Here is a 72,089-nt window from a genome sequence, read left to right as displayed (position 1 = left end):
AGAGGGAGTTCCCACCATTTACGTGAGATGAGAGTTTAGGAAGGAAGACTCGACAGACCTAAAGTCAACCCGTTGCATATTGAGTAATAGTGATCTGTGTGTTGAGTTCCTTGGTAGTTTCCTTCGGTCGACTTTTAATTAATGTTTCAACTATGAACATAGGAAATGTCTGACGATGAAAAGGAATTCGGTATGTGCGAATACTGCGAAGACAAGTGCGGCCTGTGCGACATGCCTCACCTAGTTGGTGGTAGGCGCTTCAGCATCGTGTTGAATGAGAACTTCTAAGTGGATATAGTAGGTCACAACGACAAGTCTTTTTTTCGTAATTAAGCATGACTTATGCTTCTTTTGCTTCAACTTATAATTTAATTTTTTACTATTCTACTAGCGTATCCCCTGCCATGCAAGAATATATGTCTTTGATAAGTTTGTTTCAGTACTATGGAAACTATGGAGGTAAAAAGAGTTAACTTGAGGACCGAGCATGGTTATAGTTTTCTCGCGAAATTATACAATTCAGACACCTACACCCATTTTGAATGCAAACAATGGAGAGCACTATGCAAGGCTTATGCATTTGAGCCTGATATGCTTATCACTTTTGATATTCGTCCGGAAGATGAAATTTAAGATAATATAGACATCTAGGTCGATGTGCAAACGCCTCCAGTTCTACCATTATGTAAGTTTCTCAACCATATTTATGTCTTTTATATTGTTTATTCAAAAATATTTGACAACTAATTTCTATTGACAGCTTATTTCCATTCAAGCAAACATGTCCAGCGCTTGGTAGACAGTACCTACTACTGTTCCGGGGCTGAACTAAACTGCGAGGCGACAAGTCATTATGTTTTATGGCTTGAGGATCTTTATACTGTCAAAAAAATATTTTCCTGGACTTAGAAATCTTAGTACTCAAAACGTGGGACCAACAGTGTTCGTACTGAACTAGGTCACATCTGTTTAGGAAAGATGATAAGATTTTTACTATTTGTCCTCAGTGCATCTTTTGCATACATTATTATTTAAGCTAAACTTCATTGCTAAGTACTCCCTCCGTCCCAAAATAAGTGTCTCAATTTTATACTAACTTTAGTACAAAGTTGTACTAACCTTGAGACACTTATTTTGGGATAGAGGGAGTATGTTACTACGACGTTCTTCAACAGGGACTCTTGATGATAGTTGTGCCTTAGTCGATCGAAGCTAAAGGTCGCATGTCCATGGTTAGCATACGACCAAGACTTCCTATATTGCACATGAGTGCATTCAGGATTTCTAGAAGCGACCAAGTTTTAATAATCAAAGACTGGAATAAAATTGTGAAGGGTCGCAGAGAAGTACTTGGGGTAGCAATCAGAAGCGCAACCCACAATTAGGAGATAAATTCATCTGCATGCTTTAATATGATGAATCAGGAGCGCTTCACATGTTCTATGCTATTTTACCTGAGAGAGAGAGCAGTAGGAGTGATTAGCTAGCTAGAATGAGTGTTGGTGGTGATGACAATGATGATTAATACTCCCTTCGTTCCAAAATAGATGACCTAACTTTATACTAACTTAGTATAAAGTTGGGTCATCTATTTTGGAATGGAGGGAGTATTAGCTAGTGTTGGTGGTGATTAGCTATGACTATGATGATTAAATAGTGTTTGTGGTAATAACTGTGATGATTATTAGCTAGTGTTGTTCGTGATGTTATGATGCAAGAGTTTTTATATTAATATGATGATGATGATGATGATGAGTACGTTATTATATCTTTGGGTGAAAGAACCGTGGATTAGTTTTAAGTGGATGGATTCTAAGTGATTAAATCATGGATTATTGTGATAATCCAAGACTTGGTCACTTAGGATCCATCAATTTGAAACTAATCAGCGGTTCTTTCACCTACTGATTTAATAACTCATTATAATGTAACAATAATCTCTAAATTTCTACTGTAAGAAAAATTGTATAAAGGTGTATGAATACGACCTAAAATTTAAAAGAAATAGAATACATAATAATAGTAGTAGCGCGGGCGGAGAGACGCGCTACTAGTAATTCCCAGTAGCGATTGTTTGAGAAAGCGCTACTACTAAGTAGATATATCAGTAGCGCGTGCCAGCACGCGCTGCTCCTAAGCTTTAGCTGTAGCGACGTATCAGTAGCGCGGTTGCCCACGCTACCGATAGGCCAAAAACCAGCGCTACTGCTAGGCTTTTCCCTAGTAGTGATGGTGCGAGGGCGTTAGGAGATCACGGTGGCCCTGGTGGCTTCATGTGGAGTATTTTGCCTCTACACCGCTACAAATGGAGATTAACATCCGCAAGGGTGTGAACTTTGGGATACAACGTCGTCTCCGCGTGCCTCGGTTATCTCTTATTCGAACCCTTTACTTACTGCACTTTACTTCGTGATAGTATGACATGATATATATCTTGCTATCACTTAGTTGTTTATCTTGCTTAGCATAAGTTGTTGGTGCACATAGGTAAGCCTAGTCGATTTAAGTTTTGTGCTTGACAAATTAAACACTAGTTTTATTCTGCATTTGTTCAAGCCTAAACCGTAATTATTTTAAAGCGCCTATTCAACCCCACCCCCTGTAGGCGACATCCATGATTATTTAGTTCTAACACGTGTTTTGACGATCACAACCTACTTGATCGGTCGCCGCTTGTTTAGTGTCGTCGCCATGACATGGTATTGTCGCGATCTTAACCTACTTGACAGATTGCCATTTGTTTGAGGCACGTACTACTTTTCTTTGAAATGCTTGTTTTTTTGCGGCAGCCATGACACATATTTTTGCCAATCACAACCTACTTGATCGGTCACGCTTGTTTTAGGCACAACATTTTTCTTTCCTCAAAATGGTCGTTTCTGTTATCGCCATGACACGTATTGTCGTGATCCCAACCTACTTGACCGGTTGCCATTTCCTGGAGACACGTAATTCTTCTTTAGAATAGTTGTTTTTGCCGCCGCCGTGACACGTAATTTTGCCGATCCGAAAACTGCTGGATGGACCGCCACTTGTTTGAGACACACTTTTTCCTTCAAAATGGCCGTTTCTGTCATCGTTGTGACATGTGTCTTTGCCGATCACAACCTACTTGATCGGTCGCCGCTTGTTTTAGGCACAACATTTTCCTTTCCTCAAAATGGTCGTTTCTGTCATCGCCATGACACATATTGTCATGATCCCAACCTACTTGACCGGTTGCCAGTTCCTGGAGATACATATTTTTTTCTTTAGAATGGTTTTTTTGCCGCCACCGTGACACGTAGTTTTGCCGATCCGAAACTACTAGGTCAACCGCCACTTGTTTGAGACACGTACTTTCATTCAAAATGGTTGGTTGCCATTTGTTTGTGACACATACGATTTTTCTTTAAAATTGGTCGTATCTGCCGCCACCATGACACGTATTTTTTCCGAACACAACCTACTTGATCGGTTGCCGCTTGTTTATGGCACATTTTTCGATAAAGGGCGACTTTATTATCTCAAAATGTAGCATCAAGCGGATACAAAACATTATGAGTAACACCCGGCCTCTGCATAACTAAGATGCACACAGCCAAATCCAGAAGTCTGACAAAATTCATGAAATAAAAATCAACACACCGGCAACAGTAGAGTCTTTTAGACCGACACTATGCCTATGTCGAAGAAGGTGGTGGCTCAATCCGTAGGTTATGCTGCCACCCATGTTGGGAAAAAACCTCCGTAGCCACCTGCTCCAATCGCGTACACACCGCCATGAACATCGGTTGGTACTCCGGCCGTTGTAGTATAGACCACGTACGTAGCGAGTGCGTACACCGGAAAATAACCTGTAGAGGAGAAGCATTTTTGTCATTAAAAACCAAATCATTTCTACATAGCCAAAGCGACCAAATTAAGGCATACGCTCCCACCCTTATTAGCGTTTTGAACCTATTTGTAATACCGTCCAACCAATGACCAAAAATATTGGCAACACTTGTGGGCGGATACAAATTTAACGCTATTTAGATGACTGACCACGTAGAATGTGCAAACTTGCATTGGAAAAAGAGGTGTTTGATTGTTTCGTCATGAGTACAAAAGGAACACTTCTTACTCCCTCGCCAGTTGCGCCGTGCGAGGTTGTCTTTGGTTAACACAACTCCCCTACGGAGATACCACATGAAGATTTTCACTTTTAGTGGAATTTTAGACTTCCAAATTTTCTTATTATTACTCGTTGGTACCTCAAAATGCGTGAGTGCATAGTACATAGAGTCCACTGTGAAAGACCCTGATGTAGTAAGGTTCCAGCGAAACACATCCCGACCTTGTGTCAGGTTAATCGAATCCAGCCGGGATAAAAGATTATGCCATGACACAAGCCGGGGGCCAATCAAATCCCGCCTGAACGAAATATTTGGCGGGGAAGAACCGACCACGTGCGCAATAGTATTATTCTTATCGCGACCGATGTTATATAAGGCTGGATATTGTTCTCTGAGACTGGCATTGCCTAGCCAGATGTCTTTCCAGAAACGAATCTCCGACCCGTCCTTTATCGTGAAAGACCCAAAGCAAAAGAGATGTTTCTTTGCCGCCATTAGGCCAGCCCAAAAGTGCGAGTCGCCAGGTTTCCAATATGCCTGGGATACCGCCTTTTGGCCTAGATACTTGTTGCGCAACATGGTTTGCCAAATACCATCCTCGGTAAGAAGTTTAAATAACCATTTACTGAGAAGGGCCTCATTCTTGACCTGCAGGTCATGAATTCCAAGGCCACCTTGGTCTTTAGGCCTACAAACCACGCTCCATTTGGCCAGCCTGTATTTTTTCTTTTCACCATCTCCTCGCCAAAAGAATCTGGATCTAAAGTAGTCCAGTCTTTGCAGGACCCCTTTTGGGAGTTGGAAGAAAGAAAGCATATAGAGAACCATATTTGTGAGGACGGAGTTGATCAAAACCAGCCGACCACCAACTGAGAGTAGTTTTCCTTTCCAATTGCTCAACCGTTTCTCTAGACGCTCCTCCACATGCTTCCACTCCGCAATGGTGAGACACCGATAATGTACCGGTATTCCCAAATATTTAATCGGTAATTGGCCAAGTGCGCAACCAAACAGGTCAGCATAATCGGCTGCCGCCTCAATGACTTCTCCAAAGCAGAACAATTCACTTTTATGAAAGTTAATTTTGAGGCCCGACATTTGCTCAAACACTGAAAGCAATAGCTTCAGATTTCGAGCTTTGTCTAGGTCATGTTCCATAAAAAGAATCGTGTCATCGGCATATTGCAAAATAGAGAGGCCACCATCCACAAGGTGTGGCACTACTCCCGCAATTTGTCCATCCTGCTTGGCGCGCTCAATCAGAATAGCCAACATGTCAGCAACAATGTTAAATAACATTGGGGACATGGGATCACCCTCTCGTAGTCCTTTTTTGTCTGAAAGTAATGATCTACATCATCATTGACTTTGATGGCCACACTACCTCCAGTTACAAAATTTTGGATCCACTTGCACCATTTATCGGAGAAATCTTTCATCCTTAGGGCCTGTTGGAGAAAAGACCACTTGACCTTGTCATAGGCTTTTTCAAAGTCAATTTTGAATACCACTCCACTCATGTTTTTTCGGTGCATCTCGTGGACGGTCTCATGAAGGATAAATACACCATCTAGTATATTCCTTCCTTGCATGAAGGCCGTTTGAGAAGGCCGTTTGAGATGGCCGTTTGTTTATGGCACATATTCTTTCTTTCCTCAAAATGGTCTTTTCTATTATTGCCATGACACGTAATGTTGTGATCCCAACCTACTTGATCGGTTACCATTTGTTTGAGACGTATTTTTTCTTTAAAATGGTTGTTTCTGTCGCGGCCGTGACACATATTTTTTCCGATCACAAACTACTTCATCGGCCTCCACTTGTTTGAAACACATATTTTCCTTCGAAATGGTCGTTTCTGTCGTCGTTGTGACATGTTTTGCCGACCACTACCTACTTGATCTGTCGCCACTTGTTTAGGCAAATATTTTTCCTTTCTACAAAATGGTTGTTTTTGTCATCGCCATGAAACGTATTGTCGTGATCGCAACCTACTTGATCAGTGGCCATTTGTTTGAGACACATATTTTTTTCTTTAAAATGGTTGTTTCCATCGCCTCCGTGACACGTATTTTACGATCCCAACCTATTTGACCGGTTGCCACTTTTTTGAGACACATATTTTTCCTTTATTTAGAATGGTCGTTTGTAACATCGTTGTGACGCGTATTTTTGTCAGTGCCCACCCATCTTTTCTTGAAAACGGTTGTTTCTGTCACTTGGATAGGGTAAACTGTCTCGAGCCGAAATTCAGGAATAATGTCATTTGGCATATAAGAGCCGATCTGAACCTATTTGATCGATTGTCGCTTACTTGAAACACACTTTTTTGTTTTATCTTCAAAACGATCGTTTCTTCTGCCGTCGTAATACTTAATTTTTCTCCGTATCCAGCACAAATATATGAAGAAAGTGACGGAGATAACCATTTGATCCATGTTGATTCTGGTTTCTCAAGAAACACGAAGGGCAGCCGATTCTAGTAGCATCGGTGGGTAGCATTCCGCGTGTCCACGCTGAGATCTGAGGCCAACTCCACCGTACGACCCTAAACTGACGTCCGGTTTGGCCGGATTTTGTTCTTTTGCGGTGCTGATGAGTTCGCTCGTGTCCGATCTTGTCCGTTGGGTCGTGTGTGCGCCTACCGCGCGGCCACATCTCAAATCACGTCTGCGTTGGACATGGTTTTAAAAAACAGAAAAATGTAAATAAAATGACTAAAAAAAACTAAATAAGCACAATTTAATAAACATAAAACTTAGTTAGGGGGTCACGGCCACAAAATGGCCCAGTTTAGCACTTCACTTAACGGCCCAGTGCCATAATTAACATAAAAAAAATTAAAAAACACCGCCACGCGCTCCAACCGCGCCAGTCGATGCCATGGCCCTCGCCGTCTTCACTGGCCGCCGGTGTCGTCGTCGTCGCTGACGAGGTCGACGTAGGACGGCGGAGTCTAGAGGTGGGGCGGCGGCGCGTGGTACACCAGTTCACGCCCCCACGGCGTCAGCCATCTCCGGCGCGGTGCACGACCAGCTCCATTGCTGGCCCACCAGGCCGGGGTGGAACGCGGCCACCGGCTCCTCCTCCATCGCCTCCTCCCTCCTCTCCTCCTCCTTGACGGCCACCATCTGCAGCTCGGGGAAGGCGACGTCGCCGGTGGCAGAGAGTGCCATGGCCTCCTCCAAGCCGTCCCATTGGCGCTCATCGTGCGTGTTCATGGAGTCCTCCATGACACGCTGCACGAGCCGGGCCTCCTCCTCCGCTGTCATGCGAGGAGGTGGAGGTGGTGACGAAGACGGGGAAGGCGACGACGTGGGCGTGAGGCCGCGCACCTCTCGGCGTGGCCACCGCGGCCCCGACACCGTGCCGGCAAAGTAGGACGCGCGGCGCGTGTCGTGCTCGTCCTGGAGCTATGCGTCCCAGAGCACGGAATCGGGGGCGTACCTATCGTCGTAGGACAGGTGATCAGGGAGGAGGCGGTGGCGGCGCTCGATCTCATCGCGTCGCGCAAGGCCGTCCATCGGCACCGGCGGTATCGGGACCCGGTCGGCGCTGAGGTGCCAGTTGTTGGGGAGGTGGACGTCGCTTCACGGGACCGGCGTCCTCGTCTCCCAGTAGCGCCGGCACACGTCCGCGCTGAGGTACTGCCGGCCGCACTCGCCGGCGGGCCTAGGGGCGATGGTGAAGGGGGCCGGCGCGGGGGCTCGACGGGAGGAGCACGACGGTGACGCGGGCTCCTCCTTCGTCACGGAGCCGCGGTGACGGCCTGAGGAGGAGCCGGCCTCGCGGTCGTGCTTCCCCTTGCGGCCGAAGTTCCAGAGCCCCATGGCTGCGGCCGGCCGGCGAGCTCGAGGACGGGGAGCGGCTAGGGTTTGAGCGTGTCGGCTTTCGAGGGGGCAGAGAGGGGCCGGAGTGGAAAGTGAGGACGACCGGTCCATGGGCCCCATTTAAGAAGGACGGCGACCGTTCGATGGCCGGATGACAGGTGGGCCACCCGTCCGTGCGCATTGATGTTGGCAGATGGGAGGTAGGTGGCCGCCTGCCACGCGGCCCTGACGCGGACGAGCGTGCATCCGTTTGCCGTCCGCCGCGACCCAAACCAGGCGCAAGTTTGCGCTCGAAATGGGTCGGCCCGGACACAAAACGGACAAGGTGGGTCCGGGCCGTCGCGCGCTGGGCCGCCTTGTTTGTCTCTTTTACCACAAACGAACGGGGCCAGATAAAATGGGCTCGCGCGGTGGAGTTCGCCTGAGGGGACTTGTTTCTGCTTGTCTCCAACTACTCGTACAACGTCGTTTTAAGATGGGGAAAAGGTGATGATGTTCGGTCAGGATGATTCTAGAATAATGACTTGTCATGTCCGAAAACAACAATCGCTGGCATCGCGTTGTGTGGGCAGGGCAATAAAATGTGGCCGGATGATGACGTTTTAGCCACGACGAAAAAAGCTCTGCTCGCTCAAAAGTGCTGTTTCCTTACTTTTTTTTACCAGTTTTGTACTATTAAAAAAAGGCACATATATATTGCTACATGGATACCAAAAATGTTGGCCTGCTAATGTAATGAAGTGCCGAAAAGCTAGTGGCAATTCTATTATTGTCTGAAATGCTTCGGGTTATTCATTACGCTTTCGAGTAGCTAAGGTGAATGCACGTTTTGGAGTTTGGAATATATTGAAGGTGTTTTGAGACGGTTTCGGTGGACTTGTGAAAACCAGCGAAAAGTAGGCTAAGCTGAATCACCGGGTTATCCGCAAAAAAATTGAATTGCCGTTTTCACTTAATGAATTGAAACATCCATTAATCGTTTTTTGGTGCCATGCAATTTCCCAGCTGCAGGAAAAGATGGTCAGAATCATTTGCAAATGAGTCATCTACTCATCTATATGTAAGTCGCCTGAAAATTAACCGAGCGCTCACTGCATGATTAATTACTTCATTCAGTTTTCCTTTCTTTCTTTTTCAGGAATTTGCCGAGGTTCAAGGGCCGACCCCAATCAACTTAGATGGTTGCCGCTTGTTGGAGACACGTGTTGTTTACTTTAAAAAAAAATTGCCGCCGCACTGACATGCATTTTTGCCGATAGTAAACTACTTGGTCGCCCGACACATATTTTCCCCCTTTAAAATGGTCGTTTCTGTCATCGTTGTGACACGTGTTTTTTGCCATTTTTGCCGGATCACAACTTACTTGATCGGTCGCCGCTTGCTCAAGGCACACATCTTCCCTTTCCTCAAAATGGTCGTTTCCGCGATCGCCATGACACGTATTGTCGCTCTGCGATCGCCATGGCGTGTATTGTCGCGATCCCAACCTACTTGATCAGCCACCGCTTGTTCAAGGCACACGTCTTCCCTTTCCTCAAAATGGTCGTTTCTGCGATCGCCATGACATGTATTTCGTGATCCCAACCTACTTGATCGGCCACCTCTTGTTCAAGGCACATATCTTCCCTTTCCTCAAAATGGTCGTTTCTGCGATTGCCATGACATGTATTGTCGTGATCCCAACCTACTTGATCGGCCACCGCTTGTTCAAGGCACACATCTTCCCTTTCCTCAAGATGGTCGTTTCTGCGATTGCCATGACATGTATTATCGCGATCCCAACCTACTTGATCGGCCACCGCTTGTTCAAGGCACAGATCTTCCCTTTCCTCAAGATGGTCAATTGTGCGATCACCATGACACGTATTGTCGCGATCTCAACCTACTTGATCGGCCACCCCTTGTTCACAGCACACATCTTCCCTTTCCTTAAAATGATCGTTTCTGCGACCGCCATGACACGTATTGTCACGATCCCAACCTACTTGATCGGCAACGCTTGTTCAAGGCACACATCTTTCCTTTCCTCAAAATGGACGTTTCTGCGATCGCCCATGACACGTATTGTCGCGATTCCAACCGACTTGATTGGCCGCGGCTTGTTCAAGCCACACATCTCTCCTTTCCTCAAAATGGTCGTTTATGTGATCACCATGACCGATATTGTCGAGATCCCAACCTACTTGATCGGTTGCCATTTTGTTTGAGACACATACTATTTTTCTATAAAATGGCCGTTTCTGACACCGCCATGACACGTATTTTTGCCGATCACAACCTACTTGATCGGTCACCGCTTGTCAAGGCACATACTTTTCCTTTCCTCAAAATGGCCGTTTTTGTCATCGCCATGACACATATTGTCGTGATCCCAACCTACCGGATCGGTTGCCATCTATTTGAGATATGTATTCTTTTCTTTAAAATGGTTGTCTATGCCACCGTCTTGACACGTAATTTTGCCGATCGCAAACTACTTGATCGGCCGCCAGAAATGTTTGCCCTTGATAGGTTTTCTATTTTACCGGTCTCATGGTGGTAGTTGGAAGACCAGGTTATAGGATCGATTTGTTGGAAACATTGCATGGAAAACAATTTTTTTTTCTACACACACACAAGATCTATCCATGGAGATGCATAGCAATGAGGGGGGAGAGTGTGTCTACGTACCCTCGTAGACCGTAAGTGAAAGCGTTTGACAACGCGGTTAATGTAGTCAAACTTTCTTTGTGATCCAACCGATCGAGTACCGAACATACGACACCTTCACGTTTAGCACACGTTCAACTCGGTGACATCCATGCCTTCTTGATCCAGCAAGACAACGAGGTAGTGGATGAGTTTCGGTAGCACGACGACGTGGTGACGGTGATGGTGAAGTTATCTCAGGGCTTCGCCTAAGCACTACAAAAATATGACCGGGGGTGTAAACGGTGGAGGGGGGCACCGCACACGGCTAAGACAATGTTGTGTTTTTGCTAGGCGCCCCCCCCCCCACATATATATAGGTGGGTGGGGGGGGGGGGAGAAAGCAGCCAAGAGGGCGCCCCAAGTAGGCCGAATCCTACTTGGGGTCTTCCCCAAGTGGCGCCCCTTTCCTTATTTGGAGCGCAGAAGGAAGGAAGGAGGAGGTGGCGCCCCCTTTTTTTCTTTCTCTCATGAGGAGGGAAAGGCAGGAGGGGCCACCCTCCCCTTTCCTTCCTCTAGGGCCGGTCAGCCAAGGGAAGGGGCGCACCAGCCCCCTTGTGGGCTGGTCTGTCCCCCCTTTGGCCCATAAGGCCCATACACTTGCCGGGGGTGCCCACAACCCCTTCCGGTGACCAGATGACACTGGTACAACGAGGTGCTATACAAACGGTTTTTAACCCCTTTCCACTACGACATTTGCAACCGTTGCCAAGTGAGTGACTGCGATAGGGGGGGTCCTTCCCACACGACCCAGAAACCGTCAGGGATATGGAGCCATGATCCAGAGGCCTTGCAAAATGTAATCATGTGCGATGCAACACACACTAAATTCTTACGCACGTGTGTGATCAGTGATTAAATGTTTCTAATGACGCAGTGAAACCAAATGGTGTGTCGTAATGAACCATTTGGGAAACAGTATGTAAGGCCCACATGCCAAGATATGAATTGTGTGCGATATGTGCCCCATCGCACACGAGTTTTCTGCGGAACCCGTCTGCCATGCAAGACTCCATCGCACACGTTTCTCAACAATTACCATGTGCGATAGTGTTCTATCACAAACGGTTCAGGAGCCCTTCACACACATACAAGTGTTGCAGACCGTTTGTGATTTGTTGTGTATCATCGACGGTTACAACAGGAGTGACGTGTGCTTTTCGTTTGGTATCCCACACGTTTCCTGAAAAATTTATGACTGGGATTATATTTTACATTGGGCACGGTTTACTCCGAGCTCTCGTGTGCGATAACGTGATATCACAAACAATTCTGGAGCACCTACGCACACGTAGTAGTGCTGCAAATCGTTTGCGATCTGCTGTGTATCACCGACGGTTCCACTACGATTGACTTATGCTTTTTGATGTGGATCGTACACACTCATTTAGTTGAACCGTGTGCGGAGTAATTGCCAGGTTAAAACAAAAATATCCCATTTTGACTCGGCATGCAAAAAGCAAATTCGCCACAATATCCAATTGAACAAATAGTGTCCACAGGAAGAACATTCATCAGATTTCGCAATAATTGCAATTGAACATATGGTAGCTAAATTCCAATGATTTGTCGACACATATATGCATTACATAATTAATCATAGTGTACCAAATACGAAGACCTCATCAGATGAAAAACAATGGATCCATGCGTATATGTTTAGTGGCTAACTCTTACTCAATGTTTCAGGAGAAGGTATGCTGAAATCTTCATTATCACAACTAGGATTGATGTAGTGATTCAAGAAGAAGTCGCTGATAAATCTCCGAACCATCAGCAATTCACCAGCGGGGAGCGGTTCAGGGGTCCTCGGTTCTAAGATGAGCTGCAGTATTTTTAAGATCAGAATGTGCCATATGAGTGGAGTAGAAGATATTAATTAAGATAGACTTAATGGTACTAATTCACGAGCATCTTCATAACTATCAGCAGATTTGCAGATGGAGATCATGTGTCTGCAAACAGAGTATCCACAAAGGTCAGTCCCTGCTTGTTGCTGAGGACACTGAAATTATTTGTACAAAATTAGTTATGTATTTCTCCTCTTAGGAACAACCTAACCGGTATTAGATGTATTTTTTTCTTTGGAGAAAAACAGAAATAGGTTTATTTAGAATCTTGAACATTTTACTAGCGTAAGAAAAAGGTATTTGCAGACTATTAGATAATATTTCCGAAAATAACGGATTTCGGTGTGTTACCGGAGAAACGAACTCGTGCTGGAGAGGTAGTTCGCTCTTGAACAGGTTCCCTAGTTTATTTTTCCACAATGCGAGCACACTGCAAATGAAGATGAATTTTGACAACATCAATTATTGGACCGGAATGAAAATTAATTTCAACATCATAGAATTCAATACCTATCCATGAATTGCTGAAGATGCGTCAGATCCTGAGCATTTGTTGACTCTCTGAGAGAATCCATGTAGTAAACTTTGGTCTTGTTTGGAACAATGAATACCAATATCCAGTGATTGCCACATACTCCCTCCATTCCTTTATGTAAGGTGTATTATTTTTGGCACGGTGACCAAGGCGCATAAATATAGAGGTGTTAGGACAAAATTACCCTTGCCAAATTTGTTGATTAGTGGAAAGTAAATCAATGAGTGCAGGAAAGTAAAAGATACATGCAATCGAGAGAGAGATTCTTTCCTTCTTTTTCTATAAGGAAAGATACATGCAATCAAGAGAGAGATATTTTCCTTTTTTGGAGGGCTAAAAAGGGAATTAGGAGGGTTTAGAAGAAATGCATCTTACATTGCGGAATTTTATCAAAAAACAAATACACCTTATATAAAGGAACAAAGGGAGTATTAAGAAAGCCATGCACTTACGAAATATGTTGAAATCTGAAAGACAATCAGTGAATGTGTGGTTGTTTACTTGACTTACCGCTCATGATATGGCCAGAGAAATGATTCTGCATGGGACGTGTCTTCGAAGATACAGACGACCGTGTTAATGGCCCAGTCTCGTGGGTCCTTACCATCTAATGTTGTGCCACTTGCTAATGCAGGATATATGAAACACACACTCTCCCTCTTTCTTCTCTGCGCGTTCAATCCCCCAAGAGGAATAAAATGCAGTTAACTGTTAATCATTTACAACCTTGTATGGAGAAGTTGATCAGAGTTTGTTAAGTACTTACAAAATCAGGTATCTAACAAGAGTGGTATCGAGCTCGTTGAGGTTGAAGAAGAGATGTAAGTCCTCGAAACCCACATTAATGGAACCAGCATCGTGTCGAAAAAGATCTCTGTTGTAGTGGACTAGCAGTACATGATGACCTGCTAACATTTGATCCACGCAATATTTATGTAACTTGTGGCAACTGGAGCTGCACTCATCAAAGTATTCGCCAACGAGAAATGGCTGGCCATTGACGTAATTGCGTGCTTCAAGTATGTCTGCTTTATTTTTAGCAAGCTGCAAAGCTATTTCTTCATCATCCATGCCGTTAGAAATAATATTACTCCCCGATTTGAACAACCTGGTGTCAATTGAGTTCTAGGCGATGAGTGCTTGAAGTAAGAGGCAATCGTTCTCTTTCCTCTTCACTCTCCCGGCGCGTGTCCTCGTGGGTTGATGTCTACTACACAACCTTCTTCTTGTAGACGTTGTTGATCCTCCAAGTGCAGAGGTTTGTAAGATAGTAGAAAATTTCCCTCAAGTGGATGACCTAAGATTTATCAATCCGTGGGAGGCATAGGATCAAGATGGTATCTCTCAAACAACCCTGCAACCAAATAACAAAGAGTCTCTTGTGTCCCCAACACACCCAGTACAATGGTAAATTGTATAGGTGCACTAGTTCGGCGAAGAGATGGTGATACAAGTGCAATATGGATGGAGATATAGGTTTTTATAATCTAAAAATATAAAAACAGCAAGTTCTCTCAACAATAATAACCTAATTAGATCAATAACAATCCCTCAACGTGCAACAAAGAGTCACTCCAAAGCCACTAATAGCGGAGAACAAACAAAAAGATTATTGTAGGGTACGAAACCACCTCAAAGTTATTCTTTCCGATCAATCCATTGGGCTATTCCTATAAGTGTCACAAACAGCCCTAGAGTTCGTAGTAAAATAACACCTTAAGACACACATCAACCAAAACCCTAATGTCACCTAGATACTCCAATGTCACCTCAAGTATCCGCGGGTATGATTATACGATATGCATCACACAATCTCAGACTCATCTATTCAACCAACACAAAGAACTTCAAAGAGTGCCCAAAGTGTCTACCGAAGACTCAAGACAAAAACGTGTGCCAACCCCTATGCATAGATTCCCTAGGTCACGGAACCCGCAAGGTGCTCACCAGAACATACATCAAGTGAACCAATAGAATACCCCATTGTCAACACGGATATCCCACGCAAGACATACATCAAGTGTTTCAAATCCTTAAAGACTCAATCCGATAAGATAACTTCAAAGGGAAAACTCTATCCATTACAAGAGAGTAGAGGGGGAGAAACATCATAAGATCCAACTATAATAGCAAAGCTCGCGAACATCAAGATCGTGCCATATCAAGAACACAAGAGAGAGAGAGAGAGAGAGAGAGAGATCAAACACATAGCTACTGGTACATACCCTCAGCCCCGAGGGTGAACTACTCCGTATTATAGTTTTTTTTATATTTTTGATGTGGAATGCTACCTAACATATTTATCAATGTAATCTTCTTTATTGTGGCAAGAATATTTAGATCCATAAGATTCAAAACAAAAGTTTAATATTGACATAAAAACAATAATACTTCAAGCATACTAGTAAAGCAATCATGTCTTCTCAAAATAACATGGCCAAAGAAAGCTATCCCTACAAAATCATATAGTCTGGCTATGCTCTATCTTCATCACACAAAATATTTAATCATGCACAACCCCAATGACAAGTCAAGCAATTGTTTCATACTTTTGATGTTCTCAAACTTTTTCAATCTTCACGCAATACATGAGCGTGAGCCATGGACATAGCACTATTGGTGGAATAGAATGGTGGTTGTGGAGAAGACAAAAAGGAGAACATAGTCTCACATCAACTAGGTGTATCAACGGGCTATGGAGATGCCCATCAATAGATATCAATGTGAGTGAGTAGGGATTGCCATGCAACGGATGCACTAGAGCTATAAGTGTATGAAAGCTCAAAAACAAAATAAGTGCGTGTGCATCCAACTTTCTTGCTCACGAAGACCTAGGGCACTTTGAGGAAGCCCGCCATTGGAATATACAAGCCAAGTTCTATAACGAAAATTCCCACTAGTATATGAAAGTGACAACATAGGAGACTCTTTATCATGAAGATCATGGTGCTACTTTGAAGCACAAGTGTCGTACAAGGATAGTAGCATTGCCCCTTCTCTCTTTTTTCTCTCATTTTCATTTTTTTGTTTTTTTGGGCCTTCTTTTTTTAATGGCCTTTTTTCATCCGGAGTCTCATTCCCACTTGTGGGGGAATCGTAGTCTCCATCATCCTTTCTTCACATGGGACAATGCTCTAATAATGAAGATCATCACACTTTTATTTACTTACAACTCAAGAATTACAACTCGATACTTAGAACAAATATGACTCTATATGAATGCCTCCGGCGGTGTACGGGGATGTGCAATGAATCAAGAGTGACATGTATGAAAGAATTATGAACGGTGGCTTTGCCACAAATACGATGTCAACTACATGATCATGCAAAGCAATATTACAATGATGAAGCGTGTCATAATAAACGGAACGGTGGAAAGTTGCATGGCAATATATCTCGGAATGGCTATGGAAATGCCATTATAGGTAGGTATGGTGGCTGTTTTGAGGAAGTTATATGGTGGGTATATGGTACCGACGAGAGTTGCGCAGCACTAGAGAGACTAGCAAAGGTGGAAGGGTGAGAGTGCGTATAATCCATGGACTCAACATTAGTCATAAACAACTCACATACTTATTGCAAAAATCAATTAGTTATTGAAACGAAGTACTACACGCATGCTCCTAGGGGGATAGATTGGTAGGAAAAGACCATCGCTCGTCCCCGACCGCCACTCATAAGGAAGACAATCAATAAATAAATCATGCTCCAACTTCATCACATAACGGTTCACCATACGTGCATACTACGGGAATCACAAACTTTAACACAAGGATCTCCCAAATTCACAACTACTCTACTAGCATGACTCTAATATCACCATCTTCATATCTCAAAACAATCATAAAGAATCAAACTTCCCATAGTATTCAATGCACTTTATATGTTTTTTTTTATTATATCCCTCTTGGATGCCTATCATATTAGGACAAAATTCATAATCAAAGCAAATTACCATGCTGTTCTAAAAGACTCTCCAAATAATATAAGTGAAGCATGAGAGTCCATCTATTTCTTCAAAATAAAATCACCGTCATGCTCTAAAAGATATAAGCGAAGCACTAGAGCAAACAACAAACTACTCCAAAAGATATAAGCAAAGATCAATGAGTAGTCGAATAATTATGTAACTATGTGAAGACTCTCTAACATTTAAAAATTTCAGATCTTATGATATTATTCAAACAGAAAGCAAAACAAAATAAAATGACATGACGCTCCAAGCAAAACACATATCATGTGGTGAATAAAAATATAGCTCCAAATAAAGTTACCGATGAACGAAGACGAAAGAGGGGATGCCATCCGGGGCATCCCCAAGATGAGGCTCTTGGTTGTCCTTAAATATTACGTTGGGTTGCCTTGGGCATCCCCAAGCTTGGGCTCTTGCCACTCCTTATTCCATAGTCCATCGAATCTTTACCCAAAACTTGAAAACTTCACAACACAAAACTCAACAGAAAACTCGTAAGCTCCATTAGTATGAGAAAACAAATCACCACTTTTGGTACTATTGCAAACTCATTCTAAATTCATATTGGTGTCATATATACTGTATTCCAACTTCTCTATTGTTCATACCCTCTGATACTACTCATAGATTCACCAAAATAAGCAAACAACACAAAGAAAACATAATCTGTCAAAAACAGAACAGTCTGTAATAATCTGTTACTCTCGAATACTTATCTAACTCAAAAAATTCTGAAATAAATTTGTGGACGTGAGGAATTTGTCTATTAATCTTCTGAAAAAAGAATAAACTTAAAATCACTCTTCTGTTAAAAATAACAATTATTATCGTGAGCGCAAAGTTTCTATTTTTTACAGCAAGGTCGCATTAACTTTCGCCCAAGTCTTCCCAAAGGTTCTACTTGGCAGTTTATTGAAGCAAAAGCTATAAAATATGATTACTACAGTAGCTTAATCATATGGACACACAAAAATAGTAGGGGTAAACATTGGGTTGTCTCCCAACAAGCGAGTTTTCTTTAATGCCTTTTTAGCTAGGCAAGATGATCTCAATGATGCTCACATAGAAGATAAGAATTGAAACATAATGGGAGCATCATGAAGAATATGACTAGCACATTTAAGTCTAGCCCACTTCCTATGCATAGGGATTTTGTGAACAAACAACTTATGGGAACAAGAATCAACTAGCATAGGAAAGCAAAACAAGCATAGCTTCAAGATTTTCAACACATAGAGAGGTAACTTGATATTATTGCAATTCCTACAAGCATATATTCCTCCCTCATAATAATTTTCAGTAGCATCATGAATAAATTCAACAATATAACTATCACATAAAGCCCTCTTTTCATGATGCATAAGCATAGAATTTTTATTACTCTCCACATAAGCAAATTTCTTCTCCTGAATAGTAGTGGGAGAAAACTCAACAAAATAACTATCATGTGAGGCATAATCCAATTGAAAATTAAAATCATGATGACAAGTTTTATGGTTATCATTATTCTTTATAGCATACATGTCATCACAATAATCATCATAGATAGCAACTTTGGTCTCATAATCAATTGGAACATCTTCCGAAATAGTGGATTCGTCACTAAATAAGTCATGAACTCTCCAAATCCACTTTCATAATTATCACAATAAGATTCAACACCCTCCAAAATAGTGGGATCATTACTTCCTAAAGTTTACACTCTTCCAAACCCACTTTCATCAATATAATCATCATAAATAGGAGGCATGCTATCATCAAAATAAATTTGCTCATCAAAACTTGGGGGACAAAAAATATCGTCTTCATCAAACATAGCATCCCCAAGCTTGTGGCTTTGCATATCATTAGCATCATGGATATTCAAGGAATTCATACTAACAACACTGCAATCATGCTCATCATTCAAAGATTTAGTGCCAAACAATTTATAGATTTCTTCTTCTAGCACTTGAGCACAATTTTTCTTTCCGTCATTTTCGCGAAAGACATAAAAAGATAAAGCATATGAGGCACCCTCGATTCCAGTTTTTTTTTGTCGTTTTCTTTTATAAACTAAACTAGTGATGAAACAAGAAACAAAAAGATTTAATTCCAAGATCTAAAGATGTACCTTCAAGCACTAACCTCCCCGGCAACGGCGCCAGAAAAGAGCTTGATGTCTACTACACAACCTTCTTCTTGTAGACGTTGTTGGGCCTCCAAGTGCAGAGGTTTGTAGGACAGTAGCAAATTTCCCTCAAATGGATGACCTAAGGTTTATCAATCCGTGGGAGGCGTAGGATGAAGATGGTCACTCTCAAAAAACCCTGCAACCAAATAACGAAGAGTCTCTTGTGTCCCCAACACACCCAACACAATGGTAAATTGTATAGGTGCACTAGTTCGGCGAAGAGATGGTGATACAAGTGCAATATGGATGGTAGATATAGGATTTTATAATCTGAAAATACAAAAACAGCAAGGTAGCAAGTAACAAAAGTGAGTGAAAACGGTATTGCAATGCTTCGAAACAAGGCCTAGGGTTCATACTTTCACTAGTGCAAGTTCTCTCAACAATCATAACATAATTGGATCATATAACAATCCATCAACATGCAACAAAGAGTCACTCCAAAGTCACTAATAGCGGAGAAAAACGAAGAGATTATTGCAGGGTACGAAACCACCTCAAAGTTATTCTTCGCGATCAATCCATTGGGCTATTCCTATAAGTGTCACAAACAGCCCTAGAGTTCATAGTAAAATAACAACTTAAGACACACATCAACCAAAACCCTAATGTCACCTAGATACTCCAATGTCACATCAAGTATCTGCGGGTATGATTATATGATATGCATCACACAATCTCAGACTCATCTATTCAACCAACACAAAGAACTTCAAAGAGTTCCCCAAAGTGTCTACCGGAGAGTCAAGACAAAAACGTGTGCTAACCCCTATGCATAGATTCTCAAGGTCACGGAACCCGCAAGTTGATCACCAAAACATACATCAAGTGAATCAATAGAATACCCCATTGTCACCACGAGTATCCCACGCAAGACATACATCAAGTGTTCTCAAATCCTTAAAGACTCAATCCGATAAGATAACTTCAAAGGGAAAACTCAATCCATTACAAGAGAGTAGAGGGGGAGAAACATCATAAGATCCAACTATAATAGCAAAGCTCGCGATCCATCAAGATTGTGCCATATCAAGAACACGAGAGAGAGAGAGAGAGAGAGAGAGAGAGATCAAACACATAGCTACTGGTACATACCCTCAGCCCCGAGGGTGAACTACTCCCTCCTCGTCATGAAGAGCGCCAGGATGATGAAGATGGCCACCGGTGATGGATCCCCCTCTGGCAGGGTGCTGGAACAGGGTCCCGATTGGTTTTTGGTGGCTACAAAGGCTTGCGGCGGCGAAGCACCCGATCTAGGTTATTTTCTGGAGCTTTGGGGATTTATAGGAGAGGTTGGCGTCGTGAACAAGTTAGGGGGCCCACGGAGAGTCCACGAGGCACAGCGGCGTGCCCCAAGGGGGTGGGGGCGCCCTCAACCCTCGTGGGCCCCACGGGACTCCCCTCCGATAACTCTTCATTCCAGTATTTTTTATATTTTCTAGAAAAAATCTCTGTTGATTTTCAGCGCATTTCGAGAACTTTTATTTCTGCACAAAAACACCACCGCGGTAGTTCTGCTGAAAACAGCGTCAGTCCGGGTTAGTTCTAATCAAATCATACCAAAATCATGTAGAAATATTATAAACATGGCATGAATACATCAAAAATTATAGATACGTTGGAGACGTATCACAGGTGTAGCCTTTTTGGCTGCTTCCTTCTTGGTACTTGAAGCATTTTAGGTAGAACGTCTGGTTGGCTGAAAGGTAGACTGCCGAGCAGACAGTGAAGCTTCGACGGACTGCTTAGCAGACGGTTTAGCTATGCCAGACTACTGAGCTGGCGGTGCTGCTGTAACAGACTGCTGGGCTATAGGAGCAGAGGCGTCGGACTGCTGACCATGCATTGAAGCTATGTCGGGTTTCTTTGCAGGTGGTGCCAACTTGTCGGTGTGCTGAGGAGGCCGTGCCAATGCGTTGGTTTGCTGAGAAGGAAGTGCTGACGCATTGGTATGCTAATCACGCGCCTGCGGACCGACAGACTGGTGAGCAGTCGGTTCTGGACCTACAGACTGCTTAGTAGGCGGTTCTGAAGCATCAAACTGCTTAGCAGTCTGTCCCACCAGGCTGGTCTGCTGAGCATGTGATGCAGCTGGGTCTCCCCCCGCTGCTTCAGCAGCCAGCATATGAACCAGTGGTGCCATTTCAGCAGTTGTACACCTTGCCAGTGGCTTCTCTAGGGTGGATGATGACATGGCATGTACGGCACAAAGTCGGTCCGGCTGATCACAGGTTGATACATCAGCCGTCGGATTACGAGTATTAAGTTCTTTGGGGGAAGCACACGAAAGTTGCTGTGGAGAGTGTCACCAGTTGAGAGGTGACATTGGTTGCTCTTGGCGGGGCTTCAGGGATCTCATCCATGAACTCGATTTCCTTTCGTGGCCACTTGATGTGATGTAACAGTGTTTCTCCCAAGGTCCTTTGCTCATCAAAGTCTCCTAGGACATTCTTCAGGGCAAATTCATTGAATCCAGGCTTTACTTCAGTCACGTAGCACTTCACACAGCCCAGCTTGGGTGGGCACACTACTGCAGGATGCTGCTAATGCGACACTACGATCAGAGACCCTTCGAGAAACTGTGTGCAATGCAATAATCGCAAACGGTGGTGTAAGAAAACCATCAAAAATGTGCAAAACGTTTGCGATGACAGATGCATCAAACACGGTTCAGATTTTAGTTGCGTGTGCAATGCGGGGCATATGGTTCGGTTCAATTAACTATTTGCGATGAGGAGGGACAAAAGAAACAGGCAGCCAGATGAAGGCATGTGTGATATGCAACATACGGTTCACTCGGATGAACTATTTGCGATTAGGAAACACAAAAGAAACGGCCAGCTAGATCAAGGTGTGTGCGATATACAGCATGCGGTTCACTCAGATGAACTATTTGTGTTGAGATAAGAGAACAAAAATGGTTCAATATAACAAGATGTGTGTGATACGTGGCAAACAGGTCTATAATCCGGAATGTGTGGGAAGACCGATAACAACACAGACGATTCCTATTAACACGCCGTGTGTGTTGTGAGCAAACGATTGTTGGTATACAATTGCCAGTGATTGATGAAATAATCACCGACGGGTTCCCTTGTTTAGTCCGTGTGCGATGTGATTTGGTCTGTCTACACAACATCAACATATATACTTAAAAAGACAGCATTGCATAACCAAATTAAGCATACAATTACACAAGTGACTACATAGATAACATTTTCTCACACCAAAGTAAGCAATTACATGCATACTAAACTAGGAGAAACGAGGATCTAATCATCTACTTTTGTGAGGACGGCCTTGTCGTCAGTGTGTGACCTCTCTGTGGCAACCGTTCAACTCCCCACTAGCCTCTTCGTGTACCATGGCAACCGTCGACCGCCTCTTCGCCTTTCCCTCTCGTTTTGGAACTGCTGTCGCACGCTCTTCCTCCCTCAATTTGCCTTCACCCTTCCTTCTGCCATTGTTCGATTGTCTTCTCCATGGAGGGAACAGGCCGGAAACGACCCCATTATTCTTGCCCCGATCTGAAAGATGACGTGGTGGAGGAACTCATTGGTCGGTGCGATGTCATCACCTTGGCTAGCATGGCAGGTTCGTTCAAGTCCATTCTCGACTCAACAAATAGGGTTCAAGAGCGGTTTGATCTCCCCTATCTTCTTCGCCATGACGCTGGTCGCCAGCATGGGGACGGCGGAAGCCTCGCTTTGTGCAAGTTGATGCCACTTGATAATGATACGTGTGATGTTAAGATGCCATCGCTTGAGGGTAAGGCTTGGGCAGACGCAAATGGAGATTGGGTTGTTTATATTGGGTATAACTGCGAGTGGGAACTTGTGAATGTCTACACTCGTCACCGGGTTCCGCTTTCAAAAATCACAGACTGCCCTGAAGTTGAGCACACAAATGATTATGTACGTTCAAATACGATCATGGTAACTCTCGTCTATGGAAGATAGCAATTTGTCGAGTTCCCAACCACTCTTGGGATTACAAGAACTATGAAGTTGTTACTATCTTTGACAAGCTTGTTGCCGTTCTTACTTCCACGCCTCGGTGGATATTGCTCAAAAATCAATTTCTGTATACGGATGAGTACTGTGATGCAATTCAATATGAGGGTCTTGTGTTTGCTGCCACCATTCATGGCACTATTTTTGCATGGAATCCTTATGATTTCGGTACGTTTGTCTTCCACTGTAATTATAATTGTTTCATCCACATGCATGCGGGTTAGCTAGTTTCCCTTTACTAATTAATCTTCTTGTGTTTCCAAGGTCATGTGAACATTCCACCACCTATACGTGAAAATTTTTATAACCAAGGGGGAGATGATGATGGTGATGATCACGAGCATGACCTATATACTCAGTGGCGCCTGGCAACTTATTCTAATGGATCACCTCTTCTTGTATGTATACAGGGCACTCCTGATGTTACTAACAAAGCAGGTGTTGTCTCCCATGGTCACACTCTCCGGACATATTCCAACATCCATTGGAGGGTATTCAGGATGGATACTTGTGTGCTAGCGCCAAAACCTTCTCCCTGGTTCAGTATTGATAGTCTTGGAGAAAACTCGCTCTTCCTTAGACACAACTATCCAATGATGGTGAAAGGCGCTCCAGCTGCTGTTGACACAATGTTACTACTATTTATGATAAGAAATTGTATCTATACCTCATACATTGCTATGGTTCCCTACCGTGGCTATCACAATATGCGTCCTGATATAATGCCGCTTCAGCCTGGATGATCAGTCCTGCGTTGGTCCCGAGATTGACAATAGCTAGCCCTTCCTAGAGAATCATTTATGGTTCAAAGCAAGCGTTTCCAACGCCGAGGATTGGTTGAGCTAAAGTTTATTTCATCGCTTTGTTATTGTTGTGTGAGAAAAACTTTAGTATTTACTAGAATGTTTTGTTGGAAATAATCTATAATCCAACATGTATCCTCGTTGTCACTAAGTGTTGATGACTTGTTGTATATAATCCAACGTATATTGTTTTTCTATTTGGATGATTAATGATGCTGCTTTATTGCTTAACCGGAGCATGACACGTATCCATTGTTGGTCTAACACTCACGGTTCGAATAAATAATCCGTTTGGGATATTGGTTCTCAATTATTAATAATGTCCCATTTGTAATTAGATAAAGACTAGCAAAAAGGCCTGCAGCGAATTTTCCCTTGGCTTACTGTGGAAGACCATAGCTCTCACATTGCATACAGATGTTCTATCTAAAACGTTTGTGATGAAGAGCTGCACAAATCCTGCTCGGCACATTTTCCCTTTGGCTTACTGGGAAAGCTGTCAGTGTACATACGGGTGTTCTATCTAAAACATTTGCGATGTTAGAGTGGCAGCTAGTTGTTTCAAAATGCCTTTGTTGACTGTTATTCGAGTGCACCTTCTCTCAAAATGGACACGAAAATTACCACAACATGTCAGGTGCCATTCCATGATAGCATGCCAAGTTTCATGAATTTCAGACGACTTTTGGATTTACTAGAATTTAAAAACAAAGTATCTCAACGTTTTGTCGGCAGTCAATAGTGCCCTGGTGTTTGAAATTCATTCTCATTTCTTGCATGGGACCTAAGCATGCACCCAACGACACATATTTTATTTTTCAACCAATTTATATGCACTGGAGCATGTGTATGTGCCTAGAAAACCCAATTAATACATAAAAATGTCCAAACAAACACTGAAAAATTTCAAAATTTAACACAACACTCCTGTTTTTCTATGTTGACACTAGAATTTTTTTGAAAGCAATAACAGGCAACAGGTATCGTTTCGTCCCCAAAGGTGGCACGCTACCTACCGAAATCATCCAGGTTGTTGTGAGAAGCTTATACCCAAACCTGCCCCAAATGGGACAAAAAATTTACCACGGCATGTCTGGTGCCATTCCATGATAGCATGCCAGGTTTCATGAATTTCAGACGAGTTTTGGATTTACTAGAATTTAAAAATCAGGTATCTCAATGTTTGCGGCCGAGTGACGAGGGCAGGATGTTTGACATTCATTCCCATTTCTTGCATGGGACCTAAGCATGCAACCAAGGACACAGATTTAAATTTTCAACCAATTTATATGCATTAGAGTATGTGCATGTAGTTCATATTTGAACTATGCACATAAATGCATTGAAAACTCAATTAATGCATACGAAATGTGCTAACGAACCCCGAAAAATTCCAAAATTTAACACAACACTAATGTTGTTCTATGTTGACACTAGAAAAAAATTGAAATTAAGAAGAGGCAACGGCTATCGTTTCGTCTAGAAAGGTGAAACGTTCCCTACCGAAACCATCAGGCTTGTTGTGAGAAGGTCTGGTTTGTGAGAAGCTTATACCCAAACCTGCCCCAAATGGGACAAAAAATTACCACGGCATGTCGGGTGCCATTCCATGATAGCATGCCAGGTTTCATGAATTTCATACGAGTTTTGAATTTACTAGAATTTAAAAACTAGGTATCTCAATGTTTGCGGCCGATTGACGATGGCAGGGTGTTTGACATTCATTCCTAGTTATTGCATGGGACGTAAGCATGCAACCAAGGACACATATTTGAATTTTCAACCAATTTAGATGCTTTAGACCATGTGCATGTAGTTCAAATTTGAATTATGCACATAAATGCATTGAAAGGTCAATTAATGCATAAAATGTCCAAACGAACCCCGATAAATTCCAAAATTTAACACAACACTCATGTTGTTCTATATTGCCACTAGAAAAAGAATTGAAATCAAGAAGAGGCAACAGATATCGTTTCGTCCAGAAAGGTGAAACGTTCCCTACCGTAACCATGATGCTTGTTGTGAGAAGCTCTGGTTTGTGAGAAGTTTATATACCCAACCTGCCCCAAATGGACAATATTTTTACCACTACATGTTGATGCCGTTCCATGCTAGCGTGTTAAGGTTCATAAATTTCAGACGTGTTTTTGATTTACTAGAATTTAAAGACGAAGTATCTCAATGTTAGCGGCCGAGCGACGGTGGCAGGGTGTTTGAAATTCATTCTTATTTCTTGCATGGGACTTAATCATGTAACCAAGGACACACATTCCAATTCTGAACCACTTTATATGCACCGGAGCATGTGCATGTAGTTCAAATTTGAATTATGCACATGTATGCATAGGAAACTCAGTTAATGTATAAAAGTGTCCAATCGAACCCCGGAAACTCCCAAAAAATGACACAACACTTGTGTTGTTCTATGTTGACACGAGAAAAAAATAGAAAGTAAGAAGAGGCAACATATATTGTTTGTCCCCCAAAGTGGCACGTTCCCTATCGAAACCATCTGGCTTGTTATGAGAGAAGATCCGGTTTGCGAGAAGCTTCTACCCAAACCTGCCCCAAATTGGAAAATATTTTTACCAAGGCAGGTTGATGCCGTTCCATGATATCATGTCAAGTTTCATGAATTTCAGCTGAGTTTTCTATTTATTAGAATTTCAATACCATGTATCTCAATGTTAGCGGCTGAGCGATAATGTCAAGGTGTTTGACATTCATTCTCATTTCTTGCATGTGACCTAAGCTTGCAACCAAGGACAACCATTTGATTTGGAAACCCATTTTAGGGACTGGAGCATGTGCTTTGATTTTGAAATGTGCACCTGAAATTGCTAGAAAACCAATTTAGTGTATAAAATTTCCAAACCAACCCTGAATAATTCCATTTGTTTCTGACACATGTATAGTTGCATGTTCACTGCAGATAAAAGGTCTAGCAATTCAAACACCGTCCATTGCTGCTGTGACCCCATTATGTAATTCAAATCAAAATGAAAAATCAAGTAGATCCCACACAGTTTATTATCACCAACCGTGTGAGATAGGGGGGGGGAGCAGCCCCAGTGCATGTAGCTCCCGCTTGCGCAGGGTCTGGGGAAGGGTCCGACCACTTTGGGTCTATTGTACGTAGCCTTTCCCTATATTTCTGTAAGAGGTTGTTTCCAGGACTTGAACCCGTGACCTCATGGTCACAAGGCAGCAGCTTTACCACTGCGCCAAGGCTCCCCTTCACCAACCGTGTGAGATGCAGTACAAAATATCCTGGAGCACCATCGGTGTATAGTACGCCTAAGACTTACGCGAGAAGGTGCGTCGACTACAGTCCATAGCCAGCGTGTCAAGCACACTAGCTCGCTCCCCAAATACTCCCGCCTCTGCATCCCTCGCAATCTCAAAAATATCTGCTCGTCCTTGATCCAAATTTTCAGTAACCCCGCCTTGTTACTCCTGCCTACTAAAATTTTCAGTTGTGACGGTATTTCCTCAAACATCTCCTTAACCCCCACCCCCCCCCCTCCACACACACCACACACTCCACACACTCCACAAAACCCGCACTCACCAACACACACCACCCCCGTAACCATTGGTAGGTCGCCATCATCGCCACTGCCTCCATCCTCAACCTCTGCATGTGTGCAGGGGAGCTCGAGGAGCCAATGGCCCAAGAGAGGTTTATCGCGGCCTCTTCGCTCGACGACGGCGAGGTGGCCGTCGAGGTGTCCCCGTCGTCCTCCGTGGGCTCTTTATCGATACGTCGTGGCCGGTCCCCCGATCCGCCAGCCGCTGTGCCCCTACGCCGGTTCGAGGACTTCCCCGTCCTCCCTCGGACCCGGCAGCCAACGAGGTCCTACCTCGGGGTCCGGCAACGATGGTGGGGGACGTGGGTTGCCGAGATTACATATCGAGAGACCCACACCCGCCGGTGGCTCGGTAGCTTCCACACGGCCGAGATCGCAGCCATGGAGTGCGACCGCTGGCAGGTCCTCTACCACGCCGCGACGCCTAGGCTCAATTTCCCCTTCGGCACACGTCCGATCCATCTCGTTCCGTTGAAGCCAGGGTGGTGAGCTCGGCTATGGCGCGGGAGGACCGCGAAGCTGGGAGCGCCTCGAGGCCGAGGCCGCCGACGAGGCCTACATGCAAGAGCTCCGCCGGCAGCACCCGTAGCTCGTGGAGACGGGGCGGGCGATCTTTGCCGGCACGGAGGGTGGCGAGGTTATCGTGCTCTCCTCCGATGATGAGGTCGAAGGCAGCGAGGACGGCGGCACGAAGGGCATCCAGGTGGGCGGCGAGGACGAGGAGATCGACTTCGACGAGTGGAGGAGTGCCTTCCCCAACGACCCCGATGACGGCACCGGCCTGTACCTGGCTCGTGGCACACCGTACCTGACAAGGAAGGATTGGCTCGACCTCTACTTCGACAGAAAGTAGTTTAGCTTAGTTTAAATTTATGTTTTATGTTCTATTATGCAAAACTATCTATGTTTATGTTTGAATGCGTGCTACTTTCGGTTGAACATGCTTTGAACTTGATCAAATTGAAGTTTACAACATTAAGTTTAGGCGATCGACTAGAAACGGCCAAAAAATGCCGGAGTATGTATATATCCACTAATTGTTTCAGTCCTTTAACTTTTAAAGGATCGGCTAGAGATGGAATTATGCCTTGTTTATTTCAGTTCTTCACAATGTGATGCTCTATATGTGCAACTATTTGCTGTGCACTTCAATTTCATCAATAACAGTTTCAACAATACCACTATGAAATACGATATTTGGTTGTTGTTAAGGATATTGTAGTTAACATGCCTTTTTCGTTTTTTTAACAATAACTAGTGTATTTTAGACCTGCACAATACCAGTTTGAATGACTATTTGCTTGTTTATAATTGTTATGCCTGATGCAGTTAACACACATTTCCACTTCTTGTTTTGCTTAACTAGCGAGCTTAAGCCTGCACACTGAAGCTATCATTTGTAGATTATGTTGTCTACCATGGATATATTTGGTTGATGTTTAGGCTGTTGTGCTTAACATGCCTTTATATGTACTCATACAAGACAATATTGAGAACAATGCTGTTTTTTTATCGAGGTTAGTTTCATCGCATTGCTTATATGTATTCACTGTTCAGGATCTTCGTAGCTGGTACCATATAGCCTGGGGGCTGATAAGGGATTAATCGTCAAATTGGACATTTCACTGAATATATCTGTAACCCATTTATCAGTAAGTTAACTAGGGCCATATTTAATATATCTGAGCCTACATAGCAAGATGCATTGTACTGAATGACTAAATATTCAATCCCAGGCTACATAGCAACAAGGAAGAGTGTTACCTTAATGTTCTGATGATGTCTAGATATACGTGTATAAAATATTATATAATGGGATGGAGAGAGTGTTGTACTACATCATTTTGCAATTGTTGTTTAGCTTCTAATACTAACTTGGTGCTTTTAGGTACACATGTCATTGCCAAAGATCCACACTTCGACCCTTTCTGCATATGGGGCAATGAGATATTCATGAACCATCATCAAGTGAGAAAACTGATAAAGATTGTTATTAAAATGGGTCAAAAGATGTCAATCGAACTATATGTTTACACTTTATGCAAGACAATAGTGAACTGCAGGATGATAAGTAAGAACCCTGTAGCCTTCTTTTTACTGCCCGTAATGAGTTGTGTTAGATGACAATGTCTGAATCTTTTTTTCCTTTGCAGTGGATCCTGAAACAGTTTACTCAAGATTACCTCTCAAACTGCATGATTGGCGGCTGGTAATCACAAGGGGTTGGACTAGAGTCGTGTGTGCCTTCTGCATCCAGGAGAGCACAATGGGGCCATTCCACTTCACCTTGTTCAGCAATCAGAATGTCTGTCACCTCTTTCTTTACCATCTGTAATAGTACAAGTATAGAACCCTGGTTAATCATTCTTTATTGGGTGCTTATGTAATTCTTAAACATAGGTACCTGTGAATTGATAATGCATTGGTTGTTTGAACCTGATAGATATGAATAAAGTATTATCCTACTTTTAAGTTTAAATTAGGTACAATTCTAGATAGCAGCAATTAAATTAGGGCGAAATTATGGTGTGCAGGTCATTACGGCGCACACGGTTAATAAAGCATAACGTGTGCGATATACATAATCTGACACGGTTTACGGAGTGGAAACATGTGTAACAATGTACACAGTTGCTGTTTGCAAAGTGTGTGTGATGTCAGACACTATCACATACGGTGCGGAGAAACTAAATGTGTGTGAATGTCTACCTATCGTACACGGTTTATAATCGTGAACTGTTTGTGATGTGCCAGACATCGTAAACGTAGAGCCAGTTTTGTACGTGCCTAAACAACTCATGTGCCTGGAATCTGCCTGGTTTTTGGTAAAACCACAAGACTACGACTGCAATGGCAATGCAAGCACAAACGAGTAGCAAGGATGAAGTGTTTCGGATATGTGAGACATCGGAAACAGTTATATAGGGGCAACTGTATGCATCAAGGCTCCCTATCCCCGATTGCTTCTGGGTCATGTGGGAAGGACCCCCTATCGCCCACATTCACTTGGCGACGGTTCCAAGTGCCATCGCGGAAAGAGGTTAAAAACCATTTGTATAGCACCAACGCGTACCAGTGGCAAACCCAGGCTGTTGCACGTTTTCCCTTCAAAATGGTCGTTTTGCCGTCGTTGTGACATGTGTCTTTGCCGATCACAACCTTGATTTGTCACCGCTTACTTAAGGCACATATTTTCCCTTTTCTCAAAATGGTCGCTTCTGTCGTTGCCATGACACGTATTGTCGACCTACTTGATTGGTTGCCATTTGTTTGAGACACATACCATTTTTATTTAAAATGGTCGTCTCTGCCGCCGCCATGACACGTATTTCTTTCGAACACAACCTACTTGATCGGTCGCAGCTTGTTTATGGCACATATTCTTCCTTTCCCCAAAATGGTCGTTTCTGTCATCGCCATGACACGCAATGATGTAATGTTATGATCCCAACCTACTTGATCAGTTGCCATTTGTTTGAGACGTATGTTTTTCTTTAAAATGGTTGTTTTTGTCGCGGTCGTGACACATATTTTTTCCGATCACAAACTACTTCATCGGCCACCACTTGTTTGAAACACATATTTTCCTTCGAAATGGTCATTTATGTCGTAGTTGTGACATGTTTTGCCGATCACTTCCTACTTGATATGTCGCCACTTATTTAGGCAAATATTTTACCATTCTACAAAATGGTCGTTTTTGTCATCGCCATGAAACGTATTGTCGTGATCGCAACCTACTTGATCAGTGGCCATTTGTTTGAGACACGTATTTTTTTTCTTTAAAATGGTTGTTTCTATCGCCGCCTTGACACGTAATTTGCGATCCCAACCTATTTGACCGGTTGCCACTTTTTTGAGACACATATTTTTCCTTTCTTCAAAATGGTCGTTTCTGTCATCGTTGTGACGCGTATTTTTGTCAGTGGCCACACATCTTTTCTTCAAAATGATTGTTTCTGTCACTTGGATAGGGTAAACTGTCTTGAGCCGAAATTCAGGAATAATGTCATTTGATCGATTGTCACTTACTTGAAACACACATTTTTGTTTTCTCTTCAAAATGATCATTTCTCCCGCCGTCGTAATACGTAAATTTTCTCCGTATCCAGCACAAATATATGAAGAAAGTGACAGTGATAACCATTCGATCCATGTTGATGATGGTTTCTAAAGAAACACGAAGGGCAGCCGATTCTAGTAGCATTCCGCATGCCCAGGACTAACAATGTGGGAACTATGGAAGCATAGGAATGCCATTGCTTTTGACACAGCACAACCCTCGTGTGAGGTGTTGCTACGTACAATTAGGCTTGAGGGCTTAGTGTGGGTGTCGGCAGGCCTACTAAAAGGGGATGTTAGCCCCTTCTTTAGTTGGCTGGCACGGTGGGATAGGCGTGAGGAGTAGCGTGCTTTGAACCTTGTACTATGATGGAGGTATTCTTTTGCCCTTTTTTTTTAATATATGATATGCACACTTATGCATATTCGAGAGAAAAAAAATTCCGCGTGCCCACGCTGAGATCTGAGGGGACTTGTTTCTGCTTGTCTCCAACTACTTGTAGAACGTCGTTTTAAGATGGGGAAAAGGTGATGATGTTCGGTCAGGATGATTCTAGAATAATGAGTTGTGATGTCCAAAAACAACAATCGCATGGCGTCGCGTCGTGTGGACAGGGGCAATCAAATGTGGCCGGGTGATGACGTTTTAGCCACGATGAAAAGCTCTGCTCGCTCAAAAGTGCTGTTTCCTTGCCATTTTTTTTACCAGATTTGTATTAATAAAAAAATACATACTTTCTCTGTAAAGAAATATAAGAGCGTTTAGGTCACTAACCTGAACGCTAAACACTCTTATATTTTTTTACAGAGGGAGTATATATTATTATTTTTTGCAAGGAAAAGGCACATATATATTGCTACATGGACAGGGCCGTATCCAGGAATTTGGAGCCTCGGTGCGGAATGAAAAGCAAGGCCCTAAAACTTAAAAAAATCGTATAACTAAAGAACCAATATTACTCGAGCGTATAGCTAAAGAATTATTTGTATCTAAGCCGGCGGGTACAAGCGTGGAGTGCTACCTCCTTCGGTGTCCGACGTCATGTTGATGGTGATCAATTGTATAGGACATTCATCAGGTGTTGATAACTTGTCAAGCATGATCAGCAAGCCGCACATAATGTGACTGATCGGAATTCAACTGACAGTTTCTATAGAATACAAGGAAAACATTTTTTTCGTACACACATTCTCACAAACACCTTGCAAACAAACTCAATTCCAGCTACAAACTCACATTATACACTCCAAAGCAAGAAATCGTCATAGTTTTCAAGCAAAACATGCAAGGAAAGAATATAATCTTAGTGTATGCAAAAATTGCACAATTATAGAAACAACAAATCAGAAGAAAGAAGGAAATAGCATAACCAATCAAGGAACGGAAGGAAGGGAGGAGGGTGGAGAGATTACCGCTGGTTGGGGCAACCAGAATTCGGAGGAAGATGGGGGAGAGGTCGAGATGGGGAGGCGGAAAAAGTAGGCTAGTTACCAGCCTTGGTTGATTCCCAAAATCGAAACGTGGATTCAATGGTTCAAGCTGAAGCGTATTTCACGAGAGAATCCCCACCGGATAGGCCCATGACGACAGTCGGTACATGCCTTACAAAAATCAATTTACGAAGGAAAGCCCGTCGGCTCTAACGGCGGGTCAACAAACGCATTGCTAAAGGGTGTCGAGTGAAGTTTGATCTAAATCTTGAATTTGTAAAGCTTGTCCGAGATGAACCCTCATCTCCAAATCCCTGAAGTCTATACCATATACTTCGGAATCCCGGTCGTTTCTAACCTTGACACTCTTTTAGAAGGGGATTTGATGATGTGGTAGGGAGACGCTGGGATTGTTGGCTTAGCTTGGGTTGCATACTCCGCATGCATGCATGGATTAATGGATGCTAGGCGAGCTGTACTACAACTAAAATAGTTCGTCTCTGTAGTAGGGCGCCACCGGCGTCGGCTGCAAGGCCAACTCGGATTCATCGAGCACGAGGCGGCCAGTTCGTCCCACGATTTGCCTAGGTACAGAAACATTGGTTCTCTGGTTGAACGGGAGTTCGTGGACGGCGTGCGGCGAGGCGGGGACTGCGCACTACAGGGTGGACAGGATGCCAGCGCGACGACCAGCATGCTCTCCCCTCTGAGGTCGTTGCGTTCAAGGCTAGTGTCCTGCACACGGGCGCAACACCGCGTCCGAGGCCGATGTCCTGCTTGCTCGCTGTCGACTACGCCCTCATGCACCCGCGGTCACTCGCTCTTGCCTAGAGCCATTGAGTACGCCGTCGTGCACCCGCGCTTGCTCGCTCCTGCCTAGAGGCGTCGAGTGGCCGTGGTGCAACTGCTCCTACCTAAAGTCGTCCTCCGCCGCTGCTTAAATTGCTCGTCGTTGCGGCTTCCGGCCACCCCGAGCATGCATGCAGAGTAGTCCTCGCTCCCGAACTACACTGCAACGCCTGCTCCGTGCCTCTCTCAGGGTGGCGGTGGCCGGCGAAAAAGAATTCTATGAGACCAGGTCTCACGGGTTAGCAGGTGAGACCCATTCTGATGGATGACACATGACATTCACAAATCACAAAAGATCTATCCCACTCCACAGCTGAAATCGGGGGGGGGGGGGGGGGAGATTAGATGTTTTGTGATTTGTGAATGGCACGTGTCATCCATCAGGGCGGGTCTCACCTCTAACCGTGAGACCTGGTCTCATATAATTTTTTTTCATGGCCAGCTGTGCATGTAGGTCAATCAATGAGAAGGCGCCAATCCTATATAATTTTGTTTCTGACGGTAATCCTTTTTTTTAAGAGGATGGTAATCCTGTATGATATATAGACATACGAACCCTAAAAAAAGGTTAGTTGGGATGGTTAACAGGTGCAGAGCTCGATCTCGTAGCTCGCTCTCATTTTCATCTTGCTATTTATTTCTCCTGCTAAGAAGTGGGCCTCACACTTTATTTCTCCCTCTGGCAAGTAGGCCACACGCACATGTTCTCCTTAACCCACTAATCCCGGCTTTTTCTTGTTTGGATACGACTTTAAGGTTAAAAACGACTGGTATACGAAGTACAAGGTATGGACTTTAGAGATTTAAAGGTAAGTGTTTATCTCAGACGAGCTCTACAAACTCAAGGTTTAAATCAAACTTCACTCAACGGGGTCAAACCAACACTTTCTCCTTCTTCTTATTTTTCTTCTTTTTCTTATTATGGACACAATATTTCGTCCACACTGAAACTATTTTGTCACAGTGAAACAGTTGAACTGCTATCTATTTGAGAGTGAAATTATGACCCAGCCTTGGTTAATTAAGCATGGTGTAGCTATACTGCAAGTTTTACATAGGACATAGCTGGCCATCGCGTTGTGGGGTCTGAACAAGGATGTGCTCTGCTGGGGTCTGGGGATGATGGGTCGCACCAGGGTCAGGTGTGCGGTCCTTGTTTCCTTCACTCTTTTTTTTCTGGTGTCGTGCGATTTGCCGCTTGTCTGAGATACACATTTTTTTATTCTTCAAAATGGCGATTTCTGCCGCCATTGTGACCATGTATGTTTTTTCTCCATACGAAAAATCGGCAAAAGCTGTCGGGTTCCACTCAAGACAAGAAACACCCTGTGTTTGGATAGAGTGAATTGTCTTGATCGGGAAACATCGGAGCACTTTTACGGTCACACGAACTACTTGATTAAGTTTCCATTCACTTTTTATATACTTTTTTCTTGAATTTGCACGAGTGTGCATATCATATATGTATTAAATAAGAAAGGCAAAGAAAGCCTCCATGGCAATTTACATGTACAAGACCGCGCGTCTTTTAGCCCGCATCCACTCCACTTACAAGCAAGTACCCTACTCCTTCCCTATAGCCCACCTATACAATCTACCTAGAAAACCCTCCAACTCCCTCTTGATCAGCCTTGCCGTAGCCCACACCTTGGCCTCAGACTTCACCTTGGCGATGAGCCTCTCGATCGATGGGGAATCGCCATCGAAGACAATGGCATTACGATGCTTCCATAGCTCCCACATGACTAGTAGCAACACGGTATGTAGGTCCTTGGTGCGGGTAGCACTATCTGCATTTCTATTACACAGCCAGGCCCCAAGAGTGTCTTCCTGGTTCGGCTTCCAGTCAGTCCTGCCAGGGGCGGATCCAAAATGAAAACTAAGAGGGGGCAAAGATGTGTAGTGACTTTTTTATGAAAGATATGTAGAAACTAATGATTTGATCAGATCAAAAGGTAACAACACAACTACACCAACATATATATTGTGACTAAAAATAATCGAAATCATATATTTTCTAATAATATGATTTTATCACACACATTATGATGACAAGTTTGTTGCAAAGTGAAAGTAAACTAACCATTTAGAACACAATAACTTGAGAAACAACAACATGGTGTTCCTCATCTTCTTGAATAAAATTCTAGCCTGCAATTGGCAAGAAAAAGTACATGTTAGGAGCAATGGTGAATCTAAACATTAATAAATAAATAAACCTAAGCCCAGTACCTCATCCAGTTTCATCGCATGACAATTTTTCCCATGGAAGCTTTAAATATCACCTCATTAGGGATGTTATCCGAAATTTGTCTTCTAGAAAGCAAATGAGGCTATGACTAAAAAAATCATCACTATCACATAAAGCATTCTTCCCAAATTACATAGCGAGAAGAATCTCTCAACGGATAGACGAGGTTTTTCCAATCACTCTAGGTTTAAACTTGGATGCATGAGACCCATAAGTTCCTCATGTAAATTACTCTCTCCTAATTTCCTTATGATGATTTAGATTGAAATCTGTGTGATTCTCTTATTCTTTTAGATGCATCCCGAGGAATCTAAGGAAAAAACCTATTAGCTCCCCTGGCAATGACAAAGTTGAGGCATTAAATAAAATATCATACATGAAGGCAGATCATCCCTGCAAATTTATTCCACTCTCACATACTCAAACTTATCGTGTTCAAATTTATTCAGTGAATCTAGAATCAATCAACCTCAAAGTAGATATTCCAAATCAAACTCGTTCATTTTTTAAACCTGGAAATCGAATATAGAACGACAATTTAGAAATTCGAACTGAATCTAAAAAGATGAACTGGCACTAGTGCTTACCTCGATTAATCAATGGCATGCAGAAACATCGCCCCAGATAAAATTGTGAGGCCATAGATCGGCAAGCCGACCGGCCGTCCAACATGCAGAATGCATATCAAAGCCTCGAAGGCGATTGCCGGGGACCGGAGATGAGCTTGCAAAGGCACCTTGTGTTTTGTTTGGGTGGCAGGCGGCGAGTTTCGTCTAGGACTCAGATCTCAGTCCGTGGTTTTCACGAGTGCCAACGCTTTGCGCAAAGTAATACGCTCGTATGCAAGGGTGATGGATATTTGTATGTGACAAGGCCATGTGCCTAGGTGGGTTGGGTAATTGGGTTGTCTCTCGGGATGGGCTTTGGAAAGAGAACGAGAAAAACAAATAAGTGGGGGCAAAGACAACAGGCTGAGAGGGGGCAAAGCTCGATAGTTGAGGCCTAGTACGAGAGGGCCCAAAATTCGAGTGGGGGCATTTGCCCCAACAACCCTGTATGTGTGTTCGCCCCTGAGTCCTGCCAAGAGCCTCTCCAACCACCGTCCAAGCCATCCTGGCGAACACACACGTGAGTAGGATGTGGTTTATCGTTTCCTCTTCCTGATCACAAAATGGACACACATCCTGGTGTGGCAAACCCCTCCTGGCTAACCGGTCCGAGGTCCAACCCCGATTCCTGATTGCCAACCACGCAAAGAAGCGACATTCCAAAGGTGCCCGTGATTTCCAACTCAGTTTCGACGTTGGCACCACCTCACGTCCCCAAAACCGGCTCGCATACGCCGATCTCACGGAGAACTGACCATGTGTCTCCCAGGACCAGGAGACCATGTCCTGCTCATTATCACACGGCTCCCAAGCCTCCACCCTCATCCACAACTCAAGGAACTGCTGCAGAGTAACCCCATCGATGTCCGGCCCAACAGCTTCCGCCCACTCTCCACCAGCGGCGACCTGACCAACCATAGTGCCTCGTCTGATCCTTGCCGGAATTCTCTTATACAAGTTCGGAGCCAGCTCCTGCACCCTCATGCCATCCAACCACCTATCTTCCCAAAACAAGGTAGTCCTCCCATCCCTAGCCTTCACCCTAGTTGCAGCCAGGAAGAGTTGCATGGACTCCTTAGGCACCTTTACAGTGAATTCAATCAACGGTTTGCTACCATCTGCCCGTTTTAGTTTTTATACTCCCTCGGTTCCTAAATATAAGTCTTTGTAGAGATTCCACTGAGTGGACTACATATGGAGTAAAATGAATAAATCTACACTTAAAATGCATCTATATACATCCGTATGTGATTTATAGTGGAATCTCTACAAAAACTTACATTTAGGAACGGAGGGAGTATATGTTTTGTCGGGATTCGCCGAGGTCCGAGAGCTGGTACCAACCTACTTGGTTGGTCGCCGCTCATTTGAGACACAAAAATTTCTTCTTCAAATTGACCGGTTATGCCGCTATCGTGACACATATCCCCTCCCTCGTCCACCCTACGACGGCAGAAACGGCCGGGCTCCACTATCTTTTTAAGAAGGAACAAGTTGTGCTTGGATAGGGCACATTGCCTCGAGCGGGAATTGAGGAACAATGTTATTGGACGGACACATGCATTTACCACTTGAATAATGAGCCCAAGTATTTTTAAAGAGAAGGATGGAGATAACCATTTGAGCCATGCTGACAGTACTATATCCAAAAAATGCAAATGACAGCTGATTCTAGGAGTAGCATCGGTGGGTAGCTTCCTGCGTGCCCACAGTGAGAGATCTGATCTGAAGCGACTTGTTTCTGTTCGTTTCCAACCACACAACGTCGTTATAAGAGGGGAAATGGTGATGATGTTCGGTCAGGATGATTCTAGAATAATGAGTTGTCATGTCTGAAAACAACAAGCGCATGGCATCGTGTGGGCAGGGCAATCAATGTGCCCGTGTGATGACGTTTAGGCCATGAAAGCTATGCTCGCTCAAAGGCGCTGACTGATAGCCACTACTACTAGTACTCCACTAGTGGTACCGATTGAGTGATCATCTTGACATCTTTTACCAGTTTTGTACCACTGCAGCAACAGTGCTACTTCTTCCGTTGCATACTTGCATTGTGCATATAGGCTGCATGGACATCAAAAAATGTTTATCTGCTTACATGTAATTAAGTTTCAAATAAGTAGTGGCGATCCTATTATTGTCTCAAATGCTTTGGATTACACATTAAGCTTTCGAGTAGCTAAAGGCATATGCATACTTCGGACTTTGGATTATAGTTGAGGGTATGTCGTGACGGTTTTCGGTGGACCTGTGAAAACTGGCAAAAAGTAGGTCGGTAGAATCGAACCATTGGATTACCGCAAGAACAGAACCGCGGTTTTCGAGGGGGGGGGGGGGTGATCTCGCGTGATTGGTTTCGTAGTTGTCTTTGATGGATCTGCTCGGATCCGGTCTTTGTCCGTCTTTGTTCATGTGTCTTCAGCTTGGACCCTTCCGATCTAAACTTCTCTTTATCGGCGACAGTTGCTGGGCGTTGGTCCTATGGGACCACTAGTAGAAAAAGGACCTAATATGTGAAACATTAGTACCGGTTGGCATATGAGCCGGCACTAATGCTCCCATTAGTGCCGGTTCAAATGACTTGGCGGGAGGTGACCTTTAGTACCGGTTCTTTGGGAATCTTTAGTACCGGTTCGTGCCACGAACCGGTACTAAAGATGCTGGTGCCCGGCCAGCACCTTTAGTACCGGTTCGTGGCACGAACCGGTACTAAATAGGTTGTGGCAGGCGCTATTTTTAGTCCCACCTCGCTCCCATAACAAGAATTTGACCACCTTAAGTATGTTACTTCTCAAACCATCACAAGCATTTGGTCTTCATTGAACTCTATGTGTAGGATCTGTGGTTGCAATAGGAGTCTTCGCCGGTTCTTAAATCGGTGGTAGATTCCTATTGACGATTTAGATTCTATACAAAAAGATCGTTGATGATCAATGTATTTTTTATATGTACTTCTGTGTAGCAGTAGCGCGCGTTTTGGCTGAAAGGCGGTACTGATCAATGTATTTTTTCTGTGTTCAGATGCACAATTTAAAGAAGAAGAAGAAGAAGAGGAGGAGGAGGAGGAGGAGGAGGAGGAGGAGGAAGAAGAAGAGGAGGAGGAGGAAGAAGAAGAAGAAGAAGAAGAAACTACTCAGAAATAAATAGAAGAAAATAAATAATGCAGAAAAAGGAAAAAATTATATAAAGCAAAAATATTCACAAAGAAACTAAATACAGCAAAAAAACTACTCAGAAATAAACAGAAGAAAAAAATAAAGCAGAAAAGAAATAACTATATAAACAAATTACTCAAAAATAAATAGAAGAAAATAAATACTATTCAGAAATAAATAAAAGAAAAAAATACAGCAGAAAAGGAATAACTATATAAACAAATTACTCAAAAATAAATAGAAGAAAATAAATACTATTCATAAATAAATAGAAGAAAAAAATAAAGCAGAAAAGGAATAACTATATAAAAAAATTACTCGAAAATAAATAGAAGAAAATAAATATTGCAAAAAAGAAAAAAAAATTATATAAAGCAAAAAAATTCACGAAGAAACTAAATAGAGCAAAAAAACTATTCAAAAATAAATAGAAAAAAAATAAAGCAGAGAAGAAATAACTATATAAAAAAATACTCAAAAATAAATAGAAGAAAATAAATAATGCTGAAAAGAAAAAAAATTATAAAAAATATGTTGGGGCGCTGCCCGGTGGGCCTGCCAGACCTTGGGTGTGCAAATACATGCCCAGTAGGGCCAGCAGGCTCAGAGGGCAGCGCGCCCTAGTTAGGCCCAGAAGCCTGCTATATAGAGGAGTTCGAAAGGGCAGCCGCGACTGGGTTTATAAACCAGTGCGGCCGCCCTTCGCTCGGCGAGGTGGGACTAAACGTAGCGCACTGCGGGTGGCAGCGCACGGGCATTAGTACCGGTTGGAGGCTCCAACCGGTACTAATGTGTTGCTCTTTAGTATCGGTTGGAGCCACCAACCGGTACTAAAGGCCCACGTTTCCCGCCGCTTGGGCTGGCCAAAATTGGCCTTTAGTACCGGTTGGAGCCACCAACCGATACTAAAGGTCCATCCTATATATACTACACTTACGAAAAAACAGTTATCGTCGCCACTAATTCGTTCCACTTCTCGCGCGCGCGAGTCTCGATCTCGACGACGCCGACGCCGCCGCGCCGCCGTCCCCGCCGCCCGTCGTCGTCGCCGCGCGCCCCCGCCGCCCGTCGTCGTCGCCGCGCGCCCCCGCCGCCCGTCGTCATCGCCGCCACTGCCGCACCCGGTCTTGTCGCCGTCCCCGGCCGCCAGCGGCCCGTCTCGTCGCCGTCCCCAGCCGCCGCCGCCCGTCTCGTCGCCGTCCCCGGCCCCCGCCGCCCGTTGTCGCCGCCCCCACCGCCCGTACGCGCCCGGCCTGCTCCACACACACACACACGCATACACACACACACTACACACACACACATACACACACACACACACATACACACAGACACACTGCACACACACACACATACACACAGACACACACAAACACAAACACAAACACACTACACGTACACTACACATGCATGTACGTACGTACACACATATACACACACTACACACATACATATTTTTTTACTTATTTTTGTTTTCTAATGTTTAGATGAATTAGAACTATCTAGTTTATTTTTAGAATTTTAGAAATGTTATGTTAGATCGATCTAGTTTATTTTTAGTAAATACTTTGCTGAACTAGTTGAATTAATATACAGAACTACTTTATTTTTAGTATATACTTAGTTTGAACTAGTTGAATTAATACAACTAGTTTATTTTTTGTAAATGTTTAGTTGAACTAGTTGAATTAATATATATATAGAACTAGTTTATTTTTAGTAAATGCTTAGTTGAACTAGTTGAATTAATATATATATAGAACTAGTTTATTTTTAGTAATGCTTAGTTGAACTACTTGAATTAATATATATAACTACTTTATTTTTAGTATATGCTTAGTTTAAACTAGTTGAATTAATATAACTAGTTTATTTTTAGTAAATGTTTAGTTGAACTAGTTGAATTAATATATATAAAACTAGTTTATTTTTAGTAAATGCTTAGTTGAACTAGTTGAATTAATATAACTAATTTATTTTTAGTAAATGTTTAGTTGAACTAGTTGAATTAATATATATAGAACTAGTTTATTTTTAGTAAATGCTTAGTTGAACTAGTTGAATTAATATATAGAACTAGTTTATTTTTAGTATATGCTTAGTTTGAACTAGTTGAATTAATATATAGAACTAGTTTATTTTTAGTATATGCTTAGTTTGAACTAGTTGAATTAATATAATTAGTTTATTTTTAGTAAATGTTTAGTTGAACTAGTTGAATTAATATATACATATAGAACTAGTTTATTTTTAGTAAATGCTTTAAACTAATTGAATTAATACAACTAGTTTATTTTAGTAAATACTTAGTTGAATTAATAGAAGTAGTTGAATTAATTGAATTAATAAGTGATTAATGTTTCGCCTAATATAAACATAGGAAATGTCGTCTGACGACGGAAAAAAATTCATTATGTGTGAATACTGTGAAGACCAGCGCGGGCAGTGCGACAGAAATTTCCTTGTTGATGGTAGGCGATTCAGCATCAAGCTGGATGAGACTTCCGAATTCGATACAGTAAGTCACAACGACAAGTCTGTTTTCGTAATTAACCATGACTTATATATGCTTCATTTGCCTGACTTATAATTTTTAATTTTCACTATTCTACTAGCGCATCCCGTGCCATGCAAGAATTTTTGTCTTGGATAAGATAGGTTTCAAAGATATGGAAACTATGGAGGTAAAGAGAGCTTACCTGAAAACTGAGCATGATGGTTATACTTTCAACGTCAAAGTATACAATACACACACGTACACCTATTTTGAATGCAAAACTTGGCAAGCACTATGCAAGGCTTATGCATTTGAGCCTGGTATGGTTATCACCTTTGATATTCGTCCGGAAGATGATATTGAAGGTAATAGAGACATATGGGTCGATGTGCAGACGCCTCCAGTTCTACCATTATGTGAGTTCTTCTCAACTATATTTTTGTCTTTGATATTGCTTATTCAAAAATAATTGACAACTAATTTCTATTGACAGCTTATCTCCATTCAACCAAACATATCCGACGCTTGGTAGACATGACCTACTACTGTCCCGGAGCTGAACTAAACTGCAAGGAGATAAGTCATTATGTTTCATGGCTTGAAGATCTTCATACTGTCAAGACAAATTTTCTTCCTGCACTTAGAAATGTTAGTACTCAAAACGTGCGACCAATAGTGATGGTATTGAACTACGGTCACATCTATTTAGGAATGATGGTAAGATATTTACTATTTGTCCTCAGTGCATATTTTGCATACATAATTTTTTTGTTAAACTTTCATTGCTAAGTATATTAATTAAGTATTATTTAATGTTTTTCAACAGAGACTCCCGATGACAGTTGTGTCTCAGGGGATCGAGACTAAAGGTCAGATGTCAATTGTTAGCTTACGACCAAGATATCCTGCATTGCACATGAGTGCATTCAGGATTTCTAGAAGCGATGAATGCTTAATAGTGAAAGATTGGAGGAAAATTGTTAATGATCGCAGAGAAGTACTAGGGGGCAGCAATGAGAAGCGCAGCCCACGATTAGGAGACAGGTTCATCGGCATGCTCCAGTATGATCAATCAGGAGAGCTATACATGTTCTATGCTATTTTACCAGAGAGAGAGTAGCTAGCAGGAGTGATTTAGCTAGTTCTTCATGCTGCTCTTAATTAGTACTTGTCCTTTCATGTCCGTGTTCTTCGTTCTGAACTTAAGTGATTTTCTTTTGTGGTGTTATATATGAACGCTTATAATATCATGACAATCATGTTGAACTCGATCTCGATAATATTTTTGCTTCTGGTACAAGTGAATGTTTCTTCTTTAAGCTAGTAGTGCTGGTGGTGATTAGATAGCTAGTTAATTATTATATCATTTAATGAAAGAAACCGCAGATTAGTTTCAGCTGGATGAATCCTACCTAAGTGATCAAGTATATGCCATATCCGTATATATTATAGTTGATCAAGTATAATATGGATATGGCATATACTCTAGCTAGCTAGGTATAGAGATATCCAATAATGCATCCAGTCGAAACTAATCCGCGGTACTTTCACCTAAAGATTTAACAACTCATTATAATGTAAAACAATCACTAAATTAAATTACAAACATAAAATTAAAGAAAAATTAAAAAAAACACCCAAACATTTAGTACCGGTTGGTGTTACCAACCGGTACTAATGCCCTCCACGCAAACGGGCCTGGCTCGTGCCACGTGGTGGCACTTTAGCGCCGGTTCGTGACGAACCGGTACTAAAGGGAGGGGACCTTTAGTCCCCACTCTTTAGTGCCGGTTGGCGAACCAGCACTAAAGCCCGTTACGAACCGGCACTAAAGGCCGGTTCTGCACTAGTGGACTTTAGCACGACGACTTCCCGACTGTCTACTACAACAAGTTGTGCCCGGCTCCGGCGAGGGAGGGGCGATGACGGCGGCGGCTCGTTTCAGTGCTTGTAGTCGTCTCTACTTGGTCTATGAATCTGGATGTAGTTTAATTATTTATGGTGTTTGTTGTACTACCATGATTGAAAATAAATAGATCGACGGTTTCCCGCGAAAAAGAAACACGGAAGAGAAAAGTGGGCTAGTTACCCCATATTTGAACCCCAGTTTTAACCATTGAACTGAAGCGTTTTGTAGAATTAACTAAGGGTTCCAGAAAAATGGCACCATAGAAAAGGCGGGAACTAGGCTAGTTGTCACCATTTGTTCATCATAATTGAGCGAGTAACCTTCTAAAATAAGGATGACCATTTGAATGTTTCTTACGCAGGTAACCATTTAAATAGGAAATCGTCAGAATCCATTACTTATAAAACAAAAGCATCATCGTCCCGCTGAAACAACCGAGAAACATGGAGAAGAAGTTGGCTTTACCATTTAGGGGAAGCTGGTTCCTAGCTTAAACTTGTCGTACTAATTATATGACACATGTATTTCTTCTTCTTCTTCTTCTTAATATTATTTAGAGTTGGTTTATCCATGAAAACTGGGGACCATCTAGTTACCACGAGAACTAAAACCACGGTTTGACGGCTTGGCGTTAATAGTACGTAGCGGTGTTAAAAAATGACTTTTGTGATAGTTTCAAATATCAAAGGTAGCATCCGCTATTGCATCTGCAATAGCGCTAGCGCAATAGCGTACGCTATTGCTCAAATTAAATGTCATTACTTTTTGTTAATGATGTAGAAATGTATACAATAATATAGTGTTTTTACAAATCCTCTATGTGGACATAGCGCCCGCAATATCGCCCGCTATCTGCATTCTGCTACGCCAACCCCAATCCGCTACCAGCCCGCTATCCGCTATTTAAAACCCAGAATCCATCAAACATGATGAGAGAAATGTAGGTAGTTACCATAATTTTCTGAGTTCCCAGATTGAACCGGTTGAACTGAAGTGTTCTCTAACACTAACTCGGTTCTAGAAAAAAGTGCCCCATAGTGAAGTGTTCTCTAACGCTAACTCGGTTTTAGAAAAAAGTGCCCCATAGTGAAGTGTTCTCTAACGCTAACTCGGTTCTAGAAAAAAGTGCCCCATAGAGAAGGTAGAAAGTAGGCTTAGTTACCGTCGTTTGTTCAGGGGTTTTGCAAGGGTCGTTTAGTTCGTCACCTGCAAAAAAAGGTCGTTTAGTTCGTAACTTAAACTTATCATGCTGGATATACATGACGCATGCACGTTTAAACAACAATTATTATTATCATCATCATCATCATCATCATCATCATCATCATTTGCTTCCACGGTCCAAGTTGTTGGTCATGTCACTTTAAGTTTTATTTACTCGTACAACCCAAGTTTATAGCTCTGACTGTGTTAACGTATAACTTTGTATAGCTAACCTCGTGTATTCCATTTGCATACGGTTGTACATATACATGTATTGGGTTTATTTATTGGTCTTCAAGACTTGTAATCCTACTATAAATATATGAGCCGATCGCCCCTTGAGAGGCGTCTTTCCTCAAACCGTTTCACTTTTATTATGGTATCAGCCCTAGGTCCTACAACATAGTTTCCGCCGCCACCGAAGCCTAAGCCGCCACTGCACACACCCTTCCCAGGCGCCGCCGCGGCTCCTCCTCCCTCCCTAGGCCGCCGCCATGTCGACCTCCCCCTCCACCTCATCTGCGCTCGGGGCCTCCACTTCATCAACGCTTGGGACGCAGACCTCCAGGGCCCTCGTCCCCTCCATCGCGTCGCCGGCCTCCCATACCGTCCACGTCGCGAGCGTTAAGACGCACGTTCCCGTCATCTCGACCTCCAGAAGTCCAACTACGCCAAGTGGCGTATGCTCATCACCGTCCTCCTCGGCAAGTACGACCTCACCGACCACATCTTCGTCATCACGCCGCCGGACGCCCGCACGGCCGACTGGCAGCGTGAGGACTACGTCGTGCGCTCGTGGATCTACGGCTCCATCAGCGAGGACATCCTCGACACGATCATGGCTCAAGATTAGACTGCGGACGAGGCTTACATGCTGATCAGGAACCTCTTCCTCGAGAATCAGGTCACTCACGTCGTCTACCTCGAGGCAGAGTTCCGGGCCATCGTCCAAGGCGACCTCACCATCACCGCCTACTGCCATCACCTGAAGGCCCTCTCCGACGCGCTCGCGGAAATGGGACAGCCCGTGACCGACCAGACCCTGTTCCTCACCTGTCTCCGGGGGGCTCAACCCTCGCTTCTCCGACATCACCACCCTCGTCACGATGCAGGTTCCGTCTCCCACCTTCCTGCAGACGCGCTCCATCCTCCTTCTGCGCGAGAACTAGCTCGCCAGCGCCGCCCCGGGCGGCCCCGTGCCGTCTCAGGTTGCCCTCTACGACAACACCGCCGGATCCTCCACCGGCGGCAATGGCGGCAACGGCGGCCGCTAGTCGAAGAAGAAAAAGAACGTTGGCGGGGGCGCTCCAACTCCAACACTGCCTACCCCGCCGCCGCGCCCGGCCCGTGGATATGCTTCAACCCCTATACCGGCCAGACTCAGCAGATGCAGCCCACCTGGCGTCCCTACGATGATCCGGCTGCTTCCGCCGGGGGCGCTGGCCTCCTAGGCCTAGCCCCGCGGTCCACCGCTCCCGCGCCGCCGCCTCTCCAGTCCACCTGGGTGCCCCCAGGCCAGGTCACCTACACGACCCAGCTCACGCCCCTGCATGGCCAGGCCTGGGGCACCAACCCGCCTCCACCCGCAGCGCCCTACAATCCCGCCGGCACCGTCCAGGCCCTGACATGGGACTGCTCCGCCCTCGTCGATCGCCGCTCTGAACGCCACCGTCGGGCCCTCTGCCGCTGGCTCCTCCATGCCGGGCGCATGGGTGATGGATTCCGGAGCCACCTCGCACAAGGTCTCCGACCCTGGTATACTCTCCACTTCCTCCCATCCTCCTCCCTCCCTTCGTGTTACCGTTGGCAATGGCGCCCCTCTCCCCATCACCGCCACCGGCCACGTCACTCTCCACACACCTAGTCACACCTTTTACCTAAACAATGTTCTTGTTGTTCCAGATATTATCAAAAATCTCCTTTCAACTCGTCAGTTTACCATCGATAATTCTGTTTATGTTGAATATGGCCCGTGTGGTTTTTCTATTAAGGATCTGCACACTCGGCGCAAGATCATTCGCTGCAGTAGCCCCGGACCACTCTACGAGTTCTTCGCCAACACCAACCCACCACCTCACCGTTTGGACTCGTCGCCACCGCCACCGCATCGGAGCTATGGCATCGTCGCTTAGGACATCCGGGTCGTGACTCTATGTCACATTTATCTTCAGAATTTGCTATTCCATGTAATAAAAGTACTCAAGTGTGCCATGCATGCCAACTTGGCAAGCACGTGTGTTTACCATTTTCTAGATCATCAACAGTTTGTGTCACTCCGTTCCAATTACTTCATTGTGATTTATGGACATCACCTAGTGCTAGTAATTCTGGTTTCAAATATTACCTTGTCATTGTTGATGATTTTTCTCATTTTATGTGGACGTTTCCCCTTCACCGAAAATCCGACACATGTGATATTCTCATCAACTTTGTCGCTTACGCACGCACACAATTCAACCTCCCCGTCATGTACTTCCAAACCGACAATGGTACCGAGTTCGTTAACTCTACCTTTCGTTGAGTTTCTTGCCCACAACGGCATACACCTCTGCATGTCCTGCCCGCGCACTTCTCCTCAAAACGGCAAGGCCGAACATACCCTTCACACGCTCAACGACATCACTCACACCCAATTGTTCCAAGCTTATATACCTCCCGCGCACTGGACTGAGGCCCTTGCCGTCGCGACCTTCTTGCTTAACCACTGTCCCAGCCAAGTATTGGATTTTTGGATCCCATATACACTCCTATACCAAAATCCATCCTCTTTCTCCGACCTCCGTGTCTTCGGCTGCCTATGCTATCCAAATCATCCGCCACGGCACCTCATAAACTCGCCCCTCGCTCCACCGCATGCGGTTTTCTTGGGTATCCTGCCTCGCACCACGGTTATCGGTGTTTAGACTTATCATCGCGCCGCATCATCATCTCCTCCCATGTCATTTTTGACGAACACACCTTTCCCTTTGCCCCCACTCGCACCGCTCAGTCTCCGGGCGATCTCGACTTTCTCCTAGACCTAGTCGCCACACAGCTGGCTCCCGCGGTCGTCGCACCCCTGGCGGGCCAGCCCAACATGGCGCCGATCTCCTCGGCCCATCCCGCTTAGCATGGCTCGGGGCATGTACCCACGACGTCGATCGCCACAGCGCCCACCTCACCTGCGCCGCCCCCGTCTGTGTCCCCCGGCCAGTCCCTTTCCCCACCACCGCCGCCACCGCCTCCCCCTCCTCGTCGCTCTCGCGGCAGCACCGCTTCCACCACCAACACCCATACCATGCTCACTCGCGCCAAGCGTGGCATTTTTCAGCCCATTGACAAACTTAATCTCTGGGCTGAACACTCCTCCATATCCCCTATTCCCAAAACCTATCGCTCTGCTCTCCGGGATCATCTTTGGCGTGCAGCCATGTCCGAGGAGTACGATGCTATTCTTCAGACCTGCACTTGGACTCTTGTTCCTCGTCCGGTTGGTGCTATTGTTGTTTCAGGGAAGTGGATCTTCAAGCACAAGTTTGGTGCTGATGGTGCTCTTGCTCGGTACAAGGTCAGTTGGTTGGTCCATGGATTCTCGCAGCAGCCTGGTATTGACTACGATGAGACTTTTAGTCTCGTCGTCAAGCCGACCATGATCCGCGTTGTGCTCAGCATCGCCGTCCCACATGCTTGGCCGGTTCATCAGCTGGACGTCAACAACGCCTTTCTCCATGGTGATCTCGACGAGGTGGTACATTGTGAGCAGCCGCCCGGCTTCATCGACCCTACACGCCCTCACCACGTCTGCCTGCTCCACAAGTCCCTCTATGGACTCAAGAAGGCGCCCCGCGTGTGGTACCAGAGGTTCGCTCACCACGCTCATCGACTGGGATTTGTGGCTTCCCAGAGCGACGTGTCTCTGTTCGTGCTTCGGCGCGGCTCTGAGATGTCCTACTTGCTTCTTTACGTGGACGACATCATCCTCACCGCGTCCAGCGCCGGGCTTCTCTAGCACATCACCGACCAGCTCCACCGGGAGTTCTCCATGACCGATCTCGGGGACTTGACTTACTTCCTTAGGATCTCGGTCTCTCGGTCCGCTTCAGGGATGCTTCTCTCGCAGCACCAATACGCCATCGACCTTCTTTAGCGCGCTGGCATGATGGATTACAACCCGTGTGTTACACCCATTGACACCCGTTGCAAGCTCTCCGCCGATGAGGGTCCCCTCGTCACCGATGCCACTGAGTATCGGAATTTTGCCGGGGCCCTTCAGTACCTGACACTCACTCGCCCCGACATTGCTCATGCTGTCCAGCAAGCATGCCTCTACATGCACGCTCCCCGGTAACCTCATCTCAACCACATCAAGCGGATTCTTCGCTATGTTCATGGCACTCTCGACCTCGGTCTTCAGATCCACTCCACACCGCCCGCCTCGCTCACTGCCTACTCCATACGCGGATTGGGACGGCTGCCCCGACACCCGACGCTCTACATCTGGCTACTGTGTCTACCTCGGTGACAACCTGGTGTCTTGATCCTCCAAACGCCAGGCCACGGTATCTCGCTCCAGTGCCGAGGCCGAGTACAGAGCCGTGGCACATGTCATGGCTGAGTGTTGCTGGCTTCGACAACTTCTTCTTGAGCTTCATCATCCTCTTCCGTCCGCGACCGTTGTCTTCTGTGATAACGTCAGTGATGTTTACGTGTCATGTAACCCGGTCCAGCACCGCTGCACGAAGCACATCGAGATCGACATCCACTTCTTTCGCGAGAAGGTGTCTCTCGGTCAGATTCGGGTTCTCCACGGGCCATCCTCACAGCAGTTTGCCGATATTATGACGAAGGGCTTACCGTCTCGGCTCTTCCTGGACTTTCGGTACAGTTTATGCGTTTGACCTACGCACAAATTGCGGGGGGTGTTAGCATATAACTTTGTATAGCTAACCTCGCGTATTGCGTTTGCAAACGGTTATACGCGTATAGGGTTTATTTCTTGGTCTCCAAGACTTTTAATCCTGCTATAAATATATGAGCCGATCGCCCCTTGAGAGCCGTCTTCCCTTAAACCGTTTCACGTTTATAGACTGCATATAGGGTCTAATTTTACTTGCAACATAAATTTGAATAATAAAATGTGAGTTATGGATGTGTAAATGAAATAAGTACCATCGGAGGGAGGCGTGTGTTATCTTGGACCGGCCGATTCGACCGGGAATCCATGCATGCATCTTGAGTGTTGACTGTTGACTGGTGCGCCTCAGACCTCAGCCGGCCTGTTTGACGATATCCATCCATCCATGGCTGATGATGGCTTGGTGGTAGCTAGTCGGACCAAGACCGGCAAGATGGTTTGCTCACGTTCGAGGATGAAGGCCCACCCCGGCGCATGGCCGATCGTTCCGTTTGGCCGGCCGAGGTGCCGTCTAGCTAGGGTAGGTTGGTTACGCTACGCTTAGGCTCGTCCCCTCCCCATCGCACGCAGCGTGAGTGGGTGCGGTCCGGTGGTCGCGAGGGGGTCAATGCTTGGTGGCGGAGTGCGGTCTGAGTCTGACGGCCAGCGCCATCGGATTTCTGAGGTCGACGGCGTGCTGATAGGCCAAGCGCGGCGGGCGGGCGCGGTCCAGCCGCCCCGGAACCCCACCTCGTCCACCACCAGCGTGGCGTACGCCGACCGCCGCGGGGATGCGAGACGACGCGACACGAATCGCTCCGTGAGGCCACGGGGTGGAGGGGCCAGCAGGGCACAAGCAACGTACGGCGCCACCCAATCGAATCGTCCAACCACGCGCGTGTTGGCGGCCGGGTGGATGCGTGTCGCGCGCCGTCGTGTTCTCGATCAGACGCAACGCCAACGCAGCTAGCATCGGGAGGAAGACACCCCATCGATCCATCCATCCATGCTTGCATGCATGCATGCATGGCCTGGCTATGCCCGCGACGCTAGCTACCTAGCTTAGCTAGCCGCTCGCTACTGTCAGCCGTCGGCCCCGGTCGTACGTTCTATCGGAGTCCGGGAGCACGCAACGCAATACGTACCTCCGCGGCCGGCCACACATCGATGCGATGATCGATCCATGGAATCGACCGACCCCCTCGTGGTCGTGACCACATGTCCATAATAGATAGTTAGAGCATCTCCAGCCGTTGGCACCCAAAAACACCATAGAATCAAAAAAGTTGATGTCTCAAGGGTTATCCGGCGAAATTCGGCGAAATAGAAAAGACATATTTTCAGTTACACCCCATCCCAAGCAAAAGTTTGTGAGAAAAATAATTAAATGGGCCAAGAAAAAGACATGTGGTGAGACACGATTCGCCGAAACTTTTGCCGGCGCCTCAAGAGCCTCAAGCGCGCCGGGTTTCGCCGGGTTTGCCGACGCTATTTTGACGTCCTAATGGCGCTGGGGACATGACTGGGCCGTTTTTGCGAAAAGCGTCGTCCGAGCCTAGAAAGGTATCCCACGGGACGGCTAGAGATGCTCATAGAACGGAAGTCAGTCCAACAGTGATCTCATCTGCATACCCGGTAGTCGCTACCTGTTGATTACTGCTCGTACTACTATAGCTACTCATCTCTATCCACGTTCGTGGATTCTCCCATTCGCTAGCGTGCCCCTGTAAACGCACCGACGCATCGCTGTCCTGGGTAAAAGCGGCGGTAACTAGTACGTATCGTGCCTGGACTCGTTCACACCGTACAAGTAATCGACGGAGTGATGTGGGACACATCACTTCACTTCAGCCTAAAAGGACAAAGATGTGGATCACGACTGACAAACCATTCCCATCCGTACGTTTATTTGATCGATTCTTCTTTCACTTTGCCCACAAGCTTCACTTCTCTGGATGACGCCCGGCTCTATGATTTGTAGCCGCCGACAAAGTATGCTGTAAGTTTTACCGCTTGGCTCATACGGCAAAGTAGTGTGTGGATAACGAGATGGCCAATTTGGCTTTCGGGCTCAGCTGCACCCCCGCCGATGAAAAAAATCAAAACGAATACTAATTTTTTTAAAAAAATTCTAATTTTTTGGGTAGATAATTTGATGCGTGAGGTTTGCTGGAAATTTCAACTCGTTTGGACATTTGAGCATCTCTCAGCCAAAAAAAAAACCAGGGTCTGTAAAAAAGTTTATTATTCACGAACTGTTTTGACCCGACTTGTCTTTTTTGCCAAGAGCTGCTCAAACATCCAAATGATTTGAAATTTGCAGCGGGCCTCACGCATCAAATTATCTACTACACAAAAAAAATTGGATTTTTTTAAATTGTTTTAGTAATTGTTTTGGTTTTTTTTGAGCGGGAGCATCTGAGCCCGGGCTCAGACGCGGATTTTCGGTGGATAACATTTTTTTCCTTTTCTTTTTTTCATAGGAGATGTTGTCATGGCTAGCTTTATTAATTTAAACCACAGTCACATCGTTCATGATCTTGACAACTAGGCAATCGGGAGGTTCATTCACCCAGTTACAAGTAATTTTTTCCTTTATTCTAAACATATTTGTAAAGTTGACTGGATCGATCGGGACAACCCAAATTATCAATCAATTTCGTTGTTGTGGCAAGGTGGTCTTAAGTAGAAGGTAACTGCGTATCATGCTTGGATTAGTTCATGTCATACAAGTAATTGACCCACTGATATGGGCTACATCACTCTAGAAAAGAAGATGTGGATCGCGATGCACACGATGGTCTGTTCAACAAGCCAATCGCACGTCGGCCACTCTAATGGTTTTCACCTCTGCCTACCAGCTTCAATTCACGGGAAGATGACAAGCTCAACGATTTGGGAAAGTTGGACCGCCGATGTACAAACTTTATCGCTTAGTTGTTATTGTGTTAAACTAGTATTAAGTAATTTGTAACCATCTATCGTGTCTGGATTCCTTCGTGTCGTAGAAGTAATTGAGAAGGTGACACCTCAGTAAAAGAAAACATGGGTGTTAACGAAACGAGTTCATACAATCAATCAATTCTATGTGTGTGAGGGGCAGAGGGGGCGCGGGACATGACTAATAATTTGGGATAGGTTGACACCGTCGAAGTACTAGTTTTATCCCTTGGCTAATAGCGCAAGTAGATCGTGGACCGCTTGTCACCTCCAGCACCGAGGATGGTCAAATTGTGGAAATATTGATGTCGGTGAACTCTATAATTCAGAATAATTGGGCACCGTCAAGGACACACTAGTGCAGAACCGGGCTATAGCCCCGGTTCGTAAGGGCCTTTAGTGCCGGTTCTGTAACCGGCACTAAAGGGTGGGGACTAAAGGCCCCCCACCCCCTTTAGTACCGCAGCTAAAGGGCCACCACATGGCACGAGCCAGGGCCGGGTGTGGGGAGAGCTTTAGTACCGGTTGGTGTTATCAACCGGTACTAAAAAGTTTGGGGGGTTTTGGTTTTATTATTATTTTTCCTTTAATTTTGTATTTTCCATTTAATTCTTTTTCGTTTGCTGGTATTTTATGATACTACATATTGTGCACGTTATGCATATATATAAATAAAATTTCTCGTAGAACCGATTATATATATGTATATATATCATCGAATGTCTCACAACCGCACCATTATTATTCACACATACACATGCATATATATATATATATATATATATATATATGCATATATATATATACACACACACACACACAGTTTTTCATACATGTAGCCTTTAGAGCCAGTGACATTTGCCTTGGTGCCTTCGGAGCACGATGACAATTGAGAGTAGTTCATTGGGGCGGTAACTCGTAGTAGAATTCCCCTTTGGGATCTATGACCTCGTCGAGCAAAAATCCCGCTATTTTCTCTTCAAGTGCTCGTATGCGCTCCACTGGTAGGAGCGTCTCCCGCACCGATTCAAACTGTTAAGAAGGAGATCAATATGCATGTGTATTAGTTATGTGATTAGATATCGAAATGACGTAAAAATTGTGAATAGTGTTCTATCAAACGCGCGTACCCATAGTTGTCTATCAGTTTTGGTCCTTTCAGACGTCATCATGCGAATGTTCTCGAAAACGCAGTATGCACACGTACCAGTCCCCTACGCCTGCTTCAGGGCCTTTACGAGAGTAGAATTTAATCAGATAATAATTAATCAAGCATGATAATTAATGATATTGAAACTAGAATTAAAGAGATGCATGGTAGGTAGCTAGATAGTACTACTTAATTAATTATACCTTGCGTCGAAACAAATGCAGCCTTTCTCTTCATTCTCCTAGAACCTCCTTCGAATTCCTGAACTTTGCCGAAGCCCTGCCCGCCGGCAAAGAAAATGAATAAATGAGTTATTAAATAATTTATATCAGGAAATGACGAACTAAAGAGGCCGACATATAGTTAATAATGATTGAAATTACCTGTCGACTATCCCCTTCACGGTTGTGTACTCTCTCTTCTCTTTAAGTAGTGAGTCCAGTACTTCAACTGTTTCTTCGTCAATTTTAATGATTAATAAGATCCAATGAAAACTGAATGCACACACGTTTGCATGTCTTAATTAAGCGGGCATGTGTATAACACTCATCAACTACCCTAAATGCTATACACTTAATTATTAACATCTAGCTAGCTAATAAGTAAAAACAGAATTGTAGTACAAGACAGTGTGACTCACGTGTAGTTGTAAGGAAGTAGTATATGTTCATTGGTATTGAGGCGCTTCAAGAACTCTAGCATGTTTTTATCTACATCTGCTTGATAACATGGATATGTCCATGTTTCTTCATTAATGGTATTTGGGTCAATGAACCCAATGCCATAGCGTCCAGCTTTTTTTATCTCATACATCTTCATCCTGCATAATATACCACAGAAAAGAATATAGTGAGGATAATTACAGGTAATGATCGATCAATGAGCACTACAACTAGCTTGACACTTGAATTACAGAAAGAAATCACTTACAGACAATAGCAACTGACGATGGATTTGTCGAGTGCTTCTTGATTGAATAACTGAAATAGTTCTGAATACTCAATGGACAGAGTTAGCTTATTGAAGTAATACTCTTCCGTGACTTTCACCATGAGGCACTCTCGATTGTTACTCTTGGTAATTTTCATGTACCAATCATGCAATTGATACATTCTCGTTGGGAGGTTCTTGACCTCCTCACGCCTTACCAAAGGTTGGCCACGGGCATATTTCCATTTTATGTCCTGCTCTTTAAGCTTAGGCATGGTCTCAATCTCGAGGAGTTGTCCAATAGTGATACCGAGCATTTCAGTGTTCCGTCTATGCTCGTCAGTTATTACCTACTGACCGGCGCCGGTACTCTCATGTGTTGGTACAACAAGCGGGGGAACGGTTTTCCTGCATTTTTGGCCAGCTGCTTGGCTCGAGCTCGAGCTCGACCCCTTTTGTCGTGCTCGATGTGCCTTCCTGATTTGGTGCTCATAGTCTGAGTCAACAGGCTTGGGAGCTGGTGGTCGCGCCATACGAATAAAGTGGTCAATCTTCTCCTCGGGCACTTTTTCCCTTGGCGGCGGTACCAGTTTTGGTGCGAAATGGGCCTCCACTTGGGCCTTCACTATGGCTTCGTTTTGCTCCTTGGTCATGTCGTAAGGCCTCTGCAGAAGAGGCGCGAGGCTTTTTGGACCATATTGAAATCGCTTGCCTCCGCCTGTACCTCCTGTACTACCTCGACTTGTAGCACTACGCACCATAGCTACGGCGGCTCTCTTCCGTGATTGCTGAGGCAGCGGAGACGGCTGACGCAGTGTCGGACTTGGAGGAGGAGTGGCACGCGTTGGTGGACTTGGAGGAGGAGGAGTGGCCTCACGCGTTGGCTGAGTTGAATCAGGAGGAGGGGCCTCATGCGTTGGCTGAGTTGAAGCAGGAGGAGTGGCCTCACGCGTTGGCTGAGTTGAAGCAGGAGGAGTGGCCTCACGCGCTGGAGGAGCGTGAGTCTTCTTCTCCTCGTCACCTCCTGAAATTTCAAGCTCTAGCTGACGCGGTGTTGGTGGACTTCGAAATATGATGCAATCCTTTCTTCATAGGATGATACGATGTATGGCCTCTCCTAGTGTGTGCTCCTCGTCACCTCCAGGAATGTTAAGCTGTAGCCCCGAATAATGGTCCACCACCTCATCAACCACGACACGAGCATAGCCGGTTGGAATCGTTCTACAATGGTAGGTTGCTCCGAAGGGATTTGTATAAGCAACGGCGTCCGCCGCCTTCACGGATATGTTCTTTATTTCGAAGTGTAGCTCACAGTTAGTGTTCTCCATGATGTCTTCCACAGGATATCTATCCAGTAGTGCGTCGCCCGGGGTGGAACCCACGCTGCTTCTCGGCATGGATGGACGGTGCTATCCAATGTTGGATCATCCGCTAGCTGCGGCCGCTGCTGAGACCCCCTTTCCTGGTTAAGCGAGTTGATCTGCTGCTGCTGCCTCTGTAGTTTGAGTGACAAGTCCGCATGCGCTGATTCTAGGCCTTGAAGGCCGTTCTGCTTCCCGCTTCCTCTGCTCGTCCTCCAGCTTCTTCTTCTTCTCCTCCTCCATCTTGCTTCTCGCACGACTTCTGTAGTCGGTCTTCCACTCAGAAAAGCCCTCATACCATGGAACACCGCCCTTGCCTCATGTTCTTCCGGGTGTTCAGGATTTTCCAGGGCGCGCGTAAGCTCGTTGTCGGGAGGATGAACCCCAGGCAGGGAACAGAACCCGAATCTATTTAAAAAACGGCGGGGCCCGCATCGCCCCGCAAACCGGCGTGCGCCACGCCGGGTTGCTCGACCTGGCAAGGTGCGCAACCCGGCCAAGACCCTCGACTCGGCAAGGTACGTCGACCCGGCCGCAGCGGCTGGCGCAAGGCAACTCAGCCCGGCGCAACCTTGGCTTCCCCAGCAAGCCAACCCACCTGTGGCGTCCACGGCAACCCAGCCACGGGTCAGCTCCCGTCCCATCCAGGCCGTACGATGGGACGAGACTTCAATCACCGATGACCAAGACTACAGTGCCCCCACCCATGCCCGTGGTCAGCCGGAGCGTGGCAACAGTGCCCCTTACCTACCCGCTGACCAGGGCTGGCACGACAACAATGTTCTCGTCCTCACCGCTGACGACAACAAGCGGCGTCCTGACGGAGAACACTATGTGCGGCTCGACTCGGCCACGCCATGACGATCGACCAGACGGCGCACAGTCCCCCTAGGCACGCGGGGCCCGCACCTAGGGGAACCCGGCGAACCACAAGCACCCAAGCGGGACCCAGCCCGGTACCCCGGACACCGACAATACGGACCCACCGTCTTGGCATATTACCATTGTAACCCTGGGTGGGTTGATCTATAAAACCCCCTAGGAGTCCATGCCTACAGGAGGACATGTAATATCCCGGGCACGCAAAGCCATACGAGAAAAAGCAAGCAAGCAAGATAGGACTAGCCACTAGATAGCAACACCACAGAGAAGGAGCAGCCCGAGCCTTGGCCAGCCTCCTTCCTCCTCCATATAGCTCCAGGAGCGACATTGTACTATCGGCCATCCAACTAAACTCGGCAGGACTACATGTGTTATCTCTCCGGAGAGCCCCGAACCTAGGTGTGCCCGGCGTCCCGCGCCCGCGCATATCAACCTCGCCTCCGAAGCCCACCAGCGCCCTCGAGCCTCCTCCTCTCTTTAGCCATCCCTTGGCATCTGCCGTGTGCCCACCACGACAGTTGGCGCCCTTCTCCTACTCCGACGAGTCCGTCGCTCTGGCGGACGACGTCATCGGCGCGCTCGTCGCCTCCTCCACTGCGCTGCGCATCTCCGACGCGCTCGAGGCCGACGAGTACCCCAGCGAGGTGCTCAGCTACTCCGACTCCCCACTCTTTCTCAGTGGCGGATTCACTGCCGGGGCGATGTGCGCCCACGTGGAGGTCTTCGTCATCGGCGATGGCGCCTCTTCCTCGTTGAGCAAGGCGAGAAGAGTCGCCGAAGCCGCGGCTGCACGGCACGGACGGAGCTGTCCGACCTGCTGCGCGCCGCGATGCAAAGCCTCCGTATCCCCATCGGCACCGATGTCGACACCACCAACGTCGCTGAAGCCCGAACCCAGCTCGAGGACAGGCGCCAGCAAATGCTGGACCTGTCCGAGACGCTGGCTGCCACCAGGCGCCGCTTGGAAGCTGCTCAGATGGAGCACGACGCCGCCCACGGATTCACGCCCGCCGTGGCCAAGCCAAGCCGGGCCGCCGATACTCGCGCCCGGGGAGGAGCGATCGGCCGGGCCTTCGGCACCGTCCGGACCGTCTAGGAGACCGCAATCAAGAACATGCGTGCTTCGGAGGTAGCCGCGGTCGGCCTCGACCAACTCACGGGTGAGGAGCTCAAGGAGCGCATCGGGCGGATGCGCGAGCTCCTCCACGCCGCCAACACCCAGCAGGATCACCTCAACCAGCTCGCCAAGCCGGCGGAGTCCGGCTCCGCCCGCCTTGGCGGACCCGGTGAACTCCTGCACACGGCCTCCTTGCCGCCCGGCGAGGCGCACTCCGGCCAAACCCGGACCCGGCGCAACCTAGCCGACACCGCCGCCGATGCTCTGGGCAACGAGCCCGCCCTAGAGACCCAGCGCGGACCCGGCCAGCCTGGCCGGCGTCCGGCTCCAGCCGACCCGGCCCCTCGGGGCCTGGCCGCCAGTCGACTCAGCCCACGCGCCATCGACGACGCCGACGCGCGCCACCGCCTCGATCAGCTCGCTCGCTCCCTGGAGGTGGAGGAGAGCGGCGCTATCGGGCCGGCGTGTTTCGGCCCACGCATCCGGGAGGAGCCCTTTCCCAAGGGGTTCGTGCTTCCCCGCGACACCCCCAAATACAATGGGACCGTGAAGCCAGAAGACTGGCTCACCGACTACACCACGACCATTGGCATCACCGGTGCCAATCGTCGTCTCGCCGTGTCCTACACACCGCTCATGCTCCAAGGATCGGCTCGCACATGCTCAGCCTGCCGATAGGCAGCATCCACGCATGGGTCGATTTTGAGGAAGCGTTTGTCCGCAACTTCACGGGGACGTACAAACGGCCCGGTCGCCCCAGCCAACTCGCCATGTGCGTGCAGGGGCCGACTGAGACCGACCGCGAGTACCCCGGATGCTGGACCGAGCTCCGGAACAGCTGTGAGGGCGTCCATGAAGTACAGGCGATCCAATACTTCGTCAGCAGGTGCCGAGATGGCAACCTCCTCAAGCACAAGCTTCTACGCTCTGAGCCGGCCACCATGGCCGCGCTGATGGTGACGGCGGACAAGTACGCCAACACCGACTCCGCCATGAAGATCCAGGTGGCGCTGGATGACGCCGGCAAGGCGAAGCCGGTCCCTCCACCAAAGCCGGCCGGCGAAAGCAGCCGGCAGTAGCACCACCAGAACAACAAGCGCAAGGCCGAGCAGCCGGCGCAACGTCACGACAACCAGCTCGTCGTGGCTGCTGAGCCCGCGGCGGACCCGGCAGCGAAGCGCCGGCAGACTGGCAAGATGGCGTGGCAACCCGCCATGAGCTTCGAAGAGATGCTCGATGCCCCCTGCAAGCACCAAAGCGGCGCAAGACCCTCCACGCACACGCTTTGACAGTGCGCCATCACCAAGCGCATCATGATGGGCGATGTCCCGCCTCCTCCGGCTCCGGCTCCGGGTGCGGGGCAGCCGCCTCCGCCTCCACCGCCGCCTCCCGCCGGCGGCGCGATGCGAAACGACGCCTACCCAGACCAGAATGCGTCCTACGTCGTCTTCACCAGCCTCAGCGATGACAAGCGCAGCGAGCGCCTCCTCCGGCAGGAGGTGAACACCGTCGTCACGGCCAAGACTGATTTCATGCATTGGTCGGATCGCCCGATCACCTGGACCCGAGAGGATCACCCGGCAGTCATGCCGAGTCCGGGTGGATACGCCCTCGTCCTCAACCCTACCATCGTCGTGCGGCGCACCTGCAAGTTCTCCCGAGTCCTCATCGATGGCGGCAACAGCATCAACATCCTCTACCGCGACACGATGATCAAGCTCGGCCTCAAGGCCGAGGACCTAGAGCTAACCCGGACGGTCTTCCACGGCATCGTACCCGGCCTCTCCTGCTCACCCATTAGCCGGGTCCAGCTCGACGTCCTATTCGGCGACAGTAGGCACTTCCGACGCGAACCAATCTGGTCTGAGGTGGTGGACCTGTCCAGCACGTATCATGCGCTGCTGGGCCGGCCCACGCTCTCCAAGTTCATGGCGGTCCCCCACTACGCGTACCTGAAGATGAAGATGCCGGGTCCCAAGGGCCTCATTACCATCACCGGCGACTACCGCAAGTCTCTGGAGTGCGCCCGAGATGGCGCCAAGTTGGCCGAGTTGCTGGTCATTGCCGAGGAGCGGCGCCAGCTCGACCGGATCATCGCCCTGGCCGGCGAGGCCTCCGACGCGTCGATCCCGACCATGGACCCGGCCGATGAGGCCGCCTTCAAGCCCTCCAAGGAAACCAAAAAAGTGAAGCTGAACCCGGAAGACCCCAGCTGCAGCAAGTACGTTGTCGTAGGCGCCCGCCTCGACAACAAATAGGAAGGCGAGCTCGTCGACTTCCTCCGTGAGAATTGAGATATCTTTGCATGGACTCCCAAAGACATGCCGGGTATCCCGAGGAAGTACGCCGAGCACAAACTCCATGTCTGCAAGGACGCCAAGCCTGTCCGTCAACCCCTCCGTCGATTTTCCGAAGAGAAGAGAAGAACCATTGGTGAAGAGGTCGCCAAGCTCTTGGCGGCGGGCTTCATAATGGAAGTGTTTTACCCCGAGTGGCTCGCCAACCCAATCCTCGTCCTAAAGAAGAACAAGACCTGGCGCATGTGTATCGACTACACCAGCGTCAGCAAGGCCTGTCCTAAGGATCCGTTCGCCCTCCTGTGGATCGACCAAGTCATCGACTCGACCGCCGGGTGCGAGCTGCTGTCCTTCCTAGACGCCTACTCCGGCTATCACCAGATCAAGCTGGACCCGGCCGATGCCCTGAAGATGTCCTTCATCACGCCCTTCGGGGCGTACTGCTACATCACCATGTCATTCGTGTTGAAGAACACCGGCGCCACCTTCCAATGCTGCATGCAGAAATGCTTGCTACCGCAACTTGGCAAGAACATCCACGTGTACGTGGACGATATCATGGTGAAGACCAAGAAGCACCTCACGCTCCTCGACGATATGAAAGAAACATTCGCTAACCTCCGTGAATACAAGGTCAAGCTCAACCCGGAAAAGTGCGTCTTTGGTGCCCCAGCCGGAAAGCTGCTCGGTTTCCTCGTCTCGGAACGCGGCATCGAGGCGAACCCAGAGAAGATCAAGGCCATCGAGCGCATGCGCAAGCCAACCCGGCTACGCGATGTCCAGAAGTTCACAGGCTGCCTGGCTTCGGTCAGCCAGTTTCTAAGCCGGCTGGGCGAGAAGGCACTGCCCCTGTACCAGCTAATGAAGAAAACAAGCCCGTTCGAGTGGAACGACAAGGCGGACGAAGCCTTCCAAGACCTCAAGCGCATGCTCTCCATCGCACTCGTCCTGGCCACGCCGACCGACAAGGAGCCGCTATTGCTCTACATAACCGCGACCTCGTGGGCAGTCAGCATGGTGCTGGTGGTCGAGCGACCGGAGAAGGGCAAGATCCAGGCCGTCCAGCGACCGGTCTACTACCTGAGTGAAGTGCTCTCCACCTCCAAGCAGAACTACCTGCACTATCAGAAGATGTGTCATGGCGTGTACCTCACCGCCAAGAAGCTGAAGCAGTACTTCCAAGAACACCTCGCTGGAGAAATCATCGGGTGTCGGGACGCCTCCGGTCGGGTCGCCAAATGGGCAATCCAGCTAGCCGGCCACACCATCCTCTACGAGCCCCGCACCACGATCAAGTCTCAGGCCCTGGCCGTTTTCCTCGTCGACTGGACCGAGACCCAGTACCTGCCGTCGCCTCCCGACTCGATGCATTGGCGCATGCACTTCGATGGGTCCAAGATGCGACTCGGCTTAGGGGCCGGCATCGTACTATCATCTCCGAAGGATGACCGACTCCGCTACGCACTCCAGATCCACTTCGCCGCCTCCGACAACGTCGCCGAATACGAAGCCCTTGTGCACGGCCTCTGGCTCGCCAAGGAACTCAGCATCGGGCGCATCCTGTGCTACGGCGACTCGGACTTGGTGGTGCAGCAGTGCTCCGGCTAGTGGGACGCCCGCGACTCCAACATGGCAAGCTACCGTTTCCTCATCCAGAAGCTGTCCGGGTCCTTCGATGGCTGCGAGTTCCTCCACGTCCCCTGCACGGAGAACGAGGCAGCCGACACGCTCGCCAAGATCGCCTCGTCACGTCAAGCCATTCCGTCCGGCGTCTTCCTCAAGCACCTGCGCAAGCCGTCCGTCAAGCCGTCGCCGAACTCCGAGTCCATACACGTCCCAGAAGACCCGGCCGCGCCGCAAGCCGGCCCGGGGACTGCTGAACCCAGCCCGGGGACTGCTGAACCCGGCCAGGGGGCTGCTCAACCCATCCCGGGGACTGCTCAGCTCAACCCGGCCACCATCACCCCGGACCCGGCCGTCGCCGTCACCAACCCGGGGGCTGCTCAACCCGGCCTAGGAGCCGCCGACTCGGAACCTACCCAGGTGGCCGTCTTCACTGCCGTCACGGCCCCGTCTTGGGCCCTGCCGATATCAGAATGGCTGGAGAACGGGGTTCTCCCCATGGACGAGACCGAGGCTCGGCAAGTTCAGCGCCGGGCGTTCGCCTACAGCATCATCATCAACGAGCTCGTCAAGCGCACCTCTATCGGTGTGTTCCAGCGCTACGTTGAGCAGGACCGTGGCATCGACATCCTCCTCGACATTCACCAGGGCGAGTGCGGGCACCACGCCGCATCTCGATCCCTCATGGCCAAGGCGTTCCGCCACGGCTTCTACTGGCTAACGGCCCTCGAAGACGCCGAGTCGCTCGTCCTCAAGTGCGAACGATGCCAGCGCTTCAGCAAACGCATCCACCAGCCAGCGTCAGCACTCCGCACCATCCCTATCGCCTGGCCCTTCGCGGTCTGGGGACTCGACATGGTGGGGGCCTTCAAAACCGCTCGAGGCGGCATGACGCACTTGCTGGTGGCAGTGGACAAGTTCACCAAATGGATCGAGGCAAGACCAATCAAGAAACTGGACGGGCCAACATCCGTCCGGTTCATCAAGGACATAGCGGTGCGCTACGGCATGCCGAACAACATCATCACCGACAACGGCACCAACTTCGCCAAGGGCGCGCTCGAGCAATACTGCTCCTCTCCGACATCCGCCTCGACCTGGCCTCCATGGCACATCCGCAGTCCAACGGGCAGGTCGAGCGGGACAATGGACTCATCCTGTCCGGCATCAAGACGCGACTCGTCGAGCCACTCGTCCGCTCACCCGGCAGTTGGCTCGACGAGTTGCCCGTGGTTCTTTGGAGTCTACGTACAACACCAAACCGGTCAACCGGGTTCACCCCGTTCTTCCTCGTCTACGAATTTGAAGACATCATCCCGACCGACGTCGAGTTCGACTCGCCGCGCGTCACGATGTACACCAAAGTAGAAGCAAGAGAAGCACGAGAAGACGGTGTCGACCTGCTCGAAGAGGCGCGCCTTCTGGCACTTAGCCGCTCGGCTATCTACCAGCAAGGCCTGAGGCACTACCACAACAAGAAGATCAAGGCTCTCGCATTCCACGAAGGCGACCTCGTCCTCCGACTCATCCAAGAGCAAGCAGGCCAACACAAGCTGTCCTCTCCATGGGAAGGCCCGTTCATCGTGAGGAGGACTTTGCGCGACCGCAACGCCTACTACCTCATCGACACGTGCAAATCGAAGAAGCGCAAGAGGGAAACCGCCGGCAAAGAAACGACTCGGCCGTGGAATGCGGAACTCCTTCGTCCGTTTTACAGTTAGCCACAAGAATGTATGTATCAACGCCTTTTGTAAGCATATGAAACTATGGGGTCCCCGAACGAGATTCGGGGGCTGACTTTTGCCGACCAATTTATTGCGTCCATATTTCACATCACTTTACTACCAAACCCGGCCGCCGGCTCGACTAGCTCGACTCGGGGGTTGGCCGGCTTGATCATTACCCCGCCGCTTTACTTGGTGATTCCTGATAAAGTTAGGATGCTGCGGCCCCCCACTTCGCCCTAAAACCGCAGATCCAGCTCTGGCTGACGGTGGGCAAGCACAACGGGCTAAAGCTCCCCTACGATTCATACACTATGTCAAAGCCACCGGGTCGACCAACCCGGCCCGACGCTCGTCAACTAAGTTAGCCGCACGACCGGTTGCCCACCAACCGGCCAAGCCGGATTGCAGCCAGCCGGCCCAGTGGGTGTTTCGCTCGCGCTCAACGCTTCTAAGGACCCAACTCCTGCGGCCACCTCTCGAAGAGCCGAACCCCTTGCCACGGACCGGAGCCTCAACCGTCTGACTCAGGGGGGGAGTTTCAGAGAGGAGCAACCCATGAAATAAGTTCGAAAAAAGCAGAAGGCAAAAAGCAAATAAACACTCACAACATTTACACACAAATGTTTCAAGCAAAGGCCCACGGCCCAAGTTCATTACACCCTGAAAACCCCCAGTGGGTGGGTGAACCTGCTACTTAACAGAATTTTCTACAAAGATTCTCAGGCATTCCCAGCGCCGCGTCGCGACGTCGAAGGCTCCCCCCAGCCGGCCTCCGGGTCCAGCGAAGCACCGGTGTCCTCTTTGGCTTCCGCGTTGCCGTAGACGCCCGTCTCCTTCGAGCTGCCCTCCGGGTCGCGAAGAAGCAAGACGTAGTCGTCGCCATCCAAGACCGCGCCATCTTATGTCCGCTCCGGATGGAACTCGTCGTGGAAGGCAAACTCGGTGATATAGCTGGCCCGGGAGGCGATCCGGCCGGCCTGCTCCTGCAGCAACTGCTCTGAGCCAGCGCGCTGACCCATCAGCGCATCCAGCGGAAGATCCGGATGCCAAGATAGCGCGTTCCGGAGCGCCATCTCAGCACCGGCCCGGACGGCGGAAACGCGCCAGTCGCTAAGGCGATCCGGGCCTATCTCCAACCAGCGCGCCAGGCGCGAGAAGCTGCGCGGACGGACGGAGTCCGGCCACAAGGATGCCGTCATCGCGGTGCCGGCTCGGGACAGCTACTCCATCTATGTCCCCAAGACCCGCAGCCGGGCCTCAGCAGCGGCAATGATCTTCGGGAAAGTCCAGTCCGTCAACGGATCCGTCCCGGACGCAACAACGCCGGTCGGATTGCGCTGATAGCGGACGGCTTCTTCCGCCAGCCGTTGCTTCTCCAAAAAGGCCCCTACAGCCAAAGAAGAAGCAAGTTAGAAGAGAAACAAGGAAGGAAGGGTCGGGTCCCGACCCGGCAAACAACAAAGAAGCAGCACTTACTGGAGAAAGACTTTTCCAGGTGTTGCGCCTCGAGCAACGTACCATGTCGCTCCCGCTCCAATACACGGTCCCGCTGCCCGAGCGCCTTCTCCAGGTCGGCCGCCTTAGCAAGGGACGCCTTTAGCTCGGCGTCATTGTCTTCAGCCGCCTTCTCGGCCGCCTCACGGCAGCGAGCCTCGGCCTGGCGGGCCTCCTCGGCCATGGTGGCTTGCTCCCGCAGACGCTCCACCTCGTGCTGGAGCCGGCCCTTGTCGTCGACTAGCTGGCCCCGCTGCTGGTCCGCCTCGACCAAGCCCTGCTACGTCTCCACCACCTTGGCGGCCTCTGCCTTAAGAAGATCCACCTCGGCCTCGAGGCGGCTCTTGTGACCCGCCAGCTGCTCGTGCAGCTGGTTGGCCTCGTCAAGAAACCGCCGGGCCGTAGCCGCCTCCGCCCTCGCCCGCGCCGCCTCGACGCCGAGACGGCCGAAGTCAGCAACAAGCCGGTCATAGTGATGACCAGCCCAGAACAGCCGGGTCCGCCAAGATAGCACCTCGGCTGCAAAGAAGAAGAACTCAGTAGAAAGAAAGAATAAGACAAGACCTAAGATTTGGCCCAACTGTTACACAGTTGGCCCAAATCTCGGGGGCTACACCCAGTGGGTGCGCTAACGCGCCCCAGTAGAAGAAAGAACATAGCAAAGTACCTGCGGCGACGCGAAACTCCTCCTCCTTGGCAGCAAGCTGCTCCTTGAGCTCCCGATGCTTGCCCAGGAGCCGGTTGAAGGCGGCAACCCGGAAGGCGTCAAGATGCTGAGAATCAGATGAAAGTCAAAACAAGGCCAACGCTCCTAAGGTTCAACCCAACTACTACATAGTTGGCCCAAACCTCGGAGGCTACACCCAGTGGGTGCGCTGGCGCGCCCCCACAGAAATGAAATCACAAGAAAACCAAAAGAAAGAAGAACTTACCAAGACGGCGCGCTCCAAGTCGCGCGTCCGCTCCACCTCGGCCTGGGCGAAGGCCTCAAACCGCTCTGTCTGACCTCGCTGGCGGCGGCTAACGGCGTCCAGCGCCGCCTCCTCCTGGTTCTGGGGCCCAAAGACGGTCGCGCCCCCGCTTCGCGCGGGCTGCGGCACGGCGGCTCGACGCCCTCCCGAACGGAGCACCAAGGCACGCCCACCGCTGGCCGCTTGCGACACGGCCATCACCTCCTCCGACGCCCTTCCCGGTGTCGTCACCTCCTCGAATGCTGGGACGCCCTGCGTCGCAGCCTCAGGCACCGCCGCCTGCAGTGCCCCCTACATAACCAGCGGCGCTTCCGGCACCGCCACCCACGGTGCCTCCTCCAAAGCGACGCTGCCTCCATCGCCATTGGCCCCCACGCGCTCGACCACGTCGGCCCGTGGCTGGGTTTTGTCCCCCACCTCCACGACCTTCCGGTCGAGGACCACCACCTCAGCCCGGCCTCCGCGACCGCGCTCCCTCACCGTTGACGGCTGAAAAACCGTCGCCGCCACCAACGTGCCCTGCGGCATCTCGCACCAGGCCGGCTCCGCGCCGCTTCACGCCCACGCCGCCGCCGCGTCGGTCCAAGCCTGTACCGACGCCGCCTCCAACTCCACCTCGGCCCGGTTCCTGTGCCGCCAGGCCAAGGCCTTTGCGTCATCCGGGTCCAGGCCGAGGTCCGAGTCGCCCCGTCCCTCCTTCCCGGCCAGGCCGGCGAGGTCGGACCGTCTCCTACAGAAGGCGGCCCCCTCGGCGGCCGCGACCTCCACCGCCGCCCTCGCCAGCGTGATCAGCGACCTAAAAAAGAAGAATGAGCAAGCAAAGACAAGGCTGGCCCAAGAAATCAGGGCGCAAGCAAGAAACAAGACTTACCCCAACAAGACTGGGACCGGGGTCGGCTTCCCGCGCCTCCTCTTGGCCGGCCTCCGGGCTTGACCGGATCCGCCGTGCGCTTCGAGGCCCGGGGTCGCGGTGCGACACTGTCCTTCCCGTGCAGGCGGCTCGGCGCCGCCCCATGCGAGGACCTGGCTCTGCCCGCCTCGCCGCCTCCCCCGCCCAACGCCTCTACATCAATAACTAGCGTCAGCGTCGCCTATGCCGCAACACGCCCAAACGATCCAAGACAAATGAAGAAGAGGAAGACTCGAAGCTTACCCGCGCGACACCCAGCGCCGGCGTCGGACTCGGCCACCTCCTCGCCGCCATGAGCCGCGGGCTCCTCTGGTGCCACCGGCGCCATCTGCAACGGAGCCCGGGCATAAGGGTGCCGGCTCATGTTCAGTACAATCTCCTGCGACGCGTCGGGACGAATGAGAAGATGCGCGGCGGAAACATAGCAAGACCAGATGCTCACCTGCGGCGCCGGGTTCGCCTGGCTGTACGGCGCCTTGCCGAATCGCCAGTCATCTTCAAGGTTGGCCTTGGAGATGTCATTCACGCCCCGCGCAACCTGCTCCGCAGACAGCCGCGTGGATCCCATCCGGTTGGGATCCTAAAGCCTGATCATCTCGCCGATGAGGCAGGAGTGCCTCTGAAGCGGGAGAACCCGACGGGTGATGAACGCGGCGAGGAGGTCAGTGCCAGTGAGCCCCTCCTGCGTCCTCATCACCGTGACCCGCTCGCAGAGATTGACGGTCACTTGCGACGGGCGCCGGAGCGAGTAGCCCCAGTTCATTTTCACCCGCGGCGGCGCAATGGCAAAGGGGGGAAGGTTGATGTGGTCTGCGCCATCGTTGCGGACGTAGAAGAAGGAGTTCTGCCACTTCTTGGCAGAATCCTCGAGCGGGGTCTTGGAGAAGTCCGCCCCGACCGCTTCGAGATGACGGCGGCCTCGCAGTCGACGAACTCTCCGGCCGACGGGCCCTGCTGCTTCAAGGAGAAGAAGCGCGCCCAGAGACCAATGGTTGGCTTGACCCCTAGGTACCCTTCGCACAGGGTCACGAAGCCCGAGAGCTGGACGATGGCGCCGGCGCCAAGATGGTGCCGCTGGAGCCCGAAGAACTCCAAGAACCTGCGGAAGAAAGTGCTCGCCGGCAACCCGAAGCCGCGCTCAAAATGCATGAGTAAGACGACGCGCTCCTGCCCCTCGGGCCGGGGCCTCTGCTCGCCGTGCGACAGACGGACGTTGACGTCCGTGTCCCGCGGCAGGCGCCGCGAGGATCGAAGGTAGGTGATGTCGTCGGGGGTGACGGTCGAGCCCATCCAGGAGCCTGACGGCAGCGACATCACTGGAATAAGAAGAGGAAGAAGGACGACGGAGAAGATCTCTGCTCAAGGCCGCGGGCGCAGCTGTGCATCGGTGGCAAGAAGCAGAGCGAGAGCAGGGGACAAAAGGGCGCGAGCAGGAATAATGTCCGCCGCCCCCTTGCCCCCCTCAATTTATCACCCTCGGTTCAAACGTCGGGGAGTGGGATCGTGTGCACGCGCTTGTTCCACTACCCCGCAATAAGTGCGCACGTACACACGCACTAACTGCGCAGGGAAGTGCAACCGGCCCCCAGATGCCGCAATAAATCCGCACGCGTGGCCAAGGGCGCGCGGCGGCGGGCCCTGGCCCGCCGCCCAGTCCCGTCACGCGCGTGGCCTGTCAGGCCCCTCCGACTTCCGAGCACCACTTGGCGCCTGCGCGAAGACCAAGGGATCGCCTCAAGATTTGACGGACTCCTCAGTTCCCGCCATAGCCGGGATGCCGTGATCCGGTTTCCGAGAAAATTGGCACACAGTGGGTGTTGCCGGACCCAGCGTTCGCAGATTCCGCCTTGCTCAAGGGGGAAGTTGCGAAGGCCCACTCATCCGAAGACGACGGACCTTCACAGCTTTGGGGACTACTTTCAGGGAGATGAACCCCGGGCAGACAACGGAACCCGAATCTGTTTCAAAAACGGCAGGGCCCGCATCGCCCCGCAAACCGGCGTGCGCCAGGCCGGGTCGCTCGACCCGACAAGGCGCGCAACCCGGCCAAGACCCTCGACTCGACAAGGTAGGTCGACCCAGCCGCAGTGGCTGGCGCAAGGCAACTCAGCCCGGCGCAACCTTGGCTTCCCCCGCAAACCAACCCACCTGTGGCGTCCACGGCAACCCAGCCACGGGTCAGCTCCCATCCCCTCCAGGCCATACGATGGGACGAGACTTCAATCACCAATGACCAAGACTACAGTGCCCCCGCCCATGCCCGTGGTTAGCCGGAGCGTGGTAACAGTGCCCCTTACCTACCCGCTGACCAGGGCTAGCACGACAACAGTGTTCCCATCCTCACCGCTGATGATAGCAAGCGGCGGCCTGATGGAGAACACTGTGCACGGCTCGACTCGGCCACGCCATGATGATCGACAAGACGGCGCACAGTCCCCCTAGGCACGCAGGGCCCGCACCTAGGGGAACCCGGCGAACCACAAGCACCCAAGCGTGACCCAGCCCGGTACCCTCGACACCGACAATACGGACCCACCGACTCGGCATATTACCATTGTAACCCTGGGTGGGTTGATCTATAAAACCCCCTAGGAGTCCACGCCTACAGGTGGACATGTAAGATCCCGGGCACGCAAAGCCATATGAGAAAGAGCAAGCAAGCAAGATAGGACATGTAAGAGCCCGGGCACGCAAAGCCATACGAGAAAAAGCAAGCAAGCAAGATAGGACATGTAAGATCCCGGGCACGCAAAGCCATTCGAGAAAAAGTAAGCAAGCATGATAGGACATGTAAGATCCCGGGTGTTGGGTAACGTTGCATAAAATAAAAAATTTCCTACGTTCACCAAGATCCATCTATGAGTTCATCTAACAACGAGAGAGAGAGAGATGCATCTACATACCCTTGTAGATCGCGTGCGGAAGCGTTCAAGAGAACGGGGTTGAGGTAGTCGTTCTCGTCGTGATCCTATCCCCGGAGATCCTAGCGCCGAACGGACGGCACCTCCGCGTTCAACACACGTACGATCAGCGTGACGTCTCCTCCGTCTTGATCCAGCAAGGGGGGAGGAGAGGTTGATGAAGACCCAACAGCATAACGGCGTGGTGGTGGATGCAGCAGGACTCCAGCAGGGCTTCGCCAAGCAACTGCGGGAGGAGGAAGAGGTGTAGCAGGGGAAGGGAGGCGCCAAGACTCAGGGGTGCGGCTGTCCTCCCTCCCCCCTCCTTTATATAGGCCCCCTGGGGGGGGGGCGCCGGCCCTGGAGATGGGAATCTCCCAAGGGGGCGGTGGCCAGGGGGGTGGAGTGCCCCCCAAGGCATGTGGTGCGTCCCTCCACCCTAGGGTTTCGAACCCTAGGCGCAGGGGGGGCCAAGGGGGGTGCACCAGCCCACTAGGGGCTGGTTCCCCTCCCACTTCAGCCCACGGGGCCCTCCGGGATAGGTGGCACTACCCGGTGGACCCCCGGGACCCTTCCGGTGGTCCCGGTACAATACCGGGTGACCCCGAAACTTTCCCGATGGCCGAAACAGCACTTCCTATATATAATTATTTACCTCCGGACCATTCCGGAACTCCTCGTGATGTACGGGATCTCATCCGGGACTCCGAACAACATTCGGTTTGCTGCATATTCATATTCATACAACCCTAGCATCACCGAACCTTAAGTGTGTAGACCCTACGGGTTCGGGAGACATGCAGATATGACCGAGATGGCTCTCCGGTCAATAACGAACAGCGGGATATGGATACCCATGTTGGCTCCCACATACTCCTCGATGATCTCATCGGATGAACCACAATGTCGAGGATTCAAGCAACCCTGTATACTATTCCCTTTGTCAGACGGTGTGTTACTTGCCCGAGATTCGATCGTCGGTATCCCAATACCTCGTTCAATCTCGTTGCCGGCAAGTCACTTTACTCGTACCGTAATGCATGATCCCGTGACCAGACACTTGGTCACTTTGAGCTCATTATGATGATGCACTACCGAGTGGGCCAAGTGATACCTCTCCGTAATACGGAGTGACAAATCCCAGTCTCGATCCGTGTCAACCCAACAGACACTTTCGAAGATACCTGTAGTGCACCTTTATAGTCACCCAGTTATGTTGTGACGTTTGGTACACCCAAAGCGCTCCTACGGTATCCGGGAGTTACACGGTCTCATGGAAGAGATACTTGACATTGGAAAAGCTCTAGCAAAATGAACTACACGATCTTGTGCTATGCTTAGGATTGGGTCTTGTCCATCACATCATTCTCCTAATGATGTGATCCCGTTATCAA

The sequence above is a fragment of the Triticum aestivum genome, chromosome 4B, assembly GCF_018294505.1.
Source record: "Triticum aestivum cultivar Chinese Spring chromosome 4B, IWGSC CS RefSeq v2.1, whole genome shotgun sequence".
NCBI lineage: Eukaryota > Viridiplantae > Streptophyta > Magnoliopsida > Poales > Poaceae > Triticum > Triticum aestivum.
This window is presented reverse-complemented; position numbering follows the sequence as displayed.